This window comes from Taudactylus pleione, unplaced genomic scaffold (genome assembly GCF_031769625.1).
Source record: "Taudactylus pleione unplaced genomic scaffold, aTauple2 ptg000277l, whole genome shotgun sequence".
In the NCBI taxonomy this organism is placed as follows: Eukaryota; Metazoa; Chordata; class Amphibia; order Anura; family Myobatrachidae; genus Taudactylus; species Taudactylus pleione.
The window spans coordinates 2,273,331-2,345,419 of NW_028284679.1; the positions used below are offsets into that span (position 1 = coordinate 2,273,331).

The window sequence follows — 72,089 nt, forward strand, 5'->3', positions numbered from 1 at the left end:
GCGTAGCGAGCCCGCGAGGGGACACTTTTGGTCCCCCGTTAGCATCCCCGCCCCTCCCCCTTTCAGGCCGGGTCACGTGGGTATGACGTCACAGGGCCATCAGCCCTGTATAGTCTAGACCAGTGTTGGCTAACCTTGACACTCCAGCTGTTGTGGAACTATATATCCCAGCATGCCCTGCCAGTTTTAGCATGCCCTAATAGCAAAACTGTAGCAGTGCATGCTGGGTTATGTAGTTCCATAACAGCTGGAGTGTCAAGGTTAGCCAACACTGGTCTAGACCACAGGTTCTCAAACTCGGTCCTCAGGACCCCGAGACAGTGCATGTTTTGCAGGTCTCCTCACATAATTACTAGTGAAATAATTAGCTGCACCTGTAGATCTTTTAAAATGTGTCAGTGAGTAATGAATACACCTGTGCACCTGCTGGGTGACCTGCAAAAGGTGAACTGTGTGGGGTCCTGAGTTTGAGAACCACTGGTCTAGACCTAACCATGGACACAGAGCACACACATGCACACAGGAGGGCAATGGCATATGGACACAGAGCACACACATGCACACAGGAGGGCACACACATGCACACAGGAGGGAACACATATGCACACAGGAGGGCACACACATATGCACACAGGAGGACACACACATGCACACAGGAGGGCACACACATGCACACAGAGCGCACACAGGAGGGCACACAGGAGGGCACACACATGCACACAGGAGGGCACTGGCATATGGACACAGAGCACACACATGGGCACACACATGCACACAGGAGGGCACTGGCATATGGACACAGAGCACACACATGGGCACACACATGCACACAGGAGGGCACTGGCATATGGACACAGAGCACACACATGCACACAGGAGGGCAATGGCATATGGACACAGAGCACACACATGCACACAGGAGGGCACACACATGCACACAGGAGGGAACACATATGCACACAGGAGGGCACACACACATGCACACAGGAGGGTACACACATGCACACAGGAGGGCACACACATGCACACAGGAGGGCACACACACATGCACACAGGAGGGCACACACATGCACACAGGAGGGCACTGGCATATGGACACAGAGCACACACATGGGCACACACATGCACACAGGAGGGCACTGGCATATGGACACAGAGCACACACATGCACACAGGAGGGCACACACATGCACACAGGAGGGCACTGGCATATGGACACAGAGCACACACATGGGCACACACATGCACACAGGAGGGCACACACATGCACACAGGAGGGCACTGGCATATGGACACAGAGCACACACATGGGCACACACATGCACACAGGAGGGCACTGGCATATGGACACAGAGCACACACATGGGCACACACATGCACACAGGAGGGCACTGGCATATGGACACAGAGCACACACATGGGCACACACATGCACACAGGAGGGCACTGGCATATGGACACAGAGCACACACATGGGCACACACATGCACACAGGAGGGCAATGGCATATGGACACAGGAGGGCACACACATGCACACAGGAGGGCACACACATGCACACAGGAGGGAACACATATGCACACAGGAGGGCACACACACATGCACACAGGAGGGCACACACATGCACACAGGAGGGCACACACATGCACACAGGAGGGCACACACATGCACACAGGAGGGCACACACACATGCACACAGGAGGGCACACACATGCACACAGGAGGGCACTGGCATATGGACACAGAGCACACACATGGGCACACACATGCACACAGGAGGGCACTGGCATATGGACACAGAGCACACACATGGGCACACACATGCACACAGGAGGGCACACACATGCACACAGGAGGGCACTGGCATATGGACACAGAGCACACACATGGGCACACACATGCACACAGGAGGGCACACACATGCACACAGGAGGGCACTGGCATATGGACACAGAGCACACACATGGGCACACACATGCACACAGGAGGGCACTGGCATATGGACACAGAGCACACACATGGGCACACACATGCACACAGGAGAGCACTGGCATATGGACACAGAGCACACACATGCACACAGGAGGGCACTGGCATATGGACACAGAGCACACACATGGGCACACACATGCACACAGGAGGGCACACACATGCACACAGGAGGGCACTGGCATATGGACACAGAGCACACACATGGGCACACACATGCACACAGGAGGGCACTGGCATATGGACACAGAGCACACACATGGGCACACACATGCACACAGGAGGGCACTGGCATATGGACACAGAGCACACACATGGGCACACACATGCACACAGGAGGGCACTGGCATATGGACACAGAGCACACACATGGGCACACACATGCACACAGGAGGGCAATGGCATATGGACACAGAGCACACACATGCACACAGGAGGGCACACACATGCACACAGGAGGGAACACATATGCACACAGGAGGGCACACACACATGCACACAGGAGGGCACACACACATGCACACAGGAGGGCACACACATGCACACAGGAGGGCACACACATGCACACAGGAGGGCACACACATGCACACAGGAGGGCACACACATGCACACAGGAGGGCACACACATGCACACAGGAGGGCACACACATGCACACAGGAGGGAACACACATGCACACAGGAGGGCACACACATGCACACAGGAGGGCACTGGCATATGGACACAGAGCACACACATGGGCACACACATGCACACAGGAGGGCACTGGCATATGGACACAGAGCACACACATGGGCACACATATGGACACAGAGCACACACATGGGCACACACATGCACACAGGAGGGCACTGGCATATGGACACAGAGCACACACATGGGCACACACATGCACACAGGAGGGCACACACATGCACACAGGAGGGCACTGGCATATGGACACAGAGCACACACATGGGCACACACATGCACACAGGAGGGCACTGGCATATGGACACAGAGCACACACATGGGCACACACATGCACACAGGAGGGCACTGGCATATGGACACAGAGCACACACATGGGCACACACATGCACACAGGAGGGCAATGGCATATGGACACAGAGCACACACATGCACACAGGAGGGCACACACATGCACACAGGAGGGAACACATATGCACACAGGAGGGCACACACACATGCACACAGGAGGGCACACACATGCACACAGGAGGGCACACACATGCACACAGGAGGGAACACATATGCACACAGGAGGGCATACACACATGCACACAGGAGGGCACACACATGCACACAGGAGGGCACTGGCATATGGACACAGAGCACACACATGGGCACACACATGCACACAGGAGGGCACTGGCATATGGACACAGAGCACACACATGGGCACACACATGCACACAGGAGGGCACACACATGCACACAGGAGGGCACTGGCATATGGACACAGAGCACACACATGGGCACACACATGCACACAGGAGGGCACACACATGCACACAGGAGGGCACTGGCATATGGACACAGAGCACACACATGGGCACACACATGCACACAGGAGGGCACTGGCATATGGACACAGAGCACACACATGGGCACACACATGCACACAGGAGGGCACTGGCATATGGACACAGAGCACACACATGGGCACACACATGCACACAGGAGGGCACTGGCATATGGACACAGAGCACACACATGGGCACACACATGCATACAGGAGGGCACACACATGCACACAGGAGGGCACTGGCATATGGACACAGAGCACACACATGGGCACACACATGCACACAGGAGGGCACTGGCATATGGACACAGAGCACACACATGGGCACACACATGCACACAGGAGGGCACTGGCATATGGACACAGAGCACACACATGGGCACACACATGCACACAGGAGGGCAATGGCATATGGACACAGAGCACACACATGCACACAGGAGGGAACACATATGCACACAGGAGGGCACACACACATGCACACAGGAGGGCACACACATGCACACAGGAGGGAACACACATGCACACAGGAGGGCACACACATGCACACAGGAGGGCACTGGCATATGGACACAGAGCACACACATGGGCACACACATGCACACAGGAGGGCACTGGCATATGGACACAGAGCACACACATGGGCACACATATGGACACAGAGCACACACATGGGCACACACATGCACACAGGAGGGCACTGGCATATGGACACAGAGCACACACATGGGCACACACATGCACACAGGAGGGCACACACATGCACACAGGAGGGCACTGGCATATGGACACAGAGCACACACATGGGCACACACATGCACACAGGAGGGCAATGGCATATGGACACAGAGCACACACATGCACACAGGAGGGAACACATATGCACACAGGAGGGCACACACACATGCACACAGGAGGGCACACACACATGCACACAGGAGGGCACACACATGCACACAGGAGGGAACACACATGCACACAGGAGGGCACACACATGCACACAGGAGGGCACTGGCATATGGACACAGAGCACACACATGGGCACACACATGCACACAGGAGGGCACTGGCATATGGACACAGAGCACACACATGGGCACACATATGGACACAGAGCACACACATGGGCACACACATGCACACAGGAGGGCACTGGCATATGGACACAGAGCACACACATGGGCACACACATGCACACAGGAGGGCACACACATGCACACAGGAGGGCACTGGCATATGGACACAGAGCACACACATGGGCACACACATGCACACAGGAGGGCACACACATGCACACAGGAGGGCACTGGCATATGGACACAGAGCACACACATGGGCACACACATGCACACAGGAGGGCAATGGCATATGGACACAGAGCACACACATGCACACAGGAGGGAACACATATGCACACAGGAGGGCACACACACATGCACACAGGAGGGCACACACATGCACACAGGAGGGCACACACATGCACACAGGAGGGAACACACATGCACACAGGAGGGCACACACATGCACACAGGAGGGCACTGGCATATGGACACAGAGCACACACATGGGCACACACATGCACACAGGAGGGCACTGGCATATGGACACAGAGCACACACATGGGCACACATATGGACACAGAGCACACACATGGGCACACACATGCACACAGGAGGGCACTAGCATATGGACACAGAGCACACACATGGGCACACACATGCACACAGGAGGGCACACATGCACACAGGAGGGCACTGGCATATGGACACAGAGCACACACATGGGCACACACATGCACACAGGAGGGCACTGGCATATGGACACAGAGCACACACATGGGCACACACATGCACACAGGAGGGCAATGGCATATGGACACAGAGCACACACATGGGCACACACATGCACACAGGAGGGCAATGGCATATGGACACAGAGCACACACATGGGCACACACATGCACACAGGAGGGCACTAGCATATGGACACAGAGCACACACATGGGCACACACATGCACACAGGAGGGCACACACATGCACACAGGAGGGCACTGGCATATGGACACAGAGCACACACATGGGCACACACATGCACACAGGAGGGCACTGGCATATGGACACAGAGCACACACATGGGCACACACATGCACACAGGAGGGCAATGGCATATGGACACAGAGCACACACATGCACACAGGAGGGAACACATATGCACACAGGAGGGCACACACACATGCACACAGGAGGGCACACACATGCACACAGGAGGGCACACACATGCACACAGGAGGGAACACACATGCACACAGGAGGGCACACACATGCACACAGGAGGGCACTGGCATATGGACACAGAGCACACACATGGGCACACACATGCACACAGGAGGGCACTGGCATATGGACACAGAGCACACACATGGGCACACATATGGACACAGAGCACACACATGGGCACACACATGCACACAGGAGGGCACTGGCATATGGACACAGAGCACACACATGGGCACACACATGCACACAGGAGGGCACACACATGCACACAGGAGGGCACTGGCATATGGACACAGAGCACACACATGCACACAGGAGGGCACTGGCATATGGACACAGAGCACACACATGGGCACACACATGCACACAGGAGGGCACACACATGCACACAGGAGGGCACTGGCATATGGACACAGAGCACACACATGCACACAGGAGGGCACACACATGCACACAGGAGGGCACACACATGCACACAGGAGGGCACACACATGCACACAGGAGGGCACACACATGCACACAGGAGGGCACTGGCATATGGACACAGAGCACACACATGGGCACACACATGCACACAGGAGGGCACTGGCATATGGACACAGAGCACACACATGGGCACACATATGGACACAGAGCACACACATGGGCACACACATGCACACAGGAGGGCACTAGCATATGGACACAGAGCACACACATGGGCACACACATGCACACAGGAGGGCACACATGCACACAGGAGGGCACTGGCATATGGACACAGAGCACACACATGGGCACACACATGCACACAGGAGGGCACTGGCATATGGACACAGAGCACACACATGGGCACACACATGCACACAGGAGGGCACTGGCATATGGACACAGAGCACACACATGGGCACACACATGCACACAGGAGGGCAATGGCATATGGACACAGAGCACACACATGGGCACACACATGCACACAGGAGGGCACTAGCATATGGACACAGAGCACACACATGGGCACACACATGCACACAGGAGGGCACACACATGCACACAGGAGGGCACTGGCATATGGACACAGAGCACACACATGGGCACACACATGCACACAGGAGGGCACTGGCATATGGACACAGAGCACACACATGGGCACACACATGCACACAGGAGGGCAATGGCATATGGACACAGAGCACACACATGCACACAGGAGGGAACACATATGCACACAGGAGGGCACACACACATGCACACAGGAGGGCACACACATGCACACAGGAGGGCACACACATGCACACAGGAGGGAACACACATGCACACAGGAGGGCACACACATGCACACAGGAGGGCACTGGCATATGGACACAGAGCACACACATGGGCACACACATGCACACAGGAGGGCACTGGCATATGGACACAGAGCACACACATGGGCACACATATGGACACAGAGCACACACATGGGCACACACATGCACACAGGAGGGCACTGGCATATGGACACAGAGCACACACATGGGCACACACATGCACACAGGAGGGCACACACATGCACACAGGAGGGCACTGGCATATGGACACAGAGCACACACATGCACACAGGAGGGCACTGGCATATGGACACAGAGCACACACATGGGCACACACATGCACACAGGAGGGCACACACATGCACACAGGAGGGCACTGGCATATGGACACAGAGCACACACATGCACACAGGAGGGCACACACATGCACACAGGAGGGCACACACATGCACACAGGAGGGCACACACATGCACACAGGAGGGCACTGGCATATGGACACAGAGCACACTCTGACACATGACAGCACGTTAGGGAACGGCGCAAGCTATTGGCTGAAGTAATGACACACAGGGGGTGTGGCTTACACACAGGGGGTGTGGCTGGTACACGTGCGCCTGCACACCAGTCTCTCTATACGGTTGGTTCCCATGTGACAGGTAGACATTCTCGGTTGCACCGTATGGGCCGCACGGTGCGGCTGATCGGTGCTCTTCCGGCAGCGCCGTTACTATTCTGGCCATGAGACTTTATCCGACTCTTTAGGATCCAGCGGTCACCCTGGTCCTGCTGCCACAGGCTCCCTAACCAAGATGGCGCCGTTAGCTTCATCTCCTGACCTGCGCCTGCGCGCTCATGCTGCCAGGCTCTGTCTGTCCCGCCCCTTGTGTGGGATGTTGGCTGCGGAGCTCAGTCATTGGCTGTAGGCCCGTGCCATCATGGTGCTCAGTGATCACGCATGCGCAGACAACTTCATGGCGTAGAGTAGTACCATGCGAGGGAGCGTGCCGCCCGCGGTGGGCTGCGATTGGCTTTCCGGGTGACATGACCCCGCCCCCTCAGGCTGTGTGCTGGTGACGTAGGAGAGGCTGTAGCTCGTCCTTGTGTTAGTGAGCGGTGAGTGAGAGGAGCCGGAGGGAGCTGAGGAGGTGAGTGCAGGGCATGCTGGGCTTTGTAGTTCCACATCCTTACTGTGTGTCATTCATCTAGCTGTGTGTGACTGTATTGTGCTCTACACACAGCACATGGTGTTACTGTGCCCTACACATTGCAATACACACACACACACATACATGCTGTAGCTGTGCCATACTACATGTGTATGAGCCAATGTCCTTTCTCAGGGTGTAACTGTAATTACATACATGTAAGTGAAGTATGGTGTGCATGGTGGTTACATGTCTCTGGCATGCACTGCACACGGGTGCCCTCATGGACATGTGTGTGTGAGTGTAGCATGCCATGTGCTCCTGTGTACAGTGTGTGTAATGGTTACATGGACATATGTGTGAGTGTAGCGTGCTCATGTGTGAGTGTAGTATGGTGTGTACGGTAATCGCGTGTCTCTGGCATGTGCTCGAGCATCATGGACATGCGTGTGTGAGTGTAGCATGCCATGTGTTCCTGTGTACGGTGTGTGTAATGGTTACATGGACATGCGTGTGTAAGTGTAGCATGCCATGTGCTAATGGACACACACTGACTTGCCGGTATGTTGTGTGTCTCTGTCACGGTTACGTTTGTGTAGTGACACGTTGTGTACACATAGTAAGTGCATGCAGAGCCCCGGCGGGGTGACTGTGAGGCCGATGTCAGTCAGTGCATGGTGCAGGGGTTACCTGAGTGCAGGGCGGCTACCTGGTAACACTACGGGCGCTCTGTCGGTTATCATGCCCTCCCTGCATACTGCTGTCCATTATCTCCTACATTATAATCTGAGTCCTTGGTAAATAGTGATGACCTTACACGAGGCTGAAGTTGGCTTCTTATTCACTTCTTATTCATTTTCCAGCTTCTTATTCAGAAAAAGTTATATTAAAACATGTAAATAAAGTTAGATCACTAAACTAACACTATGCAAACAAAGGATTGTGTCCCTTACACAGTTTTCAATTATTATTTCCTGGCACAACAAGGATTTGGGCATGAATAGGGCAGTAAAGTGGGCACAGGCACCAGATTATCTCATTTTGAATAAGAAGCTGTAGTTTTTCAAGGGTTAAATAGCCTTGGTCAACAAATTTGACAATTGGGGTCTTTCCCTAAATTAATAAAAGCCCTACACCTCTGAGCATGGCCTGGTATTGGAATACAGGGAAAAAAAAATCTGTGTGGGGTTCACCTTGTATTTCGGTAACCAGCACTAGGCTGGTTATAGGGAGGAAGGGGGTAACACTATAGCAGGGAGATACACTTAGCGTGGTGTCCTCCTGCCATCACATTATCCAGCACTAGGCTGGTTATAGGGAGGAAGGGGGTAACACTATAGCAGGGAGACACACTTAGCGTGGTCTCCTCCTGCCATCACATTATCCAGCACTAGGCTGCTTATTGGGAGGAGGGGGTAACAGTATAGCAGGGAGACGCACTTAGCGTGGTCTCCTCCTGCCATCACATTATCCAGCACTAGGCTGGTTATAGGGAGGAAGGGGGTAACAGTATAGCAGAGAGATGCACTTAGCGTAGTGTCCTCCTGCCATCACATTATCCAGCACTAGGCTGGTTATAGGGAGGAAGGGGGTAACAGTATAGCAGGGAGACGCACTTAGCGTAGTGTCCTCCTGCCATCACATTATCCAGCACTAGGCTGGTTATAGGGAGGAGGGGGTAACACTATAGCAGGGAGACGCACTTAGCGTGGTCTCCTCCTGCCATCACATTATCCAGCACTAGGCTAGTTATAGGGAGGAAGGGGGTAACACTATGGCAGGGAGACACACTTAGCGTGGTGTCCTCCTGCCATGACCTTAACCAGCCCCAAACTATTCAGCACGTTTTTGGAATATCTCGGAAAGCCTGTACACCGGCAGTGGCGTAATAAGGACGTTCGTGTGGGGCACCTTGCCCTGGCCACCATCTGACAGGCCCGGCAGAGGGGGGAGCTGATGGCCAGGGCGATGTCCAGTGCTCAGCAGCGTAACTAGGGCAGGGCCGGCGACGCCCCCGCACCGCCGGCTACGGTATTGGCCCATCCTAGTTAAACAGTGTAATGCCGACCGCAGTGAGTAGCTCATTCAGAGTCAGTTGCTGGTGGCGGCCGCTCGCTCTGCATGTGGGCGGGTGGGTTTTTTTTAATCTCCGACCGCTCGCAAAGCTGTGTGTGACCATCCACAGCTTGTGCGAGTGGGCTGGAGACAGTCATAATTATCGCGACCATCGGGCTTGCGACGAGACCCTGGGGTAGGGTCTAGCAGCCGCAAGCCCGAGTGTACTTCCTGCTCTAATAGAGCAGGAAGTCCACTACTGACATCACTAGTGATGTCAGTAACCCCTCCTAAAAACGCCAGGCGTTGCTAAGGGAACGCCTGCATTTTTCCGCCCTCCCCCCCTACCCGCCCACAAAACGGGGCGAGCTGTCAATCAACATCGACAGCTGTCCCGTCTGGTTGCGAGCCCCTTAGCGACTGAACTTCAGTCGCTCTGCTGGGCTCGCGCATGCACCTGCTGGACACGGCGCATGCGCAAACATCGAGCCGCTTGCGAGCGCTGTGCGCTCGCGAGTGGCTCTGAATGAGCTCCTGAGTGCGGTCAGCATTTACTCAGGACCGGCGCTAGGCTTCCCTGTGCCCAGCACTGTCCTGTGCTGTACAGCCACGCCCCTTCTCTCCCCCTGAGCGCTTACTTAATGGCGCCAGGCGAAGGGTGGGAGGCGGGCTCAGGCTAGCCTATAGAGTCGCCGGTGCATTTACAGCAGCCAATGAGAGTCAGACAGACTCTCATTGTCTGCTGCTGCGCCCACTGCAAGAGCCGGGCTGGAGCTCACTCATGAGCTCCGCCTTCCAGCTCCTGTAGTGGGTTATGGGAGAGATGTCATGACGTCTCTCCCATAATGCAGAGTGCGCCAGCCCGGGAGGACTGCGGTGGTGTGGATGGCGGCGTGAGCAGGAGCGGGGATTCTAGTAAGTGGGTTTTTTTTTTTTTACTTGTGTGTTTGTCTAATGGGGGCACTGCATCAGGGGGGGGGTGACCTCTACTAGGGACTACTACTATTGGGGGCACTGCATTGGGGGGCTCTACTGGGGACTACTACTGGGGGGACTACTACTGGAGGCGCTGCATCGGGGAGGGACCATTACTGGGGGCACTACTGGGGAGGGGACTACTACTGGGGCACTGCATCGGGGGACCACTACTTGAGGGCACTGTATGGGGGGGGGGACTGCTACTTGGGGGACCACTACTGGGGGCACTGAATAGGGAGGATCACTACTGGGGGCCTGCATAAGTGGGACCAATACTGCGATCTGCATAAGGGGGACCACTACTGGGGGCACTGTATAAGGGGAAATAATGGGTGGCTGCATAAGGGGGATCACTACTAGGGCTACTGTATAAGGGGCACTAAGGGCCTGCATAAGAGGGATCACTACTGGGGACATTGCATAGGGGCAACTGTGTAAGGGGCACTACTAAGGGCCTGCATAAGGGGGACCACTACTGGGGGCACCGCATAGGGGGAACTGTATAAGGGGCACTGCATTAAGGTGCATATGGAAAGGAATGTTCAGAGTGACGAGATAGGGATGTGTGTCATGTTGACACACCCCATTTTTAAGTGTCCACGCCCATTTTTTGGCGCACACACTTAGGGGGGGGGGGGGGGGGTCCATTTTTAAACTTGTCCAGGGCTCCATATACCCTAGTTAAGCCGCTGCCTGTGCTGTGACCAAATGCTTGATCCCAGCGCCTTAGTCCTGCAGTCCGGTGAGATGTATTCCCAGCAGGACACATAAGTGTCCGATGCTGGGACAGTATGTCTGTTTTCAGTGCCGGTCAAGGCCCAGCAGCGGCTGACATGTGGCGCCAGCTAATAGCTTAGTGCAGCTCATTGACCGCCGGCCATTGAAGAGGGGTGACAATTTGAATTTGAGCCAATCACAGTGGTGACAATTTTGACAATCTGAGCCAATCACGGCGTGCAACAGCCAATAGAAATCGGCCACAGTGAGCCAATCATTGTAAGCCGCATCATGGCTGGCTATGCCCGTGGTGTCTAGCGTCAGATGTCTCTGGGAGGAAGAGTCAATTTGGCGGAAATGGGTGAAGAACTCCAGCGGCCGTGGAAGAGTCCAGAAGACACCGGGCTCAAAAGAGAAGAGCTCCAGCGGCTGCAGAAGACGCTAGGAGACACCGGGCTCAATAGAGAAGAGCTCCGGCAGCGCCGCTACTGGCCAGAATGGGCCAGCGACAGAAGAAAGCAGCTGAGGACCAGAGAGTACTGCAGTGGTTGGGAAGTAAAAGAGCGAATGAAGATCCTCACTGCATCCTCTCCCACCCGACAGGTAGAAACTCTTTGAGGCCTTACCATCATTAACCCCTCCCTAGACCATCAGATTGTTAGGCAGTAGGCACGTAGGGGTCATGAGGCCTTATGCCTGTGGCACAAATATGCGGGCATTAGGCCCGTGCCCCTAAGGCTATAATTGACCCTGGGCAATAGGCCCAGGTCACATAAATAAGCGAGGTGCCAACTTCTCATCTTGCCCTGGGAGCCAAACACCATAGTTCTGCCCCTGGACCTTGGTCACTGCTACCTGGGTGAAGACTGCTGTGGCAGTGGGAGTTTGCCAGCTCAAGGTGAAGACTACAGGAAGCACTGAGATCGTGGGAGTCGGCCCACCTCGGGTGAAGAACACACAGTAATTGTGGATGAACTAGGCTTAGTTCAGCCAAAGACTACTGGACTGGTAAATCTAATTGCATTGTATTTTCATTCAATTGCATGCTATTTTAATTGCCAGGCAATTAGGCCCATGGCCACTGTGGGCGTTAAGCCCTAACCAGCAGGGACGGCCTTTGTTAGGCGGACAATAAGCCTGAGCATTAGGCCCTATAGGGTTAATTTGGGATCCACATCATTAACCCATTGTTAGGTGGGCAAATAGGTACTACATAGTGTTATTGATCCCCTAGAAGGCAGGCAGCAGAAGATGATTAATCCCTGTAGTACTGTTGTTCTGATTTGATAAGAATGTATTGAGGTTTGTAACCTTGTTACCTCGTCATCTCAGCTACTACAATCAGGCCTCCATTATAAGGTAGGCTGTAGTAAGGTACCTGTTTGTGATTATTGTAATGTTTTGTAACTGCATTATTCCCTTGTCCTGTAACAATTATTGCATTATTGGTGTAGATGCATTGGTGGGGAGCATAGGGGTTGCATGGTGATATGGAGTGCACTACATCCACCCTGTATTACTGTTGGCAGGGTGCTGATGTATATATGAGTAGTCATGTTGGTGTGTGTGGTCAGAGGTGTCACTTGGTGTGGATGCTCTGAATCCTCCTGCACGCCATAGGCGTGCGCTCCTGGAAGGGGCATGGCTTCGCAGGAAGGGGCGTGACCTCGCCCGTGAAGCGTCACCCCTTATGTGAGCCGATCTTGGGTGCTTTACCGCCTCCCGTTCTCGTCACACAGTGGGCTTCCCCAGTGCTCCTGCAGCTGTTGGGGCAGCCCACATTCTCTCCCTGCCTCTCTCCGCGTCCTGGCATCACGGTGACACCATCCGACGGGGTGACACCAAAATAGCAGAGCAGCTCTGCTATTTGGTGTCAAACCCTTCGGATGGTGTCACCCAGTGCGGCCCGCCCCCAGTGGCGGTTCTAGGGGAGGGCTAACAGGGCAGTCGCCCAGAGCGCCGGCCCCTAGAGGGCGCCACTGATTCCCCAGGAGGGCAAAAATGAAAATCCCATAAGAAAAAAAAACAAAAACCAGCGCCAGTCCCCCCGGCGTTGATATTTGTTATCAGCGGGCACCCGGCTCCCTCTCTGCAGCGGCAGTCGAAGCTAACTCCAGAGCTCCGGCTCCCGCATAGAGCACTATGGGAGGGACGTCCTGATGTCATGAAATCTCTCCCATAGAACCGTGGAACCGGAGCTCACTCCTGAGCTTCGGCTCCAGCAGAGAGCACTATGGGAGGGACGTCATGACGTAATGATCCGTGGTGGAGCCGCGGTCGGACCAGACGGCAGCGGACGCAGGAGCGGGGCCTAAGGTAAGTATTATGTTTGTATTTTTTATTTTTCTTATTCAAAATGAGATAATCTGGTGCCTGTGCCCGCTTTACTGCCCTATTCATGCCAAAATCCTTGTTGGTCAAGTGAAATGGCAAGTGGGTTATATGTACCAGACCACCCTCTGTGGGTTTCAAGTGTAACATTTGATGACCGAAGCTAGTTAACCCCTGCACAACTACAGCTTCTTATTCAAATTGACAAAATGTGGTGCCTGTGCCCACTTTACTGCCCTATTCATGCCAAAATCCTTATTGTGCCAGGAAAATAATAATTGTAAACTGTGTGAGGGACACTATTCTTTGTTTGCATAGTGTTAGTTTAGTGATCTAACTTTATTTACATGTTTTAATGTAACTTTTTCTGAATAAGAAGCTGGAAAATGAATAAGAAATGAATAAGAAGCCAACTTCAGCCTCGTGAGTACGTTAGGGAACGGCGCAAGCTATTGGCTGAAGTAATGACACACAGGGGGTGTGGCTGGTACACGTGCGCCTGCACACCAGTCTCTATACGGTTGGTTACCATGTGACAGGTAGACATTCTCGGTTGCACCGTATGGGCCGCACGGTGCAGCTGATCGGTGCTCTTCCGGCAGCGCCGTTACTATTCTGGCCATGAGACTTTATCCGACTCTTTAGGATCCAGCGGTCACCCTGATCGTGCTGCCACAGGCTCCCTAACCAAGATGGCGCCGTTAGCTTCACCTCCTGACCTGCGCCTGCGCGCTCATGCTGCCAGGCTCTGGCTGCCCCGCCCCTTGTGTGGGATGTTGGCTGCGGAGCTCAGTCATTGGCTGTAGGCCCGTGCCATCATGGTGCAGACAACTTCATGTCGTAGAGTAGTACCATGCGAGTAAGCGTGCCGCCCGCAGTGGGCTGCGATTGGCTTTCCGGGTGACATGACCCCGCCCCCTCAGGCTGTGTGCTGGTGACGTAGGAGAGGCAGCTCGTCCTTGTGTTAGTGAGTGTGAGGAGCCGGAGGGAGCTGAGGAGGTGAGTGCAGGGCATGCTGGGGTTTGTAGTTCCACACTGTCATTCATCTAGCTGTGTGTGACTGTATTGTGCTCTACACACAGCACATGGTGTTACTGTGCCCTACATATTGCAATACATACACACATGCATGCTGTAGCTGTGCCATACTACATGTGTATGAGCCAATGTCCTTTCTCAGGGTGTAACTGTAATTACATACATGTAAGTGTAGTATGGTGTGCATGGTAGTTACATGTCTCTGGCATGCACTGCACACGGGTGCCCTCATGGACATGTGTGTGTGAGTATAGCATGCCATGTGCTCCTGTGTACAGTGTGTGTAATGGTTACATGGACATGCGTGTGTGAGTGTAGCGTGCCATGTGCTCCTGTGTACGGTGTGTGTAATGATTACATGGACATGCGTGTGTGAGTTTAGAATGGTGTCTATGGTAATTGCGTGTCTCTGGCATGTGCTCGAGCCTCATGGACATACATGTGTGAGTGTAGCATGCCATGTGCTCCTGTGTACGGTGTGTGTAACGGTTACATGGACATACGTGTGTGTAGCATGCTCATGTGTGAGTGCAGTATGGTAATTGCGTGTCTCTGGCATGTGCTCGAGCATCATGGACATGCGTGTGTAAGTGTAGCATGCCATGTGCTCCCGTGTGTGTAATGGACAGACACTGACTTGCCGGTATGTTGTGTGTCTCTGTCACGGTTACGTTTGTGTAGTGACACGTTGTGTACACATAGTAAGTGCATGCAGAGCCCTGGCGGGGTGACTGTGAGGCCGATGTCAGTCAGTGCATGGTGCAGGGGTTACCTGAGTGCAAGGCGGCTATCTGGTAACACTATAGGCGCTCTGTCGGTTATCATGCCCTCCCTGCATACTGCTGTCCATTATCTCCTACATTATAATCGGAGTCCTTGGTAAATAGTGATGACCTTACAGTGTGTCCTTCAGGCAGGTGTCCTGTACTGTCCATAGTTGAGAGAGACTTCAGATCAATCTCACCCTTGTGTATTCTCTCTCTGCATGACATGTGTACACCTGGGGGGTGTTTACGTGTGACTGTACACATGTCATTTGTATTCAGTGTGTGATCATACACATGCGGAGTGTATTCCATGTGAGGCTCTGTGAACATACAGATAAGGGGTGTGTTTCGTATATGTGAGCATATTAGGGGGGTGTATTGCGCCTGTGGGAGAGTACGGCCGTGGAGGTGTATTGCGCCTGTGGGAGCGTTTGGCTGTGGGGGTGCATTGCGCCTGTGGGAGCGTTTGGCTGTGGGGGTGCACTGCGCCTGTGGGGGTGCATTGCGCCTGTCTGTGCGTTTGGCTGTGGGGGTGTATTGCGCCTGTGGGAGCCTATTGCACTGGGGGTGCATTGCGCCTGTGGGGGCGTTTGGCTGTGGGGGTGCATTGCGCCTGTGGGGGCGTTTGGCTGTGGGGGTGCATTGCGCCTGTGGGAGCGTTTGGCTGTGGGGGTGCATTGTGCCTGTGGGAGCGTTTGGCTGTGGGGGTGCATTGTGCCTGTGGGAGCGTTTGGCTGTGGGGGTGCATTGCGCCTGTGGGAGCGTTTGGCTGTGGGGGTGCATTGCGCCTGTGGGAGCGTTTGGCTGTGGGGGTGCATTGCGCCTGTGGGAGCGTTTGGCTGTGGGGGTGCATTGCGCCTGTGGGAGCGTTTGGCTGTGGGGGTGCATTGCGCCTGTGGGAGCGTTTGGCTGTGGGGGTGCATTGCGCCTGTGGGAGCGTTTGGCTGTGGGGGTGCATTGCGCCTGTGGGAGCGTTTGGCTGTCGGGGTGCATTGCGCCTGTGGGAGCGTTTGGCTGTGGGGGTGCACTGCGCCTGTGGGGGTGCATTGCGCCTGTCTGTGCGTTTGGCTGTGGGGGTGCATTGCGCCTGTGGGAGCGTTTGGCTGTGGGGGTGCATTGCGCCTGTGGGAGCGTTTGGCTGTGGGGGTGCATTGCGCCTGTGAGAGCGTTTGGCTGTGGGGGTGCATTGCGCCTGTGGGAGCGTTTGGCTGTGGGGGTGCATTGCGCTTGTGGGAGTGTTTGGCTGTGGGGGTGTCTTGCGCCTGTGGGAGTGTACGGCTGTGGGGGTGTATTGCGCCTGTGGGAGTGTACGGCTGTGGGGGTGTATTGCGCCTGTGGGAGTGTACGGCTGTGGGGGTGTATTGCGCCTGTGGGTGTGTACGGCTGTGGGGGTGTATTGCGCCTGTGGGAGTGTACGGCTGTGGGGGTGTATTGCGCCTGTGGGAGTGTTTGGCTGTGGGGGTGTATTGCGCCTGTGGGAGTGTTTGGCTGTGGGGGTGTATTCCTTTAGTACTGTGATGGTGTAAATAAAGGGATATTGAAGTGTGGGATTATAGCTGCTCTGTTCTTATGTGCGTATCCCTGTCTCTATCCTGAGCAGGCTTTATTACTGAGCCAGGGCTCCAATGCTGCCAGCCTGCGCTGTCTCCAGGAATCCCCCTCTGTATCCTGACTACATGTGAGGTGTTGGTGACTCTGGTAAGGTCCCCAACCTCTCCCCAGGTGAACGTGTAACCTCTACATTCCCCTATGTAATGGCTTTTCCAGCTTCAGATGAGTCTCCATATTCCTTCAGCAGCTTTTACTAAGCAGCACTTCACCATTACTCTTTGCATTTATATCGGCGGGCAACGTGGTTTCTTTCCCTTGTTCTGGCTCCCTCGCCTAGTAATTGTTCATTGATGGAGATGGACCCCTTGTGTATTATGTATGCGAGTTGCTTTCTTACAAAAAAATTGGGAGAAGAGACCATTTTATCGCTCGCTCTTAACCGTTTCTATCATGGTGGACAACCCCCTCGTCAGTATGCTCCCACCTCTATCCTGCATTGCTGATGGGGGAGCTGCTGCAAAAGCAGGTGCTACAAACCATCTATAACTCCTATAGAGATTTAGCGCAAGTGTCCTCGCGGTGTGCGCAGCCCCGTGTTCCAGATATGGGGAGCTGTGGGCACCTCGCTGATCATGAGGCAGCTACTCCCCTCTTATTTGAGTGGGGGGGGGGTGGGATTATAATAGATTACTCTGTTAAAGGATAATTCAGATCATGGTGTTTTTAAATGGATTTTATTTCAATCTTACCAAGTACGAAACCAGAGAAATGCTAACGGAGGATTTCACCTTTGTGACCACTTGGCAGTCTGGGGGCAGCGATGATGTTTCGGTGTCTGCTGACTCGTACACTGCGAATGATATGGCCGCTTCCCCTGCAGAAAGTCCGTGCTCTCTGATTTGGCGGTGTACCCTCTGAGCTCTGTATATGGGGCCTCGCCTGTATAACTCTGTCATAGAAATATTTTATTTGGGTTTTGTGCGAAAATCCAATTAATTTGTCATTACACTTTAATCCTCCCCGAGCTGCTTACAGTGTCACCTGACCACATATTTCCAGTCCTGGGCGCTGTTTAACTCCTCGTCTGCTGACGGTTTCTTTCCTAATTCTACGGGTCTCTGCCCGTAGCAAATGTTTATCTGATGAGTTTCGGGGTGTGGGCAGAACTTGCCTCTGGGGTAATTGTTTTACACTCCTGATTTCCTGCAGCTTGAAATATGCAGCTGAGCTGCTGATGGCATTCATTCATAACGTGACGGAACTGAAGGTGCCGGACAGTCTGTGCATAGGAAAATATTGTCCCCCGTGATTCCCCGCTTTATCCCAGAGACGTGCGCTTCGGGCCGGCTCCTGAGCTGTGTGTACGAGTCGCTCTCTTACAGAGAATTGGGAGAAGAGACCGTTTTGTCAGTCGCATCTTTTAACAGGGTAATTTTAATGTGCAGAACCTCCTCCTGCTGTATGCACCCCCTCAACTGTATAGCTGATGGGGGCAGCCGCTAGGAAAGCAGGTGCCACAAACTGGCCATAACTCTGATCGAGCTATAAGGTTGGCGTAGCCCGCTGCCGCCTGTTCCAGATATGGGGATCAGCGGAGGTGAGGTTACCCCACCAATCATGGGGCAGGGACTCCGCGCTTACGCTGCCTGTAATGTGAAGCTGCTGGGACACGTTTTAAAAATATATATTAGTATTTTAATGACTTATAATTTTAACACCATACAATCAGTCTCAGCATAATTACGCTGGGCTGCGACTATAACCGCACAGGAATTGGTTTTGCACATATACAAAGTCTCGGGTCAAGCTTAACGGAACCTGGCGCTCCGCGGCCGCTCTCACCTGAGCCCTTGTTGCACAGATTCAGACTCCGTCGCACACACGTAAAAATGCCGCCAATCAAATTCATCAGAGCAAGCCGGCTATGCAGGTTTGTCGCTCCCGGTTGTTGTATGTGAATAAGATGCAGCTTTGAGCAATAAGTATAAACTACTGAGCGCTCCTATAACGTTCTGTAGCTGCGGCTTCACGTCCCGTCTCTCATTAAGGACAGGAATGTGACTAAGATAAGTTAATGAGTGACATGATGAGATGCATGTGATATCGCTCTGTTGGGTGAGGAAATATTTGTTTATGGTGAACGTACTGTAGATTTATTTATTTTTTAAACTCTACTTCCAAATCTGCATCTACCCCTGTGGGTTATTGCTGATCCCATTCCAAAGACTCCTTCCTCTATGCTCCCACCGCCATACACCACAGAGAGAGCTAGGTTTCCTAAACAGTTTGTCTATATATACAGTATTCACCATTGTGATGTCGGTATCCCTTCTGGAAGTAGCTGCACCCCCATACTTGGATTGGCCGGTTGTGAAGAGCTGACAATCCATATGCCCCCTTTACCAGCAGTTAGTGCTCCCGTCTGTCTAATGAAGGGATGAGTCCTGTCTGGAAGGGGGATCTGTGCAGGCTCTCTAATGTGTTAGGAATATTAATAGACTCTGTAGAAGGGTAGAGAAAGGCCTGTAGTCCCCAGGTACCGTACGACGGAAGAGATGGATCACTTTGTACTTCTGATGTTGCTCTGACATGGTGGGAACTGTGGACCTCATTCAGAGTCGGTCGTTGTGGCCGCTCGGTCGTAAGGTAAAAGGGGCCGGATATGCAATTGAAGCGCTCGCAAGTTGCGTCGTTAAGATGGGATCGTTAGCTGGACGAGCGAGGGGAGGATGTGGCCGTAAGACTAAAAACACGCCCCCTTCTCATTCGCATTACACGTTATCTCCTGGTATATAAGGATTCATCGAGACCATCGGGAACCGTCGGAGCTGCTCGTAGAGCTTAAGGCTGACCATACCCTCTCTTGAGCACTACGATCAGGTCAGTGTACAAACCTCCTATGTCACGTGTGCCATGACACTACTTAGTTAATTATGCACTCCCATAAAACGCCGTTTGCATAGTCAGGCACGCCTGCGTTCGGATCTCCACTCCCCTGTTCACAAGCACCTTCCCCTGTTACCACCCACAAACGCCTCATCCTATCACTCAAACTAACGACCTGGCCAAGTTGAAGGAGAGAGAAATTTTCGATCGCAACAGCTAGTTTGCGCACGCGCATTGCGAAACTTACGCATGCGCTGTTTTGCGAACATCGCTGGGTACGACCGAGCGGCCGCTTACGACCGACTCTGAATGAGGTCCTGTGTGCTGATAAGGGACCTTATGTAAAGGGCACAGTGTACCTATAGCCGGGACGTTGGGCCTGATTCAGTACGGATCGCACCGCCGATTGCAATAGCGATTACGCACGCAATAGTATGCTAATCCTCTGTTATAATGCTGGAGCACTATAATTGTATTTTGGTTACTGACCTGTCTGTTGTGTGTTTTAGCTTTGCGAGTGCTCTGTAGCCGTGTGTGCACCTATTGGGGTGATCTCCTCTTGTGAATAAAAGGAGCATTAGGCGACGTTTAGAGAGGACGCGGTGACCTAATTGCATTGTGTACACACATCGTTACGCCTGTTTTTCAGACCGATCTCTTGCACTAGCCGTAAAGCTGTAAGAGTGCGCACGGATGATGACTGCTGTGAAAACCAGCCTATGGCTAGGGACGGCCAGGCCTCAGATGTGTGTAACGCTTCATTCATATGTGCATAATTACGCTTTTAGCTCTGTGTACGCAATGCTGGAGCGATTACAACTAAATTACGTTAACCAGCCCCACAGTGTTCCAACAAACCAGCCGTGACTATTGCGCAGGTATTGCGATGGTTGCTACCCGATACACCTCGTGCAAGCGACCGAGCGGACTGTAAGCTCTTCCTTTCCCCACAGTCGCCTTATGCTATAAAAATTCCAGTTCCCAGCTTATGGATTTCACACTAATCTTGTTAATGAGTAGCGATATGGTGAAGTGTAAGGATTTGGATTAAACTCTTTAAGCCATACATTGACTCCCATATACCCATCACCCACATCTATGCTTTTAATGATTAGCACAGGGAATGGTTGCTTATGGCCTCTGACACAGATCATGATACTAGTCAGCTGGGTTAGTTCATCCTTATTTCCATTTGTCCAGAAATTCTTGTTAGAGCCATGTTTTCATCCCCATAACAGCGCAAAGGCTAAAGCTGGCCGCACTCGCTGATCATCACTTTGCTCGTCCTGTACATTATCACTTTGTACAACAAGAGCTGGCGCTCGCAAAGCTCTTCATTGTGCAGCTTTCCCGTAATGCGGGGTTCGGGTTGTGGGAGGAATTGGGGATCTCTATATAGCAGAATGAACAATTTCTATAAATGTGAGAAGTGATCTTCAAGTGTCTCATAGTCCATAGTTCCCGGAGTACACAGAGGTAGTGACGATGGATTCCTGTATTGCATTTATTGCAAATGACGGACAAAAAGTCTACTTTAGTTCTTGTGGCTTGGAAATTTTTATTCTTTTTTTTTTTCTTGGAACATTGATTTGAAATGTGTGAGAACTGTTACCAAGAGGTCGTTATTGCTTTAATTTGCTGTAAGAAAGAGAAATAAAAATAAAATAACTCTTTGCAGGATTGTATTAATAGCTACTAAAGTAACATCTAGTGTGTATCCTCGTATGCCCCTCCAAGGCTCGTCTACACTTGTCTCACACTTCACATAACCTCACAGACCCACTTCAGTCAGGATTTCATTCCCAACACTCCACAGAGACTGCACTGACCAAGCAGTGATCCAAGCATTGGCCACCTGAGTCTGCAGGCCATTACTCACTTCTAATTGCCTGGATCTCTCTGCTGTATGTGACACTGTGACTGCTCTCTCCTCATACAGACACTACATCCTCAGGTCACTGTCCTATCCTGTGTCTCATCCTACTTATCTAATCACTCTCTGTGTTCCCCTCTCTGGGTCTCTGCTGTATGTGACACTGTGACTGCTCTCTCCTCATACAGACACTACATCCTCAGGTCACTGTCCTATCCTGTATCTCATCCTACTTATCTAATCACTCTCTGTGTTCCCCTCTCTTGGTCTCTCTGCTGTATGTGACACTGTGACCGCTCTCTCCTCATACAGACACTACATCCCCAGGTCCTCAGGTCACTGTCCTATCCTGTGTCTCATCCTAATTATCTAATCACTCTCAGTGTTCCCCTCTCTGGGTATCTCTGCTGTATGTGACACTGTGACTGGTCTCTCCTCATACAGACACTACATCCCCAGGTCCTCAGGTCACTATCCTATCCTGTGTCTCATCCTAGTTATCTAATCACTCTCTCAGTGTTCCCCTCTCTGGGTCTCTCTGCTGTATGTGACACTGTGACCGCTCTCTCCCCATACAGACACTACATCCTCAGGTCACTGTCCTATCCTGTGTCTCATCCTACTTATCTAATCACTCTCTCTGTGTTCCCCTCTCTGGGTCTCTGCTGTATGTGACACTGTGACCGCTCTCTCCTCATACAGACACTACATCCCCAGGTCACTGTCCTATCCTGTGTCTCATCCTACTTATCTAATCACTCTCTGTGTTCCCCTCTCTGGGTCTCTCTGCTGTATGTGACACTGTGACCGCTCTCTCCTCATACAGACACTACATCCCCAGGTCCTCAGGTCACTGTCCTATCCTGTGTCTCATCCTACTTATCTAATCACTCTCTCTGTGTTCCCCTCTCTGGGTCTCTGCTGTATGTGACACTGTGACTGCTCTCTCCTCATACATACACTACATCCCCAGGTCCTCAGGTCACTGTCCTATCCTGTGTCTCATCCTACTTATCTAATCACTCTCTCAGTGTTCCCCTCTCTGGGTCTCTCTGCTGTATGTGACACTGTGACCGCTCTCTCCTCATACAGACATTACATCCTCAGGTCACTGTCCTATCCTGTATCTCATCCTACTTATCTAATCACTCTCTGTGTTCCCCTCTCTGGGTCTCTCTGCTGTATGTGACACTGTGACCGCTCTCTCCTCATACAGACACTACATCCCCAGGTCCTCAGGTCACTGTCCTATCCTGTGTCTCATCCTACTTATCTAATCACTCTCTCAGTGTTCCCCTCTCTGGGTCTCTGCTGTATGTGACACTGTGACTGCTTTCTCCTCATACAGACACTACATCCCCAGGTCCTCAGGTCACTGTCCTATCCTGTGTCTCATCCTACTTATCTAATCACTCTCTCAGTGTTCCCCTCTCTGGGTCTCTGCTGTATGTGACACTGTGATTGCTCTCTCCTCATACAGACACTACATCCCCAGGTCCTCAGGTCACTGTCCTATCCTGTGTCTCATCCTACTTATCTAATCACTCTGATCATTTGCTTCCATCAGTTGGAGACCACAAGGCTCAGTCCTAGGTCCTCTGCTCTTCTCCATCTATTGATAAACTAATACACGTCTTTGTAATTCCGTATGCTATGAAGCACAGCAGCACGAGATGAGGCTACAGAAATAAGTCTTAATAAACTTCCCAACTCCTTTGCCTTAATGTTTCAGGAGCTTCTAACGTATGGTGTCTGGCTATAGGGAGGTGCGCAGTTGTTGATGGCGCTCGGGCTGTGGGGGTGTCACTGCGGTGTAAGTACAGGAATTACATTTGTACACTGTCTGCACAATGGCAACCTCTTTCCTTTCCGAGTGAGGTGAGTTAGCAGCGCTCCTCACAGTGACTGCAGGAGGACCCTCTCGGTGATCGGGTCTTCTTACCAGCTGCTGCAATGATCTCTCTCCCGTCCCCCTCTTGTGATAAATGATGGATTATGTGCCCAGTCACTGCTGCTCAACCTTTCCCCTCATTCCTGTAAGACGGTTATTCCTGACCTTTGTATTGTTTTGCAGATCTGCAGGCAGACACCACTGGAATGGCACCAAGCTTACAGAGCTGGTACAGCCACTAATTACCATGATTATATCGGGGAGACTGTGTTACTGAGCCGGTCAGTGTACCTGCAGTAACTGGAGCGTTTATACTTCACTTACTGCATCTACCGCGCACTTACATGCCGCTGCGGCTGGCTGCCATACTCCGAGGCCAGGGGCCCTTACATTCTTAAGGGAGTTATAAACGTGAATAAATAAGTGTTGGCTTTAAATCCAAACTGAGCTGCAATTCTAACCACCCTGCCTGCACCCAGCTTACTTTCCCCATGAGTCAGCCTGGTACTGCGGATCCTTCATGTGGAATTAGTGATTTCACTGGGAATTAGCATTTAATAAGCGACTTCAGCTTCTCTAACATTATCAGCGAAGGGCTTGCTTCTGGCTGCAGCTGCTCGCTTCTCACCACCATTGATAGATTTGGATCCGGGATGATTAACTACTCTGCAATCTACAGCTATTGTGTCTTCCCATCCAGCAATCCAGGCTGTGTTTGTCTAATGCATACAGTACATACAAACAGGCAGATTCACAGACATCTGCCCAGGGCTCTCGAGGTCTCCTCTTGTGATTCAGGATTCTGATGCCGTTCTGAGATCTGCTCCAACCCTTCTTGTGGGATGCCGGCAGAATCTGGTTGCTCTGCGTTACAGCACCTCTTCCCTCTGCACCAGTATTCAGAAGTTCTCCAACATGCCCCCCCAGCTGGTAATGTCTGTCTGTTCCCAGACCATTAAGGGACCAGGATAATGTTTTGTGTGTTGGTGCAGGACTCGTAACATGTAGGGCAGGTTCAACATGGGGCCCTCCAACTGATGTTGAACCACACATCCCAGCATGCCCTACCACAGTTTTTCTATTAGGGCATCCTGGGATGTGTAGTTCCACTGCAGCTGCTTGACTATCCCTGCTGTAGTGTTTCAGTGCCTTTGTGCGAAGTGTAGATTGGCAGTAGTGCTGACAGGGTGTATCGGCACTGGTATAGAGTACTGTGTACTGGTATAGAGTGTCTGTAACCAGTAATGCACCCGCTGGTGCACTTCACAGAAATGTTTTCTATTGCAATGGAATGCTGGGTGCAGTGGTGGTACACATGGAGGCGCTGTAGAAGACATTGGGCCTGAGTCAGACAAGACGCAGGGAGGCTGTGTTTGTACGATGGCACAGAGGCCCGATTTGCTACAGTACCTTATGCTAATGCAGGATTACAATCTGATGACCGCGTTCAAGTCGCTGCGATAATTACCGTGTGAGGAAAAGTGTTGGTAGCCTTGGGCTTTCATGTCTGGATCTATTCAATTATAAGCCCTTCTCCTCGCGCTGTAAATCCGCAGGTAACGCGGTAAGGGCACTTGCAGCGGATTTCTCTTCAAGCCTCCCTCGGACTGGAACAGAAATCCATGGTAAGTGCAGCATGCAGGCTACAATTGAATGGCTCCAGCCACTGCTTTATCCCGCAGCTAATTGAATCCGGCTCAAACGTCTGAAGTGAGAAGCCAGGCCACCCACTGATTTTACACCAATCGCCGCAACCCCTCATCATTAGTATCGGCATTTGCACCAGCCCCATGCTGGGTGCAAGTAATCTGTATGGAAATTTGTAAATTCGCGCTTGCTCTGTATGCTATATCTCGCCATATGCACCTGCACAGAGATGGGCCCGAATTTTCCCCATTGGGGCACATGTAGTGTGATTGAAGCACTGGTAAAGTGGTCAATGGCAGGTACATTTGTCCTAGGATTTTGGCCTAGGTGTTCTAAAAAACCCCAGGAGAAGTCTGTTTTGTAAGCAGACCAGAGTATCGGCTTTTTTGAAAAGCCGGTTTGGGTCCTGGGGGTGTGGATGTGAGGAGAGGGAGGGCTCCATCCACAGGCTACTCCAGGTTTTGGGCCTTTCAGCCTGGTAAGACTCATTTGGGCTTGCAGCTGGAAATGGCTAATATAAGCTGGGTTTGTTTGTGGCTGAGGGTCTCACACCTGGGAGAGCAGGCAGACTAGCCTGTTTAGAGACACTTGGTGATAATCCTTGTACTGTGCACGTGTTTTGTTGATGATGAGGGCAATAGGCCCTACCATTATTATAGAGGGGGAATCTGCTGTGTAGTTAGTGCCCAGCCGGGCTAGGACTTATGTTTGTTTTGTTTATGTTTATATTCATTTGGCACAATAAAGACTGGCGCCGACCAGTTTGTACGAGAACCCCAGACTTGTATCCTGTTTCTACGACTGCTGTGTGTGTAAAGAGGGAGTCCATCTACCCCAGGAGAGGGACCCCTATCCCAACTGTGTCACAGTAGATACTGGAGGTAAGTGTGGCGGGTAACATGTATCCCGGTCTGTAAACACGTGTGCCCTATGGAATGGATTATACAGGTGCAATGAGCATATTATCAGAATCCCGTGGACAGCGCAAGCGGCGACCGTTTTGACGCTCAGGTCCTGGCACTGTGTAAGGTATGTTTTATACCAGGTTTCATTTTGGACCAGATCAGAGGCCTTACACACTCTCCCTTACCTGGAAACACTCATGGAAAAGCTGGTATGTCATGGGTGGTGGTGTCCTGTTATAGCATACCCTGCAATACCGGCGTACCCACCCACGGCTTCATGCTCTCTTCAATACCTTTAATGATTTAATGCATAGGTTCTCAAACTCTGTCCTCAGGAACCCAAACAGTACATGTTTTCCAGCTCTCCTCACAGAATCACGTGAAATAATTAACTCCACTTGTGGATCTTTGTGTCAATGAGTAATGACTACACCTGTGCTCCTGCTGGGTGACCTGGAAACCGTGACCTGTGTGGGGTCCTGTGGAGCGAGTTTGAGAACCACTGATATTTAATACCGTTGAAAAGTCTGGAGATGAATGGAGCAACATCCCCAAACTGAAGTAAAAACATCAGGTAACCCAGTCTGAGTTTTACCGCACCGCTCCCTGTGGGTCCCCCCGGCCTTGAGAAACTGTTGATATTCCATGCCCCAGTCACTATCTTGAGACCAAGGTAATGGTCTGTAACGAGACCCCTGGATTGGCTAGCTGCTCTCGCCCTGTGTACTGCGCAGCAGGGTGGCACAGTGGTTAGCACTAACCTCACAGCAATGGAGTTTTGCCGGGATATGTCTGGTTCATGTTTATGTAGGTTTCTCCTTCAGTTTCCTCCCATAGTCCAAAATTACTGGTAGGCTAATGGACGGCTGATGGAAGTGAGCCCCGGGGAATCTGGAGTGTGGGCTCCTTTGGGGCAGAAGCTGATGCAAATGACTAAATGTTCTCTGTAGAATTCTGTGTAATAAGGTGACGCTAGATACATTAATGCTGATTGTGTGTTACACCTATATGTGCGTCTCCTCGCTGATTGCCACATTGGGGGTAAAGCTGCATATTCCTATGACTACACCTAGTGAGCTGGGCGTCGGAGGTGCACTATTTTTGGATCTGTTTTCTTATCCGCTATTACAGGACGGCCTGTTCCTATCTGGTGCCCAGTTTTGGGTATTATTAAGCCTCCAAGTATCTATTGGGCAGAAACCTGAGCTCCTCGTACACTGAGGTGGCACTGGTGATGATATACCATGTTGCTAGTGATACTTTTAGAATCTATTATAGCGGGAAACCCACTCACTCTCCGCTATTGGGGGAGCATGTTCTGTCTGTACCCACTATGGAAGCCCTGCATGTTACATTTGTGTAAATGGATGGTACCAGCCTCATCTTAACCAAATCATAGCCTACATAATGGTCTTGAGGAATTATGAGGCCAGTGAGTAACAGACGCGTATACCATACAGCTCGGCGGCTGCTTAAGGTGGGATGAGGCCCCCAAGCCAGCGTATTTTCCAGAGGTTGTGCCCTATACAGACATATGGATGCCAGGCTCACTTGTTACCTGGAAGAGACGTGATGCATGCCAGCTGACCCAGTTGCAACCCTCTGTGGCTTAGTGTCTGAGTATATTAGTAAGACTGTGGTGACCCCTATAACCAGACCTAAAGGTGCGTACATACGGAACGATATTCTTTCATAAATATTGTACAACAATAAATCATTAATTTTTATGCAGCGAATGACCAACTATGCGTGTTCCCGCATGGACGATAACTATATCTATAGGCGTCCGTACATGCAGGCCAGCTTGGATGATTTCATCACGATTTGCATGTTCAGAGATGTGGCAGGATGACTTCACTGTAAGATACCTATCATATATATCGATCATAAATATCTTTCTTTGGCCTGCGCTACAGAAAAGTTCAAGGGAAATAGTTCAGCGATCTTGTTGGTTGTGCAGATTGTACCGTGTGTATGCAGCTTAAGATGAGGCAGACATTGGTGTAACCTGCGCCAGCGTTGGCAAGAGCCAACCGGATTACAATGATCTGAGCTGAGCTGTGGTTATAATATGGGGTTGGCTATGTAGGACCTGTTGGTGTCCTTTCAGGAGGCACCATCGGGGGGTTTTATCCTGTGCTACCAGCTGCTTCTCAGAGGAGTTACACCGATGTTCTATAAACTCTGGTTACACTATTACACTCTAACCGTAGATGGATGATCTCTTGTTTATCTAAAATGTGTATATGGCAGTGATGATGGAGGGCACCTGTCTGCCAGGGGGAAATGTTACAGGGGTACAGTGCTGGTTTGTAATGGTGCAACAAGATGCACCAATAACCTGACATCAGTAAGATATACGGTGCATTGGGATGTACGAGCTGTGAGACTCCCACTTCCAGGCTGCGTGGTCTGTGCATTTGCAATGGAGATTGTACACACACCAACATCGGCCGCACCATGACATCTGCAGTAGCCTGGGATCTCCTCGAACCCACCTAAACATGGCCTTCTGAAGGAGTGGATTTGCATTTGAGAACACAGCAGCATTCCCAGACACACCCCGGCACACTCCCCCCTAACACGCCCCGGGACACTCCAAACCCCTGCTCCCCCCCCTTAACACGTCCCGGGACACTCCCCCCTAACACGTCCCGGGACACTCCAAACCCCTGCTCCCCCCCCTTAACACGTCCCGGGACACTCCCCCCTAACACGCCCCGGGACACTCCAAACCCCTGCTCCCCCCCCTTAACACGTCCCGGCACACTCCCCCCTAACACGTCCCGGCACACTCCCCCCTAACACGTCCCGGCACACTCCCCCCTAACACGTCCCGGCACACTCCCCCCTAACACGTCCTGGCACACTCCCCCCTAGCACGTCCCGGGACACTCCCCCCTAGCACGTCCCGGGACACTCCCCCCTAGCACGTCCCGGGACACTCCCCCCTAGCACGTCCCGGGACACTCCCCCCTAGCACGTCCCGGGACACTCCCCCCTAGCACGTCCCGGGACACTCCCCCCTAGCACGTCCCGGGACACTCCCCCCTAGCACGTCCCGGGACACTCCCCCCTAGCACGTCCCGGGACACTCCCCCCTAGCACGTCCCGGGACACTCCCCCCTAGCACGTCCCGGGACACTCCCCCCTAGCACGTCCCGGGACACTCCCCCCTAGCACGTCCCGGGACACTCCCCCCTAGCACGTCCCGGGACACTCCCCCCTAGCACGTCCCGGGACACTCCCCCCTAGCACGTCCCGGGACACTCCCCCCTAGCACGTCCCGGGACACTCCCCCCTAGCACGTCCCGGGACACTCCCCCCTAGCACGTCCCGGGACACTCCCCCCTAGCACGTCCCGGGACACTCCCCCCTAGCACGTCCCGGGACACTCCCCCCTAGCACGTCCCGGGACACTCCCCCCTAGCACGTCCCGGGACACTCCCCCCTAGCACGTCCCGGGACACTCCCCCCTAGCACGTCCCGGGACACTCCCCCCTAGCACGTCCCGGGACACTCCCCCCTAGCACGTCCCGGGACACTCCCCCCTAGCACGTCCCGGGACACTCCCCCCTAGCACGTCCCGGGACACGCCTCGATCACTTTAGGTCACCTCCCAGTCTCCACCCTGATACGCCCCGGGATCGCAGACCCCCTTCTCCAGTGTTAGCGATCCTGTACGGCGTTGGACATGTAGGTGCACTTTGTCTATCTCTAATCAGGCCCGTAATCCGGGTGTCCACAGGGACGGGGCTGATGCACAGTGTAGAACACCAGGCAGGTTGTAGCATGTCTGATATGTCTGTAACAGCCGGGTCCTTCATTATATATTTTTATTTCCTCTTTTTTTTTTTTTTTTTAGTGCTTTTTTACTGATCTATAACTTGGTACCAAGAATCTCCTTTGCCAGTGACAGTACCCAGCTATCGCACATCTTCTCTCCAGCTCTGGTGAGGCTGATTTAGCCGATTCATCCCCTGCTGGCACCAGTCTCTAGTATGTATGATGTGTGAGACGCCCCTGTGTGATCATTCCCTCATGGAGCTGTCAGTATTCCTTGTATTCAGCCAGTGACTGCAGTGTGGACGGTGCTCTACCCCCATTAATGTACAAGTAAGGAAGCGTATGACCTTCTGAGTGAGGGAAAGCACTGACCGGCAAGCTGTAACATTGTGGCGTTACCAGATGTAAATGTGTGTGTGTGTGTGTGTGTGTGTGTTCACGTGTGTTCACTCCAGCGGCAGACGGCGCCGGAGCTAGAGAGGGCACCTTAGTGCGCCCAAGGCGCGTGCGTCCGAAAAGGGGGCGTGGCAATCAAAAAGGGGCGTGTCTATAAGACACATCCCCTTTTCGTCACTCTTGGGGGCGTGCCCGGCACTTACGGACACGCCGGGCAGCCCCCAAGTGCTGCAGACAGGGAGATCGGGTTCCAGCGGTGACCGGGTCACCGCACATTTCTCCACCCGCGGGACACTGCGACCCGTAGGTGAAGACTGCACCCGCAGGCTGTGAGGGCAGGGTGCTGCGCCCCGCTAAAACAACCTAGCGGGAAATATATATTTTATTCTTTATTCACACACACACTATTTCATCCCTTCCTGTTATAATGGAAGACTGTTCCTTGGAGTTCCCAACTATAGATGGACAGTACTTAGACACCAGATGTTAGACAGTCAGACTCACTAAAGTTAGACATGTAAAAAAGTCAACCGGGTCAAAAGTTTGACATGAAAATGATTGACACACAAATGGTCGACACATTTTATTTTTAGGGTTAGGCACCAAGGGGAGGGTTAGGATGAAGATTAGAGCTAAAAAACAAAACACAAATTGTCTACCATTTTTGTGTCGATCATTTTCATGTTTAACTTTTGACCCTGTCGACCTTTTGTACCTGTCTAACTTTTTACATGTCTAACTTTAGTGTGTGTGACTTTTTTGTCTGTGTAGAACTTTTTTCCCTGTCTAACTACTGTCTAACATCTGGTGTCTATCTAGACATTGTCTAACTAATTACTGTCTATCTCTTATACCACACCCGTTCCTTTTATATACAGTATTTGGTTGTGTTTACTGATAAGCCATTGTTACTTTCCTATGTCAGTAAGTCTGTGTGTATGTTGTTCCAGTCCGTTCAGTGAGCGCATCACTACTGGAAGCCCCTTTTTGTCATCGGTTGTATTATATGTTATAATGGACGTTGCAGCGGCTAGGCTTTCCTTTTCTTTTTTCCCTCATGGAAGTTATCCATTAATATGGAGGCACAACAGGCCAAATGCCTCACCCACGATCGGGATACCCATGGCATCTGCAATGTCCCCTCCAGCAATGTCCCCTCCATGGCAAACTCTGCTCAACCTGGTGCCCGTGTACCCTCGTCACTGGACTTCACCCCTGCTTAGCTCGTGTAATGTCTCTGCTAACTCCAGGGTAAAGCATTAACCTTATTATAGGTTAGCTGGTTATACACTGACTCTCTCCTGTCTGTTACAGCTCTGTATGGTGGGATAAGACTTCTGCTGAATGCCAGACCCTCCATGAAGCAGCCACCGAGTAACGTCATCCAGCCGGGAGGACGCTAGAAACCAGCGGTAATGCAGATTCCCGGGAAAGTGAGCGGTACACAAAGTGTGGGATTCGGTAGTGAAGAGCTCCATGGCAGCATGAAGGGGCCACCGTTGGCCCAGTAGCAGCAGATTCACGGAAACGCCCCACAGCCGCTGAAGATGGATGTTCCCGGGTGCTGCAGCACCCCAGCCCCGGCAATGAGGTTCTCTACGGTGGATTATGTCATCTTCGCGCTGCTGTTGGTCCTGTCCTCGGCTATCGGACTGTACTATGCCCTGAGCGGAGGGAGACAGCGGACAACGCAGGAGTTCCTGCTGGCAAACCGCAACATGGGGTTCCTGCCGGTAGCCCTGTCCCTTCTCGCTACCTTTCAGTCTGCCGTGGCCATCCTGGGAGTCCCGTCAGAAATGTTCCGTTTTGGCACAGAGTACTGGTTCCTCGGCTGCTCGTACATCATTGGGCTGCTGATACCCGCTCACATCTTCATTCCTGTGTTCTACCGGCTCAGGCTCACCAGCACCTATGAGGTAAGAGCTCGCCAATGCTGTGTTCATATTCCGCCCCACACTTCCGTCTTTTTAAACTGCCATGGGGTCCGTCTCCTATATAAATACGTTTTTTATTTAATGTCTAACTGCCTTCCCTACAGAGCCTATTTTGCCTGTGTGTGTGTGACTTTGGCTTTGCCTGTGTGTGTGACTTTGGCTTTGCCTGTGTGTGTGACTTTGGCTTTGCCTGTGTGTGTGACTTTGGCTTTGCCTGTGTGTGTGACTTTGGCTTTGCCTGTGTGTGTGACTTTGGCTTTGCCTGTGTGTGTGACTTTGGCTTTGCCTGTGTGTGTGACTTTGGCTTTGCCTGTGTGTGTGACTTTGGCTTTGCCTGTGTGTGTAACTTTGGCTTTGCCCTGTGAGTGTGTGTGGCTTTGCCGTGTGTGTGTGACTTTGGCTTAGCCGAGAGTGTGTGGCTTTGCCGTTTGTGTGACTTTGGCTTAGCCGTGTGTGAGACTTTGGCTTTGCCGTGTGTGTGTGTGACTTTGGCTTTGTGGTGTGTGTGTGTGTGGCTTTGTGGTGTGTGTGTGTGACTTTGGCTTTGTCGTGTGTGTGTGACTTTGGCTTTGTCGTGTGTGTGTGACTTTGGCTTTGTCGTGTGTGTGTGACTTTGGCTTTGTCGTGTGTGTGTGTGACTTTGGCTTTGTCGTGTGTGTGACTTTGGCTTTGTCGTGTGTGTGTGTGACTTTGGCTTTGTCGTGTGTGTGTGTGACTTTGGCTTTGTGGTGTGTGTGTGTGTGGCTTTGTGGTGTGTGTGACTTTGGCTTTGTCGTGTGTGTGACTTTGGCTTTGCCGTGTGTGTGTGTGTGTGTGTGACTTTGGCTTTGCCGTGTGTGTGTGACTTTGGCTTGTGTGTGTGAGACACTTTGGCTTTGCCGTGTGTGTGTGTGTGTGTGTGTGTGTGACACTTTGGCTTTTCCGTGTGTGACTTTGGCTTTGCCCTGTCTCTGTCTGTCTTTGTCGTGTGAGTAAAATTATACATACTGATGTTCCCATGAAGTTCAGTTCCTTCCATTCTCTACATCACACAGTCTGACTTAGGAGACCTCACCTCTTTCAAAAGGCTGTGCCCCGAAGTGTGTAAGTGTGAGGATGGGAGAGATTGGGCACATTAAGCGCCTTCACATCTCAACCAGCGGCTCTACAGGTATTACTGCACTTTGGGCTGATCTTGTCTGGGGTTAACATGACCTCCACTAATGGCCAAATCATGAGACAGAGGGGTCTCACCCTCTTACAAATATGGGTGCCACTGGGTTTGTTGGGAGCCTGGATGGGGAGAAATATGCCCCTGTCCCTGGATTTACTTCTCAGGTCCAGTCATTGGAAGGAGGGAACGTCATCAAGCCATGCCCGCCTCCGCCAGGGTTGAGTGACAGCAACTCTTAAGAAGGGAAACTTCCTCCCTATCTGAACACCTGCAGTGTATTAGTCCCACTCGTCCTTGGCAACAAAGGAGTTATTCTAAAAATTGCATTTTTGTTTTGTTTGGTTTTTTGTTTTTTTTCCCCCCTATTTAATCTTTGAAATGCAATCCTGGAATTCCTCAGTAACTTCTAATCTGTTTAGAATTAAACCGTCGGGGGTTTCCTCGTCCCTACTGTAAACAACGAAGCCGTTTCAGTTCTCTCACTACCAGCCAGATATAAGGTGCTCTCCGCCTGCTCCTGTAAGCTCACTGAGCTTTCTCTGTTATTTGTGTCGGTGGACGCTGACATAGAATTGCCGTCTGTGTACTTTTCCTTCCTTTCTTTTTTTTTATATATATATTATTTTCAGATCTCAATACACCACCTATACATAACAAGCATTTAACATAGGCAACAAAAAGCACTCAAGGCGGCAGACATCAATAGTAACTGAGACATATTACAAACATGTGAAGACCGTGATTCTCAGGCTGCCTTAAAATGCTAATTCTGAAATATCCATAAACCATAGGGGAGGGGGGGGGGGTGTGAGACAAAGGTAAACACATGTGGGGGGATAGAGAGAGGTGGTATCACAACATCAAAACATAACGAATAAAGCATGGGGTTAGTGGTATAATGGTGGTAATACAGTGTTCGGGGTTTAAAAAATTCTCTAGCGCTAACTAGTGTAGCGGTCGAAAAAATAGCGCAGTGAGTGTAGATGCAGTGTGTGGTGCTCAGAATGGAATATACATGCCACTGTAGCTGCAATGAAATCTGGAGAGATCAATGCGGATACAGATGGAGTAAAGTTTATTGCAGCAGAAAGTGAACAATGGGCTAGGATGGGGGGGTTGGGGAGAATCAACGCACTTATGATACGTCTTTACATATGTCAAAATATGCGCCATATTCTAGTACAGGTGGAGAAGAGATTATTGTAATAAAAATAGAGGCACCCTAAGCTGCAGGAGCCACAGATCGCTCAGTAAGTGCTCGTCGGTCAGACTGATGGTGCGGCTCCTGCACCCCTTGTTCCTCTATGAGATGGACGGTGTAGATCAGATTGCAGTCTCCTGTATTCCATCACAGGGTTCTGCTCCGTGGCGCAGGAATGGCATTTGTGGGAATATGAATTTGCAAAGTCGGCCCGGTGCCCTACACAGGTAAACCATAGCAAAGATGGCGGCTCTCTGCTTACGAAATTGGCAGCACACAGGCAAATGAGTAGCCAACGTTACAGCAAATGTATATTTTAGCGTTGATGTATAATTTGAGACTGGGCTACAGACAGGTCTCTGTGTGGGGAAGTGGGGGGTCACAGAAAGGTCTCTGTGCGGGGAAGTGGGCGGCTACAGACAGGTCTCTGTGCGGGGAAGTGGGGGGCCACAGAAAGGTCTCTGTGTGGGGAAGTGGGGGGCCACAGAAAGGTCTCTGTGGGGGGCTACAGAAAGGTCTCTGTGCGGGGAAGTGGGGGGCCACAGAAAGGTCTCTGTGCGGGGAAGTGGGGGGCTACAGAAAGGTCTCTGTGGGGAAGTGGGGGGCTACAGAAAGGTCTCTGTGCGGGGAAGTGGGGGGCTACAGAAAGGTCTCTGTGCGGGGAAGTGGGGGGCTACAGAAAGGTCTCTGTGGGGGGCTACAGAAAGGTCTCTGTACGGGGAAGTGGGGGGCCACAGAAAGGTCTCTGTACGGGGAAGTGGGGGGCCACAGAAAGGTCTCTGTGCGGAGAAATGGGGGGCCACAGAAAGGTGTCTGTGCGGAGAAATGGGGGGCCACAGACAGGTCTCTGTGCGGCCACAGCCGGTGATTTCCTTCTACGCTGCGGACTGACAGTCTCTTCTCTCATACACAGTACCTGGAGCTGCGGTTCAGTAAGGCCGTGCGGATCTGTGGCACAGTCACCTTTATATTCCAGATGGTGAGTACACTGGCAGTCTCAGGAGTGTTCCCTCTGCCTCTGGAAGACGCTCATCCCTTGGAGCTTTGCACACGTTGCCTCAGAGAGCTGTTCTATCTATGTATGAGCACATAACCGTGGTCTAAATGTAAGAAGGTCTCTATAACCAGGAGAGGTAGAGCGCAGCGACCTATGCTCGTCCTATGATAGAGAGCACATTGTCTAATGGTCAGGAACCATGATCTGTGTTGTGTTCTTATCTCTGCAGGTGATCTATATGGGGGTGGTCTTGTACGCGCCGGCGCTGGCCTTTAATGCAGGTAATGCAGCCTAGACAATCGCACGGAATCTATAAGCAACAGTTACATTGTAACACTTTACTTCTCGCATAATATAAAGATTGCCGTGAACTTATTTTAACATACGATTTTTAAATTATTATTAATAAATATACTGTATATAATATACATCTTTATTTTTTTTTATCTATTTACCCAAACTCCCTCTTCTATCTCCACACTCCTGCCCACCCTCTCCGCTCCTCCGTTGATCGCCGCCTTAGTTCCCCCCTCCGCACTGGCGAGACTGGTCCCGTCTGTCCGCATACTTGCTGGGTACAGGATCTGTGATCACTGATGTCCTTCCAGCTCTGTGACTTATTACTTGCTCTTACTAGCCGTAGTCTTTCTACCCTACCCTTCACTATCCTCTCCATCCTGCCTTTCTTTGTATTAGTATTACCATTTATTTATATAGGTATCCCATGTATTCATGATTAATTTGTATTTAATCCCTGTACAGCGCTGCGGACTCCATGTAGCGCGATATAATTAAATGATGACGCTAATAATACTGGATAGGAAGTTTAAGAAGCTGAACTCTTGTACTATTTGTCATTGCAGTAACAGGATTCAGCCTCTGGGGGACAGTGTTGACTATGGGCTTGGTCTGCACTCTGTACACTACACTGGTAAGACTCTCTAACCTATGTCTCCTGCACTGTGTGAGTGAGTCTGACCGGCCCTGACTTGGGGGACGATGTCCTACTTGTTGGTGCTCTTTTAAGCCTATCCCCTCCCCCAATCATAAGTTAATTTTAGTTATATAATTGAATGTTGTGTTGTGATGCCTCTGTTGATACTATCGCATGCCCCCCTCCTCCTCCGCTCAGGGTGGTCTTAAGGCCGTAATCTGGACTGATGTCATCCAGACGCTGGTGATGTTTGCGGGGCAGCTTGCGGTGATTGTTGTTGGCACCATGAAGGTGGGGGGGATGGAGAACGTCTGGAGAATCGCCCAGGAGCATAACAAGATCTCTGGAATAAAGTGAGTGTTGGGCAGGTCTGGGGGCCGTAGAACAACGCTGGACCCTGGACTGGTGCCTGATTGTGTCATTCTGGGGTTAGGACATGGCCTTTCCTTATGCTTGGCCCAGCGCAGTCTGACGTCTGTAACTCTGCCATGCTGCGTCATATATAGATCTAGGCACCAGGATCTCTCCATTATTATTTCATTTGGGCGAATCCTCCCCGTTCTCTGAATACTGGCGCTTACTAATTGTCACATTGCAGCTTCAATCCGGACCCGTTTACCCGTCATTCCATCTGGTCTCTCGGTATCGGAGGCGTTTTCCTGATGTTGTCGCTGTACGGAGTGAATCAGGCCCAGGTACAGCGCTACCTGAGCTCCCGCACAGAGAAGGAGGCTATATGGTGAGTGATGGGGTCTGGCGGGCCCTGCTGCCCGTGTAACCGTGCCAGGTGCGGGGCTGGGCCCTGCTGCCCGTGTAACCGTGCCAGGTGCGGGGCTGGGCCCTGCTGCCCGTGTAACCGTGCCAGGGGCTGGGCTGAGCCCTGCTGCCCGTGTAACCGTGCCAGGGGCTGGGCTGAGCCCTGCTGCCCGTGTAACCGTGCCAGGGGCTGGGCTGAGCCCTGCTGCCCGTGTAACCGTGCCAGGGGCTGGGCTGAGCCCTGCTGCCCGTGTAACCGTGCCAGGGGCTGGGCTGAGCACACCGTCTCCTAAATCATGTTTCAAGTAAATCCAGCAGCTGGAAAAAAGAAAAAAAATTATATATATAATATATATATAAAAATCTCCTGACGCTGTAAATTACAGAGCTATATTGGGTTTACAGAGCAGATTAACATCTTTGGAAATGTTCTGCACACGGCCATTGATCTCATGGTACCACATTTTTGCAGTCTGCTACTTTTTGACAATGCAAAATAAACCTAATTTGGCACAGACGCCTGTGGGTTTGCCCAGGTGCATCTAGATTGCTCCCCCCTCCCCACCCATCATTTGGCACTACTCTCCCCGCTCGGGACACTTGCACACTGGGCTGACCGCCCAGTAAATCCTCAGTGTGCAGTTGTGAAACTTGTTGGTATAAAAATAGTAGTAGGGGGCCCCATTACTAGGTCAAAGCCACAAAAGGCCCAAACAGCCATTTATTCCTGTTAAATGTTCCCGGTGACAAATGAGGGATCCGTATAATACTCGGGCGTTTCTCCCAGGGCTGTGGGTGACGTTTGTTCCTTCTCCCCAGGTCCTGTTACGCCGTGTTTCCCTGCCAGCAGTTGGTGCTGGCATTGGGCTGCCTGACGGGACTGGTGATGTTTGCCTATTACCAGATGAATGAGATCCGGAACCCGGAAATAATATCCGTCCCCGACCAGGTAAGTTCCGCAGGTCTCACATTGATAACGTGACCGGATCCCATCAGCGGTGCTTGCGTTTGGTCTGCTATAAGCTCATTAGGTGCTGCCACGACCTTGCATGACCAGCGGGAAAGTCCTTACATCAGGTCCTCGGGCACAGACATGCCTATAACCTCCTGCCAGCATTATAGTATATTTGTCCAGTTATGGTGCGTCTCTGGAATCTTGTTCTGCCCACGCCCAGAAGCCGTGTAAATTGGGGACGCGGGAGGCTCATGTCAGTATTCATTCTTCACGTTCTGTCTTCACAGTTGGTCCTATACTTTGTTATGGACATTCTCCAGGACTTTCCAGGTCTCCCGGGGCTGTTTGTGGCCTGTCTATTCAGCGGTGCGCTCAGGTAAGTAACCAAACCCCCCCCCCCCCATCTCCATCACTGTCACTATGCTGCGAGGGTTCATTTTGCGCTTGATTGTTGCGAGGGTTAATTTTGCGCTTGATTGTTGGACAGCAAAATTACAGATTAAGTCTGTAATATAAGCACTTACAATTCCTTAGTTGTATAATTGGAAAAGTGTTCCTAACCTACCCTCCAAGGTGCCTCCTGAAGGTCGGACCTAAATGCAATGGGAGTACCAACACCTTGGTATAGATATTGTATAACCGAGAACTAGTCTCTGCCACCTAGTGGTGATTCGGAGAAGACTGTCTCACCTCAATGGGCCACTAGTTAAAATACTTTGGGTTTGTTTTTTTCCATTTTCTAGAACATTTTTTGTTTTTCCAGTTTGCCTCCTCCCTTTTTTTTGGTGAGGTCGTCTTTAATCTGCTAATGTGCGTCTGTATCTAAGAAATTGCGCATACACCGTAGCGAACGTGCGCCTCTCTACCAATCTCTAAGAGTCTGACTGATCCCGGCTGTTTCTCTCCATGTGTGAAATGGGCTTGTCTGGGTACAAACATAAGAGAACGGTCTTGTGTCCGCCTATTTCAGTTGGACCTCATGCACCCAGCGTGGGCTTAGGTGTAAGTGCTGATATTAGTGATGATTGTTGTGTTGGCGGATGGAAAACCGTGGGGCGGCGCTACCCATATGCGTTAAGCACATTTAGTCCTATGCGCGTTCTGAGTGAGGCCGCGCTGGGATCAGGCCCTAAATCGGCAGAAGGAGGGGTGCTCAGATATGATAAAAAAAAAAAAAAAAAGATACAACTATAGTTCAATGTCGCCCTCTGCACACCAGATGCCCCTTCTGAAATGTGAGATGGTGGTTTTATTTTATTATGGCAGGAGTGGTTACTGTGCAGCACCTGGCTGGGTGGGGTAATTCCTGGGAGTGAGGTGTGTAATAAGATGCCTGTGTGTGGCAGCTGGGAATTCGCAGCCTTTAGTTACTAGGAATCGCTCCTGTAGGCTTTGCAGAGCCAGCGTGAGAGCGCAGAGTTTGGCCTGTCCTGTGCGACACTCCACTGAATTACAAATGTCACCTGTATACAGCCATGGCCAAAAGTTGTGAGAATGACACAAGTATTGGTTTTCACAAACTTTGCTGCTTCAGTGTTTTTTTAGTCCTTTTTGTCAGATGTTACTATGGTATACTGAGGTAACATTACAGCATTACATAAGTGTCAGATGTTACTATAGTATACTGAGGTAACATTACAGCATTACATAAGTGTCAGATGTTACTATAGTATACTGAGGTAACATTACAGCATTACATAAGTGTCAGATGTTACTATAGTATACTGAGGTAACATTACAGCATTACATAAGTGTCAGATGTTACTATGTTATACTGAGGTAGCATTACAGCATTACATAAGTGTCAGATGTTACTAGGGTATACTGAGGTAACATTACATAAGTGTCAGATGTTACTATGATATACTGAGGTAACATTACAGCATGACATAAGTGTCAGATGTTACTAGGGTATACTGAGGTAACATTACAGCATTACATAAGTGTCAGATGTTACTAGGGTATACTGAGGTAACATTACAGCATTACATAAGTGGCAGATGTTACTATGATATACTGACGTAACATTACAGCATTACATAAGTGGCAGATGTTACTATGATATACTGACGTAACATTACAGCATTACATAAGTGGCAGATGTTACTATGGTATACTAAAGTAAAACTACAAACATTTCGTACGTGTCACAGGCTTTTATTGACAATTACATTAAGTTTATGCAGTGTGAATATTTGCCGTGTTGACCCTTCTTTTTCAAGACCCCTGCAATTCGCCCTGGCATGCTGTCACTCAGCTTCTGGGCCACATACTGACTGATGGCCGCCCATTCTTGCCTAATCAATGCTTGGAGTTTGTGGGGTTTTGTTTGTGCACCCGCCTCTTGAGGATTGACCACAAGTTCTCAATGGGATTAAGGTCTGGGGAGTTTCCTGGCCATGGACGCAAAATTTTGTTGTTTTGTTTCCCGAGCCACTTAGCTATCACTTTTGCCTTATGGCAAGGTGCTCCATCATGCTGGAAAAGGCATTGTTCCTCACCAAACTGTTCTTGGATGGTTGGGAGAAGTTGCTCTTGGAGGATGTTTTTGTACCATTCTTGATTCATGGCTGTGTTCTTAGGCAAAATTGTGAGTGAGCCCACTCCCTTGGCTGAGAAGTAACCCCAACACATGAATGGTCTCTGCTGTTGGCATGACACAGGACTGATTGTAGCGCTCACCTTTCCTTCTCCAAACTAGCATTTGTCCTGATGCCTCAAACAATCTGAAAGGGGATTCATTAGAGAAAATAACTTTACCCCAGTCCTCAGCAGTCCAATCCCTGTACCTTTTGCAGAATATCAGTCTGTCCCTGATGGGTTTCCTGGGGAGAAGTGGCTTTGCTGCCCTTCTTGACACCAGGCCATCCTCCAAAAGTCTTCGTCCTGTGTCATGCTAACAGTAACGCATCCTGAGACCAGCTAACTTTGTGAAAACCAATACTTGTGTCATTCTCAAAACTTTTGGCCATTGCTGTAGAGAAGGACGGTGGATTTATAATATCTCCTCAGCTATTTCTTGCCTGCCTCCTTTTTCCTTCTCTCATTTTGCTTTAATGAGGTCTAATTTTCCATCTGTCACCAGCACCATCTCCTCTGCGTTTAACTCTCTGGCCACGGTTACAATGGAGGATCTGATCAAGCCCCACTTCCCGAACATCCCGGAGTCACGAGCGACCCTGCTGTGCAAAGCTCTCGGTGAGTGGTGCCGCAGTGCGTGGTTCCTTCATCCCACAGGAGGGCGGATAGTGTGACCTCTAACGATCCGTGTGACTGTGATGCCAGCGATCCCTAGCGATAGGCTACCGTCTCCTGAATACGTGTTATGGCTGCCCATCGCTGTGTGTACGCTTTCACAGGAGGGTCTCATTGGTGGTGATGGCATAGTCCTCCTGTGATGCACCAGTGTGACATCCTACACACCAGAATAGGCCCATACTGGTTGCACATATAGATCATTATACTAGCAGGGGAACCTTAGCATTGTTTTGGCTCTTGCTACTATATGAATGAAAGTAAAGTCTGTGTGACTGATGGTTTTATCAGGGCCTAGACGGTGTGATAGATCTGATGTTGAACATTAAAGTGTCGTGTTTGATCCGCATTCCATCCATTTCGCTGCAAAAATGACATCCGACCATCTCTGTATCTCGCCATCCCATGTAATGGAGGTCCAGCGTATACTAAACAACTGTGCTGTAACCTCTCGTGTCCCGCGCAGATTGCAGCCTGTTGCGGTCATGTGATCCACACACACAGTTTGATGTATCCTGAGGCCCCACTGGATTCTGGGTAGGAAAGTTTCAGTTAGCGCACGATGTCATCGTTCAGCCTGCACCATTTTATAATGAGCGTCCATCTGCGCACTCCCCCCAAATCACAGTGCAGTGTTTGTGTCGTACACACCAACCTTTCAGCCCTCCGTCACCAAGGTTAATGCAATATTTGTGGTTATTTTTTTTTCCTTTCCACCATCTTAAATATATATTTTGTTATTATATAGTAACCTTTACATTATGTATGCTGATCTTTAGTGCTCTGGTTTTACTATGTCGGGCCTAAAATATTCTTATTGAACGTTTTACTGCACATACTGTATATTCTGATTAAGTCTTCCATTCTATGGCTTTAAAGTGGCTGACTCTACGGTTGCCTTCTGGTTAAGCAGGGAGGGCTGAAATGTTGACTTGGTCTGGTCTCCGTAGCTTTGCAGCCTGGGGTATACGCCTTGCAGCCTGGGGAATACGCCTTGCAGCGGCCGCGGGTGTACGCCTTGCAGCGGCCGCGGGTGTACGCCTTGCAGCGGCCGCGGGTGTACGCCTTGCAGCGGCCGCGGGTGTACGCCTTGCAGCGGCCGCGGGTGTACGCCTTGCAGCGGCCGCGGGTGTACGCCTTGCAGCCGCCTGGGGTATACGCCTTGCAGCGGCTTCCAGGCTGTGTGGTTTTTTTTTCCGTTCCTCTCCTCTTGTCTTGTTCTGTCGCCTCTTCAGCTAATGGATAATATGGTAATTTATGGTTTCTATGCAGCTCTTGGGTATGGTCTCCTCTGCCTTGGAATGACCTATATTTCATCTCTGATGGGCTCCGTGTTACAGGTAGGTGGTCTTCTGTCCAATGTAGTGATTTGGTGATGTCCCTGTGAACCCAAGTATTGATATTGTATCTCCCCCCCCACAGGCAGCTCTGAGTATATTCGGCATTGTCGGAGGACCCCTCCTAGGAATCTTCAGTCTGGGATTCTTCTTTCCCTTCACCAATTCCATTGTGAGTTCTTGCATAACACTATATTAGCTGTATAATGCACTTATTTATATATCTCTTTATGAAACATGAAGGGGGACAATGGTTTGTGTGTATGGTTGTGATTAAAATGTTATAAAGCACTTCCTTACTTTCCCTTCCTTAGCACTGTAATTACAGCAGCAGGTGTGTAGTCTCTCCCCAGTATGGGGCACTGTAATTACGGCATCAGGTGTGTAGTCTCTCCCCAGTATGGGGCACTGTAATTACAGCAGCAGGTGTGTAGTCTCTCCCCAGTATGGGGCACTGTAATTACGGCAGCAGGTGTGTAGTCTCTCCCCAGTATGGGGCACTGTAATTACAGCAGCAGGCGTGTAGTCTCTCCCCAGTATGGGTCACTGTAATTACAGCAGCAGGTGTGTAGTCTCTCCCCCAGTATGGGGCACTGTAATTACAGCAGCAGGTGTGTAGTCTCTCCCCCAGTATGGGGCACTGTAATTACAGCAGCAGGTGTGTAGTCTCTCCCCCAGTATGGGGCACTGTAATTACGGCAGCAGGTGTGTAGTCTCTCCCCAGTATGGGGCACTGTAATTACAGCAGCAGGCGTGTAGTCTCTCCCCAGTATGGGTCACTGTAATTACAGCAGCAGGTGTGTAGTCTCTCCCCCAGTATGGGGCACTGTAATTACAGCAGCAGGTGTGTAGTCTCTCCCCCAGTATGGGGCACTGTAATTACAGCAGCAGGCGTGTAGTCTCTCCCCCAGTATGGGGCACTGTAATTACAGCAGCAGGCGTGTAGTCTCTCCCCCAGTATGGGGCACTGTAATTACAGCAGCAGGCGTGTAGTCTCTCCCCCAGTATGGGGCACTGTAATTACAGCAGCAGGTGTGTAGTCTCTCCCCCAGTATGGGGCACTGTAATTACAGGAGCAGGTGTGTAGTCTCTCCCCCAGTATGGGGCACTGTAATTACAGCAGCAGGTGTGTAGTGTTCCCCCCCACCCCCCAGTATAGGGCACAAAGTTGTAGTTATTTTGGAGTCTGACATCCACGTGCTAATGGTGTGTTACCGCCTGTGTTGTGGAAGACTTTTTGTTTTATTTTTTTTGTTAAATGTATTATGGTAAATACAAGTAATTGGCGCAAACGGCATTTGGGTGGGGGGTGAAAGAGGTAATGAAAACAGTGTGTCCCATTCCCAGACCCGCTTGCATGCTCCGTATTGCTAGTTATCCATTGGCGTCTGACCTAATGTAATTAGCACTTGCTATCGCTAAGGCTAATGGCTGTCACTCTGTTACTAGTGAAGTATTGAGTTTCCTCTGTGCCTGATCCCCCTCCTCTATGCTCGCTCCTAGGGGGCCATCAGTGGCCTGGTAGCTGGCCTGGTCATGGCGTTTTGGATTGGCATTGGCAGTTTTGTCTCCAGGATGCCGACGGTCTCCTCCCCCCTGCTGAATGTTACCGCTCTTCCAGAGGTCGGGAACCTCACCACAGCAATAATGACGACGGTGCTAACCTCTGGGGCCGCCACTAAAAGGTGAGCGATGTGGGAGGTGGGAGTCGCTTCCAACCCTGTAAGAAATGACACTTGTAACTTTAACCCCAAGTTGATTCTAGTTAGTGAGTTTGTCAATTTAATGTAACAAAAAACAAAGTTTTCAGTGATGAACACACTACTGTGTAATGTAACCGGTGCTCACCACGTTGTGATCCACGGTGACCCTCTCCTATAGATCCATTCTAGATTGGCTCATGGTCTGCCCATCTCTCTCCTTCCAGCGTTACGGGTCTGCAGAGGTTCTACTCCCTGTCCTATATGTGGTACAGCGCTCACAACTCCGCCACGGTGGTCATAGTGGGGATCATCGTCAGCCTGCTCACAGGTGAGTGTCCGGTCTTCTCCATGATCATTTGCTGCAGGGGGCGGACGTTCTCGCACACACACCGTATTCTCTTACATGAATGTGCCCCAGATTTCACAGCACGTTCTTCTGACTGGTACCTTCCACAAAGCTGATAATCGCGGTCTTTATTGTGCGCAAGTTCTGACCGGGGGGGTTACTAATGCCTAACTAGGGCCCTCATTCAGAGCCGTACGCTCTGAGCAGAGCGCACGCTCTGAGCAGAGCGCACGCTCTGAATGAGGGCCGCCCTCCATAAAAATGGAGCGTCCTCCTGGACGCTCGTATAGCTGTGGGTCACCACCCACAGCCTATACGAGCGTGCAGTTTGATGGCCGCGATGGTCGTGACCATCGCGACCATCGAAACTGCGAGCCGGAGCCTGCGGTTGCGGTTTTCAACCGCAAGCACCAGAGTGATTTTGGCTCTATCAGAGCCAAAATCACTCCCACTGACATCACTAGTGATGTCAGTGGGCCGGCTTCTGACGGGAGGCGTTCCCGTGGGAACGCCCCCGTCAGGGAGGCACGCCCACCAAAGGGGGCGTGCTGTCAATCAACATCGACAGCACGCCCCCTTTGATCAGATACAACGAGCGAAGGACTTTCCTTCGCTCGTCGCGTCTGGCGCATGCGCACGACGGAGCTCCCTCCGTCGTGCGCATGCTCAGTGCAGAACTTCGACCCACTTGCGAGCGGACAGCCGCTCGCGAGTGGGTCTGAATCGGGGCCATGGTTACTAGGTTCTTGTTCAGCAGAAAACTCCCGTTATGCGGTTTAGGGGGAAATACGACCTCTGGCTCTTATATTTTATACCATATGTTGAAAGGGAACTTCAGCTTCTGTACTCAGTTCTTTCCAGTTAACTCTACTACAAAGTTATAAATCCATATACACCCATGGTGCAAGTTATTGTTCTATTATAATGTCCAGTATCCCCCGATAGGATCTCAGCCTGCCATCCAGGATCTAGGGTTTCTGCTTACAGCGCTCTCCCGTCTTATAAAGATGTGTAAAGTGTTATTTGGCTAAGGAGTCAGACAATTTTGGCTGGAGGTTATATAAATGTACCGACTCCGGCTTCAAAATAAAACCTTATAATAAATCTCAGCGATGGGATTAACACCTGCACAGGCCCGTTGTCAGTGATACAGGGGATAGGCCTATGTGCATTGGAAATTGGTTTTCTTGTTCAGAAACTTTAATATGATAAATATTTTATGTTCAATCTGTCTACGTAGCCGATGGTAGTGATGACATCGCCTTGTGCTACCATTTTACTACAGTTAGTTTGTTTCTTCTAATATGAAGTAATATACATTTGCCATTCACGAAGGAGTCGGACAGTGCTATAATAGAGGAGTCTGAGTGGAAGTTTTGGTGTCTTGCAATAGACTTCTGTCCTCGTTTCCTGCACTGAGGAGCCTAAACTGGGGTGAAACAGGCTTGTCTACAGGCGATCTAGTCCTGGATAATGTCTTGTATAGATTATATTATCCTTCTCTGTAGTGGTAACTTTTTACAATAACTATAGCACGTTGCCTATAGAAACCTAACTGGGTATTGGAGGGTAACAGACTGGTCCATTATAAGCGCTGCGTCGCTGGATCACACAGTACAATGCGGTAATTTTATTCTGTTCTGTTTCAGGCCCACTGAAGGGGAAGGATGTGAACCCCCGCACGGTGTACCTGGTCCTGCCCAAGCTCCTGTTCTTCCTGCCGCAGAGATACAAGGAGAGGCTGCGATTTGGAGTGGCGCACATTGAAGAGGTAGGAGAGCCTCAGAAGTCCAGGCTATTACAGGTAACACTCGGTTATCGCTAGTCTGGTATCGGGGAAGGTGGTTTCCTACTTACATCTTGTACATCTCCTGCCGTGTGACTCAGAAAACGAGCATTATAATCACCTTTGGTGTAGCGGCTAATTTGACCCATAATGGGGTTCTTCTGTGTAATGCCCCCCGCCATCATAGTCCCGGCCCCCTGTTGTTGGGTTATGTTTAATCATAAGATAGTTCTGTATTTCCTGGTTACAGGCCAGGCGGCTCACTAAATTACACCGTGCAGAGCCGGGGGGGGGGGGGGGGGGAGGAAGACCAGCTGATATTACACCTAACGTGTTGGCTGAGGATTTAGAGAGCTGCTTATCTCTGGGCCGTTGGGTTGTTTGGGATCAGCCAGACATCTGGTACTAAGGATCACACTAATATAAGACTTTGCGTGTCCCATCTGCTTAGTGGTTTTTGCCGGTCTACATGGATCCACCATAATGTGTCACCAAGTCTCTCTAGATGGTCACCGGTGGGATTACACCGCCAGTATATGATTGCTGGGGCATATACGGGGAGATTGGCATACTAGCCAACATCCCACACCAGGAAATCAGGGCACCATTTTACTTGCCCAAATCTGTCCCCAAATTTGCCTTTGCCACTCCCCAAATGGTTAAGCCGAGTTCTTTTGTACAATTGGGCAGTTTGTGGGTAGTACGCCCTAGTGCCCTCTGGAAGTTACTGTTAAATGGACCCGTGCTCTGCCTTACAGGGTGGGACAGCCAGCGCGGTGTGGTTTTTATCTATACAGCCAAATCTTTTTTTTTATTATTATTATTTTTTTTTTAACTTTGAGACTTTTATTTGGGGGGGGGGGGGCGCTGGGCGCTAGGATACACAGGAATGAAAATGATATAGACACACACATTATGTTGCTAGATGCATGTCCTTAGAGTATGTTCTGCTGTAGCGGTCCCTCCAATAACGTACATGAGATAAGAGGGCTGGGTTACTCTGTGCCTGACCGTCTCTGTATTATAAACAGGATGAGCAGAACCCCCCGAAGCCCTTAGAAGCGGACAAATCCTGTAATGGTTTCCTGAACGGAAGCGTGAAAGGAACGGAAAAGGAGGAGATGGAAGAGCATTACGCGGGCTTTTCGCGCCCCGAAGGTGGACACTCTTACGTTGTACACGAGACGTCGCTCTGATGAAATGAGATGCAGAGCTTCTGGACGCTCCGCGTACTTGAGGAGCCGGGGGGTCCTGTGCTGCCTTCAGGATCTCCTGAGAACAAAGAAGAGGTCACTGTCTCCTATGACCCGATCTCTTCCAGCAGTCTGTGGTGTCCACCTACCTGTGCTATCCTCTCACCACATCAGGTTCCTGGGTCTGTAACGGTCTAGATCCGGGTCCACCAAGCCCAGTTCACGTGCCAGTAAATGCCATGTAAATTGACTCTTGAAGCACCATGGTGTCTGTCTCCTAAAGATCTGGTTTCTCACTGCTGGTTTTGCTGCTGGTTTCCAAAATAGTGGGAAATATCTTTTCATTGGAGGCTTCTGCACTATCTGTGACCTGGAGCTGTAACACTACCTTATACAGGCCCTGCTTGCCTTCACAGTCACGTGCAGCGTATGGTTTAGGTACGGTCAGCAAAGTGCTGATGACCTTGAGCTGGTCTCAAGATTTCCTGAAGTGCCCTAGAAAACATGTGCACAGTGGTGAGTCACTATCATCGTCACATTGCCCACCAGGGGGCGACACTGCCCATCTTTACGCTCTCCTCCCGCGGTTTATATCGCCATCCAGTCTCCCCACTGTTTCTAGACCCAGGTGTTCCAGAATGCTGTCTATTGCATCTACTGTGGCCAGCTATATGTCTTTATATACAATGTGTGCAGACGTAAAGCTGGCCTGGTGCTTTAGATCACCATTGGGCAAACTCTGTCCTCGGGGACTCACAGCAGTTGGTTTTCCAGAACACCTGTGCATATTTTAAAAATATTTATAGTAAAAAATGCACCTGTGCGCCAGCTAGGAGATCTGGAAAACATGAAGTGTTATAGAGGCCCTTGAGGATAGTGTTTGGCCATTCCTGCTTTAGATGACGTAATGTCTGTGCTCTACAAGGGGCTGGAGTGGGTGTCCTGTCCTGGTCTGTAAGGGACCGCACAGGTGTGAGCCAGTATATACCCACTCTGCCCTATCTGCCAGACACATAAATGCCCCATACCTCACTATATAGTGCAGCTTTTAGTGGCGGGCGTGAAGTGTCGCTCTCCTATGGTCCCAGGTGCCGCTGTTCTGTAGAAGTGGTGAGTTACAATCCTTAACCCATACTGACCTAAACCGTACATGATTGGCATCAAAGTTTTATATTATTATTATCATTTATTTATAGTACAGATCGCTGTGTGCTGAGTATCAGCTATTGTGTTCTCCTCCCAGAAACATGGAAAGTACTCTCATTAATAGACGCAAGCACCCTCAATGTACCAACACTGACCTTATTCATCCAAAGCAGTAATGTGGGTGCTGCCATTTTGTATGCTGGACCAGTATATCAGAATGCAGCCTATGGAACTAGCGTCATCCCCTGAGGTGTGGGTGCCTCCTGCATCCCCTGAGGTGTGGGTGCCTCCTGCATCCCCTGAGGTGTGGGTGCCTCCTGCATCCCCTGAGGTGTGGGTGCCTCCTGCATCCCCTGAGGTGTGGGTGCATCCTGCATCCCCTGAGGTGTGGGTGCATCCTGCATCCCCTGAGGTGTGGGTGCATCCTGCACATAAACCAAATGATTTCATTTGATAAATGCTTTAGGGTGTGTGTGTGTTTTGTTAGTGGGGTTATAGAAGTGTATAATGTTGTAGAAACAGTCACTACTTGTAGCGGATCAACGTCCCAATGAGAACATAGGGAGACTATACAGTTCTTCCACGTTCTCAGGACCTCAGTGGCCTTTGCTGTACCCAAGGGCTGTGTTTCCCGATATCCTGGCTTTCCCAGGAGCCTGGAGAGCCTGCAGCAGGTAGGGTGCCAGAAATCTGTAGCTTGTCTGGGATTCATGTGACCTGTAAGAGATCTGATCTTTTAATCCGATTTATAGAGTTTAGGACAGTTTGTGCCTTCATGTTACACTTGTTCTGTCACTTGGCCGAGTGTTGCGTGTTACCCATGTGCAGGAGAGTGTTGCGTGTTACCCATGTGCGGGAGAGTGTTGCGTGTTACCCATGTGCGGGAGAGTGTTGCGTGTTACCCATGTGCAGGAGAGTGTTGTGTGTTACCCATGTGCGGGAGAGTGTTGTGTGTTACCCATGTGCGGGAGAGTGTTGTGTGTTACCCATGTGCGGGAGAGTGTTGCGTGTTACCCATGTGCAGGAGAGTGTTGCGTGTTACCCATGTGCAGGACATGCTAAGGGTTTCACCAACAGAGGGCTTAGCGTAGAGACCGTCACTGTCCTCTCCTAGTAACTCTCGTTTTTTCTGCTGCGATCGATTATTCTTTGCTCTTTCAAATTGTAATCTGGCTCCTTCCATGGATAATCCATTCCAATACGCGGGCTAATGTAACGTTCGTGTACGCATTTTGCTTCATAATCTCCCCCTGACTGTCTGTATCCCCCCCCCCCCCCCCCCTCCGCCTGGTGTTGTAAGGTACAATTGGTGATCTGTAATCGTCACGTTTTATAACCCGACCATGCACCTTAATAATCACGTTAATGGACAAGTCCATCCTCTCAATCATAGTGCCGCGTACAGTTGTAAAGCAATCTAATAATCAGAATATGAGCCATGTCCAGTTTGTGTTGCCAGTGTGGTGAAAAACTTATTGTGCAGATATAAAGTCTGTCCTGTGCCTTTAATGTTTGTGTGTTTTGTACATAATCTGATAAATTATTGAGTAGTGTTAATATTCTGCTGGATAATATACAGAAAATTTTGGAGAATCTGCTTTGACCAATGGAGATCTTCTACAGTTTGTCTGATGCAATAACCCTCCCCTCCCCTCCCCCTCCATTCAATAATGTGTTGGGGACAGCTGTGCAAATTGATACATGTGGAAAGATGGCGAAATATCGGACAATCAGCCATTCCGTTTTTATTTCTGTAAAAGTGAGGGTACTCTGATGGCTGTGTGTTACAGCACTTTCCTCCTGTGCACTAGTTTCCAAAGATTCCCCCCCCCCCTTTTTTTTGCAGGTGTTCTCTCAGGGGGGCATCACAACTGAATTATTTGATCTAGAACTTGCATTTAATATGAAATTATCTTTCCTCAACAGACTATTTGTAGAGTAGCCGCTCGTAGGCTCCTCCCCTTCTCCAGGCTCCTCCCCTTCTCCAGGCTCCCCTCCCTTCTCCAGGCTCCCCTCCCTTCTCCAGGCTCCCCTCCCTTCTCCTCCAGGCTCCCCTCCCTTCTCCTCCAGGCTCCCCTCCCTTCTCCTCCAGGCTCCCCTCCCTTCTCCAGGCTCCCCTCCCTTCTCCTCCAGGCTCCCCTCCCTTCTCCTCCAGGCTCCCCTCCCTTCTCCTCCGGGCTCCCCTCCCTTCTCCTCCGGGCTCCCCTCCCTTCTCCTCCGGGCTCCCCTCCCTTCTCCTCCGGGCTCCCTCCCTTCTCTTCTGGGCTCCCCCCCCCCTTCTCTAGGCTCCCCCCCCTTCTCTAGGCTCCCCTCCCTTCTCCAGGCTCCCTCATTCAGCTCATGGGTCTTTTTTTCTCTTAGCTGTGCTGGCGCTGAATCTCCCTGGGGGGGCAGATGGGTATGGCTGCCAGTCACACACACAGGCTCTCAGCATGTTTGCAAGGAGGGAGAGGGGGTTTTACAGAGCTTACAGAAGCATCGCTGCACACTACACTGTACGCTGTCTGATTGCCGTAGTCTGGTAACACAGCACTGCTGCTTTAAGCGAATTTCTGTCTCCGTTACTGTACATATGTTTTATCAGGCCATAAAAATGAGAAAAATCTCGGGCATTACAACAGCGAAATACAAGAGTTTTGTGCTGTACCTAATTTTAATGGCGGTAAATTAGCAAGAGTCACTCAATGATCAATACCAGAACTTATCTGCCAAATTACAGCAAATCCAATATGCCGGCATTCATCGATAGACTATTACAGAATTACTGACATTTTCTGCAACTTTTAAAGTACATGCACCCACCAATATCCGATCCTCCCTTCCTTCCTGCGGGGTCCCAGTTGTGTCCTTTTGTCCCTAATGGTGCAGAGGGAGGCGTCACGCCGCACTTAGGCAGGTGGAGGATGGCGAGCTCTATCCTGTTTCTTTTGTGGGTACTTCGGCCCTATAAAAAATGAGTGGCGTCCCTGCCAACGCAAACGGCTGCACCAATTTATTTTATTTATTTTTTTACATCTTTCATTTGGAATTTTTGCACAATTCTGGCCAATTGGTAAAAATACTTGAAGAGAAAATCCTATTCAAATCTGTTTTCGTTTTTGTTTTCCCAGCTTTAATTGTATTTTTTGTACACTTTTAAGACCTGTTGAAGTGGACTCTGCAACAGTATACGCACAAGGCTGCATTATAGCCAATAACCATAACACACATCCGATTCACTATGTTGTTGCAGAGGAACATTTCACAACACTCGGTAATAATTGAACATGTACTGTATGTTCCATACTGGAAATCTTATCCGTGTTTCCGTGATCTCCGGACACCGGTGCCAAATCTGATTCTTGTGTCTCTGCTCAGGTTACACACACTGTTGTGTTCGTGTGTATTTGCCTCCTGTTGTACTCGTGTAAATTTCTGTAGTTGGTGATTTAACTTTGGTCCGAAATATAAGTGAAAACATTTTTCGTCTCTTCCTCCACTGGAATCTGCCAAACGTTGTATATTGGAAGAATAGGATGTTCTATTTATGAGTGTTAAATCCTTAATTTATGTAACGTCATTCCATGATTTGTACATGATGACTTAATTGAAAAGTTTTCACAATAAAGATCTTTGAAAAGCATGGCCAGTGTGATGTGTAGTAGAGTATGGCCACTAGATGGCAGTATATTACAGTGACACTCCCTGTGTTAAATATAGTTGTATCTGGGTTTTGGGCCACATTATTCAGCATCTAAGGTGTAGACTGGACGGATTATTGCCACCTGCCCAAGCAAACCTCATTGCTGGTCCTAAGCTGCGCAGCACAAGCCGTATTGGGGGGACACAAGCCAGAATACAGAGATTATAGTAACTCCTCACTACTGATTTCGTTTTGCATTGGAACAGTTTTTGCCGCTAAAGAGCCTGCGGCTTTGTCGGAGAATAATGATTCTTGGTTAGAAGATTTACAAACACATTTACATGTATTATGCTTGATAATTATTGGTATTATACTTTATATTTATAAAGATTGCACATATAGTCATGTGTCAGTGTACAACAAGTCCACACTGTGCATTCTGGGATCGCTCATAGACTATACCTATTGTAGTGTTATACTCATGTCAGTATTCCAGGAGAAAAGAGGCATTTGCACACACTGCATGGTTTTGCGGCTTCATAAATCACTTTTGGGGGTAGATTTACTTAAGTTTCTAAAAAATAAAACCTAGAGGTGCTAGCTATCCTTTTTGTATTGCACTCTAGAGAATGATAGACCTAATCTGGTTGGTTGCCATGGGAAACGGCACTAGTTTTGTTTTAGAAGATCTTCTTGCCTTCATGCAAGAATACGAGCCATACATTATCCGAGATCACAGCAGTGTAGGTCTGCGGCCTTGTGCATTTATTACAGACACTGGGCTGCTGGGTGACTTCAAATATCCATATATATCACAGTAGGGGGTTAATATAGGCTGAGGCACCAGACTTTTAATTTAGCCTCCTGCTGCCCCGCAAATTTCACCAACTCCCGGTTTCCCACTGCCCTTCCGTGAAAACCTGGACTGCGCAAGTCTGGAAATGCCGGGGACCGGGCCTGCATGGGAGACGTCATGACGCGTGACGTCCTGTTACATCATGTGACAGTGTGCTTGGCGGCATCACCAGGCACAGCCTCTTCTCCCCCCACTGTGGCCTGTAAAACGTATAGCATTAAAGTAAACTACCAGAACTGTGTCATGGGGTCCATGGTGGCTGGTGCAAAAAATGTCACTGGCATTAACCGCACTCTGAAAGGGCGCTCACTGACGGCCATTCACTCCATGGTTATCAGCGAGTGTCCTTTCAGAGTGCAGATAACGCCTGTGACAGGATAGATCAAAATAAGGGCGCTCACAGAATGCAGCTGCTTGTTTGAATAAATACACAGCATCAATCTGATTAGAATACATTGTAATACACAATTTAAAAAAAACTATCTAATATTTAAGACCTCATCTGGTCACACACAGCCATTTGCTGCTATTTAATAATAAAAAAAATATATAACCATAAAACGTCCGGACACAATCGTATCCAATGATTAGTGTTTGTAGAAAGGTGCTAGCAACATTAGTCAGTGGGGAACCAGCTGCTGTTATCATCCTTTTATTTGGCGCCACAAGGGTTCTGCAGCGCATAACAAGGTACGGAAACAACTGAGCAGAACGAGAGAGCGGTAACTTACAGTATAAGACCATGCAGGACAAATACATAGTGTATAAACATTGCTGCAACTGCGTAACACTCAACTAAGTAGTACGGTGGCAGAAGGCAAGGGTTCGGTGCCGCAAGTAATACTCCGGGAAGGAAAAGCTCAAGGGGGGAGAAAGAGGGCCCTGCTCGTGGGAGCTTACATTCTGTACTATTGCTATAAAATGTCTTGCATCCCTTTTATTAAACCTAACAAAAAGCAGATTATATATAAATCAGCAGTATATTGTACCGCTGAGTGGCAATAGACGCGCCCATAGGTGTAGCTAGATACGACCATTGGCTGGAAGATGACACGCCCCTTAACACTTTGCGTGGCACATTCTGCCATGACTTACACTATCCCTTAAACTAGTTTTCTAAAGTAGACAAGTATGGGTTAATCATCGTGCGCCTCCCTCTATTACACATCCTGGAAAGTACCGTCTCGCAGGTGAGATGCCGCAAGAAATTAGTAGTTTGCTGCACCCAACCACAATTGTGATATTTCACTACGTTAGAACACGCTGGACCCTCGTGTAAAGAGGAACTTTCCAGTGTCTGACCACGCTATGGAGTTGTGTCTCTTACATGGGAGAGCGATGGGGAACCATTCAGCCTGAGATCTGACGCTTCTGCTGTGTGTACACTTATAGCACAATGTGATTGTTTCTCCTGTAAATCATTGTGGCTGGGAATCTGGGGGGTTTCCTCGCACCGTCAATCAAATTTAATGGCTGGAACCTGCATTTGTTTGGACGTTTCTGTACAAGGACACAGAGATGGAGCTTTTATTATTGTACTTACTTCAAAGTTCTCTCTCTTGTGCAACCGAGTGCGCGTAGGGGAGTCGTTTCCTCTCTGTACTGGCGGCTTTTGATTTTTGCTCGTTAAAGTCAATGGCTTGTGTTCAACTATTTGCAATGTTCCGCCTCCTCCAGTCCTGGGCCGTGTCCCCAGTCTGCAAGGCATCTCTATATAGGGATACAGGGCCCGGTTCAGCGAGGAACGCAGATGCTGGTGCGCACGCAATCGGTCGATGTTTATGCTCGGCGCATGCATCGCAGTGTAAGAACCAGCAATTACGATGGGAACTGCGATTGCTGAGGTTACGCAGACCCAGAGCAGAGTGATTGACAGGAAGTGCCGTTTGTGGGTGGCGACGGGGGAGTGGTCGGGCGAACGCAGGCGTGCCAGAGCGTTGCAGGGGCGTGCATATATTATTGACTGCGTGGCTATAAGCAGCCAAAGCACTGATGGCGTGCGTAGCTGGGAGCAATTTCTGAGTAAGGTCAGGGCTTGTGTGCGTATGGGTCCGATGTTACCGATGGTTTGGTGTGGCTATATCCCCTAGTATACGGATGTGAGTAAGGGGAAGTGGGCGTCCTTATGTCAGGCTGCGATCGCAATGTGAATGCAAACATTTAAATAGCACTGTTGTTCTTAGCAACTGCGCTGCGTACGTATAACCTGTATTGCGATCCGGAGTGAATCTGGCCCATAGATCTGCGGAGAGGGGCTGCAATCTACAACGCATTTGATGGATGAGTGTGGTCCCAGAATGATATAAACGATAACTTCCCCAAAACTAAGAGTGAAGATGTCACCGACACCCTGACCTCATGTAGAAGGTGCCCTGCAGACAGTCTGAGCCTGTCCTGTCCCTGTCACGTTGCCCCATATCTGCTGTAATCTTCCCAAAGCTGCTAAATTGCAGGTGCGTACAGTGCGGCACAGAAGGGGCGCTGCTCATCCGATAGGGTCATGCACTGTGACGTCGTAATGGGCCATCGCCACCCTTCATCCCTGAGAGCCACGGGCACCTGCTGCATCGGCCGTGTCCTGGTGGTGATGTGATGGGTAATGTGTTCCGCCCGTTGTAGCGGCTTCCTCAGCAGAATCAATGACCGGAACAGTTCTCCCTTCTGCTTGTATTGTTGCTTCAAGTCTCATATTTCTTACTGTGTATTGTATTTAGCTTTGCTGTTTTAAATCTCACATTGTATATATTTATTATCTTTTGTAATGTTCTATATTACTTTCTATTGCACTATCCTATTATTGCTCATCTGCATACATACATACATACATGTTTTCTCAATCCTCTTTTGAATTTCCCTTGTATCTATTCAGCCAGTGATACCTGTACAGTACTTTTACACCTTAATTCCATTCTCCATCTCGGTATGATTCTTTATGTACCATACAGCTAGTTCTTCACCGCTTGTTCACAAGTCCCCTTAAACTACAATATACAGCCTCTGTCCACACTTATTACAGGTGGTTGTCCTTTTTCCTCATAATAAAGATATTTCTTCTTCAGGGTCCATAGGGCTTCACAGGGAGACAATAGGGTGTAGGTGGTGGATAGGAGGACCGGACACCACAGTTGAGCATTTGCTATCCCAGGATGCCCTGGTTCTCTCCCCCGCCATAAAACTATTCAAGACAGAGCAAGCAGCACTAGACAGTCATCTGGACGTCTGCTGCTCCATCACCCCTCCGCAGTGCCGCAACTCCAGCCCTCGACTTGGTACTTTCAGCAGGGCACCAGGGGGCCTTGCTAGTGGGCTCTACAGGAGGACCCCAGACTGCAGCCGGGACATGGGGACAGGTAAGGCGGGTTCCCGCTCGCGTCACTGTGCAGTCTTCCCTCCGGTCTCAGGGAGACAGACCGTAGGTGCTGATGTGGACACTGGTCCGGCCAGGACTCTACTAGACCACCAGGGCTAATGTTACTGGCGTAAGAGGCCAGGGAACCGGTGGTTAATGTCAGCTTAGGGGAAGTCAGCTCTCACCCTGCAGCCCCTCCCCCAGCTCAGAGCGCCATTCCACTGTGGTCTTACTGCCCTGAGCCGCTCCTCCTTCACCCCCCTCAGAGACCTGCGGCAGCCATTTTCTTCAATAGCCACAGGTCTCTGGGAACGCTGGGTCCAGTCTCCTCACATACCTCTCCTAGGAGCCAGGTTATGTAGCGCTATTTCCTACCAGCCACTGCGGTCTGTGTAGTTGAATTTCGTGCCCATTGCAGTTATATTTATGTTCTGCATTGTATGTGACTTATGCTAGCGCTGCTGTCTGTGTTTTTCTCACTCCTCTGTCAGCTTATTCCTTTCATAATAACCCTGGGATACCGGTGTGTAGGGGGTTCCCTGTACTTTACATGTACTTGTATTTGTGATGCTGTTACATCCTGTGTGGTTACACGCTGCTCAGTACCTGTCACGCTAGGCGCTAAGTGATCCCCTTCTGGGGAGATGAAAGCTGAGGTCCCTGGGTGAGGAAGGTACCGGAGGCGAGAGGCCTGGATATAAGTTCTCATCCACACGTATCAGATGTTTGCAAGACCCGACCAATGGCGCGGAGTCTAACCTGCCGAGAGGTGTTCTCCAGTGACCCCTCCAAGCGGGACATTGGTTTCGCTGCTCCCGACAAGCAGGTCGCGGCCCTTTGCTCAGGTATCTGATACAAGTGGCAACTGGAGAAAATTATACCACGATGGCCCAGTGAGACACTTGGGAGAAGTACAGTTTCTATACCAAGCGGTATAGTGATGGCACACAGGAGAGGAATTAATAGTCCACAGAGAAGGAGGGAACTTCACTGACACTAGGTGGATGGTGATTGCACCAGAGGGTATTTCTACTTCAGGGTCCATAGGGTATCCACAGGATACCTTGGGTATAGGTGTGACGTCAGTCGCAGGGCACCAAAGAGTTAAGCTTTCAGCCTCCCAGGATGCACTAGGTCCCCCTCCTATACCCCGCCCCCGGGCCAAGGCACCTCAGTTTAGTTTGGTGCCCGGCCGGAGTCGGGTGCACCTGTTGGAGTGGGGGCTAGAAGAGCCCCTGAAGCTTATTCTTCATGCAGCTGTGGCTTGCTAACTGGATGAACAGCATGGACAGTCAGTCCTGACGTCCATGCTGTCTTCCCTACACCCCGCCGGTACCAGAACGCCGGTACTGATCCGGGGATGCTGGTGGGCGTCTGGGGTCACAGCTAGCGGTGACCCCAGATGCTCCGGACCATGGCCGGATTCAAGGGGGACAGAGGTAAGCAGCGGGGTCCCGCGGTGGGTCCCCGCTGATCACATGGTCCTAAGTCCCCAGGCAGGGGGCTCCCTGGGGACTGGCTGCAGCGTGGAGCCAGGCGACCAACCTGCGCTTCCACTACCCCCTGGGACAGCGGACCGCAGCAGAGCGGTAGCGCTGCGGCGTCCCAGGGGTTAAATGCATGCCAGGGGAGCGCGCCTTCCCTGTCTCACAGCCGGCGCCTCCCCCGCTGCACACAGCCCTCTCTGCATGCTGCCGACTGGTCCTGTGGCAGCGCTCCTCCCCCAGGCCAGCCTCCTCTCTGCTCCTCGGCGGCCATCTTCTCCAGAACGCATGGTGAACGCTGCTGGAAGCGCTGGACGGAAGCATCGTGGTCTGGGTCCCCCCGCATACCTCTCCTCCACTGTGGTCAGGTCTGTGTATGCAGCGCTGTGTCCTACCAGGCCCTGTGTCTGTGTAGTTGAGTGATCAGCGCTGTTAGTGCAGGAATTGTTATTTTTCTGCATTGTATGTGACTGTGCTAGCGCTGCTGCCTGTAATCTTTTCTTCTCTAAACTGTCAGCTTTATTACTGTCCCTGTTCTTTCTGCTAAAGCCCTTGCGGTGCGGTGCTGCAGGGTGGTCTCTCGCCTATTTAATACTTAATTGGTGAGAGAGGTCACATACGTGGTGCCATCATGTCTGAAAGTGATTTTCCCCTCCGGCTACAGTGTACCACGTGCAAAGTACCGTTAGCGGAGGGGGAGGGTAGCGCGGAGGGCCTTTGCCGGCAGTGTTTGTCCATGGCGCGGCCTATTACGGTTACAGCACCGGTACAGGAGCCGCCCTGGGCTTGTTTCGCTCAGGCGTTAACAGCCTTAGTGGGCCAGTTAGCTCCGCAGCCCGCGTTTACTCCGATGGGTTTGTCCCAGCAGTCTGTGGTGTCGTCACCCATGCAGGGGTTCCCACGACAATTGGTGGTACCCCACAGTCTCCCTATTTCCCCGCTCCCGGGTTCTCAGGAGCCAGCGTGGGTTAACTCCCTGACGAGTTCTGTACAGCACTTGTCGGATGTGTTGCAAGGGGAGTCTGTGATGCGGTCTCATAAAAGGCCGGTGGCGTCTCTGTCCGCTCCTTATGAGGATGACGAAGGGACGTCTGATGATGGGGAGATTCTAGATCCTTACGATCAGGAACCTCTCCATACTAAGGACGCTGATGCTAAGTCCAAAGTATATATTCCTGGACTTATTCGGGCGGTCCGCACAGCCTTGGTGATTGAGGACGAAGTTCCCCCAGCGGCTAAATCTAAGTATGCCTTTTTCAAAGATGTGAAGGGCGATGCCACAGTCTTTCCTCTTTCGGGTCAGTTGGTGGACCATTTAGAGGAGGCGTGGAAACAACCTGGCAAAAGATACCAGCCGCAGAGACGCCTGGCGGTGGCTTATCTGTTCGCGGATAATTATTTTGCGAAGTGGGAATCCCCTCCACAGGTGGATTCTCACGTGACCCGTCTTGTCTGTAGTGCCACATTGCCGATGCCATCCATGTCCTCCCTTAAGGATGCTACGGACCGCAAGGTAGAAATCTGCCTGAAGTCCGCTTATTCCCTTGCAGGGGGGACAGCACGGCCGGCTATGGCCATTTGCTGGGTTGCCAGAGCGATGGAGCGCTGGGCGGATTCATTAGAGCCTTCTTTTGAATCCGACTGTCCGGCCGATCAGGCGGAGTTGATTGGCAATCTCCGTGATTCGGCCACCTACATCAACGAGGCGGCTCTAGACATTAGTACTCTGGTGTCTAGAATTTCTTCAGCAGCGGTAGCTGCTCGTCGCACCTTGTGGCTGCGATCCTGGAAGGCGGACGCAGATTCCAAGAAAGGTCTGGAAGCGTTGCCGTTTACCGGAGAAGTTCTCTTCGGTCCGGATCTGGATAAGATTGTGGCCACGCTGGCGGCAGCCAAATCTGCCTGTCTCCCGTCGGCCGCTGCTCCTTCTGGTTCGGGACCATCGTCCTTTCGGTCATCTAGGGCCCAGGGCAGGCCCAAACCACAGTCGTTTCCTCGACAGGCTGGCCCTAAGAAATCGGTCAAGCCCCGGAAGCAGGCATGGAGTACCAGACGTCCGGCCCCCAAGCCAGATGACAAGCCTGCGGCCTGACGGTCCGGGCCTCCCTTTGGGGGATCCCAGGGTGGGAGGCCGCCTGCTACAGTTCGCCCAGTGTTGGTCGACCACTACGACAGACACTTGGGTTCTGGAGGTGGTTTCCCACGGATACGCCCTCTCCTTCCGGCACAGACCCCCGGCTCGCTTCTTCACCACGGGTCTCCCATCAGACCGGAACAAGGCTACGGAGCTGCGGAAGGTATTGCACACTATGCTCCAGGCTGGAGTTATAGTGGCGGTTCCATTCTCCCAGAGGGGCCAGGGTTTCTATTCAAATCTATTTTTGGTACAGAAACCCAATGGGTCATATCCGATTCTCAACCTCAAAGCACTCAACAAGTCTTTGCGGGTCCCGAAGTTTCGGATGGAGACCCTACGGTCCATCATTCTGGCGCTGGAACCTGGGGACTACTTGGTGTCATTGGACATACAGGACGCTTACCTGCATGTCCCTATTCTTTGGCACCATCAACAGTTCCTCAGGTTTGCAATCAGCAGCGACCACTTCCAGTTTCGTGCGTTACCTTTTGGCCTGGCAACAGCACCACGTGTTTTCACCAAGGTGATGGCGGTCATGGCGGCTTCTCTGCGGCTGCAGGGAGTCCGCATGTTGCCGTATTTGGACGACCTGTTATTGGTGGCAGGATCTCCAGAGCTCCTGTTACGCCACTTGGACCTGACCATTGCACTGCTGCAACGGCACGGCTGGCTAATCAACTGGCAGAAGTCCACTCTAATCCCGTCTCGGAGGATTCTGCATCTTGGAGCCTTATTGGACTTGGGACAGCAAAGGATCTTCGTGACGGAGGACAAGATCTCTGCTTTACAGTCAAGGGTGCGCAGTTGTCTGCACAGCCGCCGGGTGTCCTTACACTCGGCGATGAGGTTACTGGGCTCCATGGTGTCGGTGTTCGACATGGTGGAATACGCCCAGTTTCACTCCAGACCTCTGCAGCACCTGATCCTGTCCAAGTGGAACGGGCTGACTCAGTCTCTGAAGTCCCAGACGATTGTGCTCACCCAGGAGGTTCGCCTGTCCCTTACGTGGTGGTTACAGACGACCCACCTCAACAAGGGACGTCCGTTCTGGGTTCCAAATTGGGTCCTGTTGACAACGGACGCCAGTCTTCGGGGCTGGGGAGCAGTTTCGGGTCCACACTTGTTCCAGGGGAGGTGGACGCCGACAGAAGCGGAGCTTCCAATAAATATCTTGGAACTCCGTGCGGTCTTCAATGCTCTCCAGCAGGCACAGCGGTTTCTCCAGGGTCGCCCGGTGCAGGTCCAGTCGGACAACGCTACCACCGTGGCCTACATAAACAGGCAAGGAGGAACTCGCAGTCGGGCGGCTCTCGTAGAGGTCTCTCGGATCCTGGTTTGGGCGGAGCGCAATCTTCCGGCCATATCAGCGGTCTTCATCCCGGGAGTGCTCAATTGGGAGGCGGACTTTCTAAGTCGCCAGGACGTTCATCCGGGGGAATGGTCCCTGCACCCGGACGTTTTTCAACTACTGGTGGACAGGTGGGGTCTTCCAGAAATCGACCTCATGGCGTCCCGGCACAACAACAAGTTGCCGGTGTACGGGTCTCGCACAAGAGACGAAGGGGCGTCTCTGGTGGATGCTCTGTCCGTCCGGTGGACGTTCCGGTTCGCATACCTGTTCCCTCCGGTCTCCCTTCTTCCACGGGTAATCCGGAAATTCAAACAGGAAGGAGGGACGCTCCTGTTGATAGCTCCCGCGTGGCCCAGACGGCACTGGTTCTCAGACCTTCAGGGTCTGTCCGTGGACATTCCTCTGCGGTTGCCGCTACGACCGGACCTTCTGTCTCAGGGTCCTTGCCTTCACCCGGACCTGACTCGGCTGTCTTTGACGGCGTGGCTGTTGAGACGGCCATGCTGAGGTCCCGGGGGTTTTCCAGCTCTGTGGTGCGTACCATGTTACGAGCTCGGAAACCGTCTTCCGCGAGGATATACCATCGCGTGTGGCATACGTTCTTCCAGTGGTGTCGACCGAGAGGTTATGCACCGCGGGAGTTTCGTCTGTCTCGGATTCTCGCCTTCCTGCAAGCGGGACTAGATTATGGGCTTCGCCTTGCTTCTTTGAAGGTACAGGTTTCGGCCCTATCTGTCTGGTTTCACCGTAGGATTGCTACAATCCCGGATGTGCGCACCTTTATGCAGGGTGTTCTCCGCATTCAGCCGCCCTTTGTTCCACCTGTGGCGCCTTGGGATTTGGCTGTGGTCCTGAGGGCTCTCCAAGGACCGCCGTTTGAACCACTGGGCTCAGTGGATCTTAAATGGCTAACAGCTAAGACTGTTTTCCTTCTGGCCATTGCTTCGGCCAGACGTGTTTCTGAGTTAGGGGCTCTTTCTTGTAGACCCCCTTTCTTGGTTTTTTATGGGAACAGGGCAGTGCTCCGCACTCGGCCCGAGTTTCTTCCCAAAGTTGTTTCCCAGTTTCATATTAACGAGGAAATAGTTGTTCCGGCCTTTAACTCACCGGGTCTTTCCGTGGGTGAGGCCTCTTTGGATGTTGTGCGGGCCTTAAGGACTTATGTTGACCGCACTTCTTCGTTTAGGAAGTCGGACGCTTTGTTTGTCCTCTTTGGCTTCCGTAAAAAGGGTTGGCCTGCTTCAAAGCAAACTTTGGCAGCCTGGATCCGTATGGCTATTTCTGAAGCTTATCTTCATGAAGGCCTACCGGTCCCTCCTTCTCTGAAGGCTCATTCCACTAGGTCTGTGGGTCCTTCGTGGGCAGCTCGACGTGGTGCCTCGGCAGTTCAGATCTGCAAGGCTGCTACGTGGTCTTCTGTCCATACCTTCGTGAGGTATTACAGGTTTGACACCTTCGCCTCTCAGGATGCTTCCTTCGGGTGGCGGATTCTCCTTTCTGCACAGGAGCGTCCCCACCCTTAAAGGATACTGCTTTGGGACATCCCCAAGGTATCCTGTGGATACCCTATGGACCCTGAAGTAGAAAATATGAGATATGGTAAGAACTTACCCTTGTTATCTATATTTCTACGAAGTCCATAGGGTTCCACAGGACTCCCGCCCTGTCGCACCTGTGCTGCAGATGGGCTTTGCTCTGGTCACCGGTTTTCCGTCTCCCTCTGGTGAGAATGTGATTCTTGTATGTGTCCAGATCTTTGTTCTCTCTCTTCCTTCTCTTCCTCCGGCCTATGGCTTGGTAACTAACTGAGGTGCCTTGGCCCGGGGGCGGGGTATAGGAGGGGGACCTAGTGCATCCTGGGAGGCTGAAAGCTTAACTCTTTGGTGCCCTGCGACTGACGTCACACCTATACCCAAGGTATCCTGTGGAACCCTATGGACTTCGTAGAAATAGAGATAACAAGGGTAAGTTCTTACCATATCTCATATTTTTGGTGATTGTGCACAGTTGTGTACCAAGTACACAGCGTGCGACTTCTGATGCACCAGAGGGTATTGCGGTGATTGTACTCAGAGGGCGTTTGGACGCAGAGATGTACTTAGGAATGGCACTTGTAATAGCACACAGGCAAGATGTTAGACGCTCTGTTGCACAAGGAGGTGGTATTTGTAATAGCACACAGGCAAGATGTTAGACGCTCTGTTGCACAAGGAGGTGGTATTTGTAATAGCACAAAGGCAAGATGTTAGACGCTCTGTTGCACAAGGAGGTGGTATTTGTAATAGCACACAGGCAAGATGTTAGACGCTCTGTTGCACAAGGAGGTTGTATTTGTAATAGCACACAGGCAAGATGTTAGACGCTCTGTTGCACAAGGAGATTGTACTTGAATCGCTGGCAGGATTACCAACAAGGGAACCTGGAACGAACTGACGGCAAGCATACACTAGAAGTACAATGTTGTTCAGGCAACTTCCTGGTGTCATGGGGCCGGTTATATACCCAGGGGTAGCAGTTGATAGGAGGACAGTGTCAGCTGACCCAGAACATGCTGCCATTGGCTAGAGGTACTGTCACATGAGAAGGACTGTCAGGGCGGCGCCCACGATGGAAACCACAGTACCCAAGACACAAGGCCACCCATGAAACTCCACAAGCACCTAAGGCAGAATCCTCAGCGCATCACCTGCCACCGCACCTGACGTCTGACCACACGGGAAGTCAGGGGAAGCCGGGGCAGAGGTGAGCAACGGCCAATCCTAGGCTGAACCCTGACAGTGCCATATTGTGTGCTGTACTATGCTGCAGCTATGTCTAGCAAAGGCGAGGGTAGCAAGCAGGCTGCTGCTCCTATACGGCTCTCTTGCAGGTCCTGTACAGCAGGTTTAACCCAGGAGGATTTCATTCAAGATGATCTATGTGCATCTTGTTATACTACACCAGGCCAGTCAGCCCCTGCCCAGGAACCCCCTTGGCTTCCTTCTCGCAGGTGTTGGCTACAATTGTGGACCACGTAGCAGCCTCGGCAGTAATTCCTACTATGGGGTTGCCACAACCGGTACAAGCGATACCAGTACCTCCTATGCCTCCTCCATGGGTAGACGTGCAGAGTCTAGCGGCTACTTCTACAGCCTTTCAACAGCTGTTGCAGAGTGAGAATCTCTTACCCAGTAAAACTTCTAAGTGTACAGTGCTATCCTCAGTCTACACAGCTCTCAGATTCTGAGGTGTCATCTGGGGAGGCAGAAGACGCAGATCTCTCTCACTGACCCTCCCTCAGGAGAGGAGGTGCCTCGGTCTAAATTGAGTACGCCTACACTAGTGAGGGCTGTCAAATCAATTCTTCAGATATAAGACGCTGAGCCTGCTCCTAAAGCAAAGGAGCCACCTTTTAAGAAACAAAGTGGTTTTAGCGGAATTTCCTCACTGATCAACTTTCTGAGCTCAGGAGATAAGCATGGAATATGCCAAGTAAAACGTTTCAGCCCCCAAAACGCCTGGTTTCTTTTTACCCTATTCCAGCAGCTGATTGCGCTAAATGGGAAGCTCCCCCAGCAGTAGATGCCCATGTGACGCATCTAGTTAAAAGCTCTACTTTACCTATCCCTACAGCATCTTCCCTAACAGATAGAAAGATTGAAGCTTGCCTCAAATCTGTGTATTCTCTTACAGGAGCTATTACTCGTCCAGCAATGGCCACAGCCATTGAGAGCTGGGCAGATGCTCTAGAGGACACATTTCCCTCTGATGCTTCTTGGGAACAGCTGTCCTACATCTGGCACATCAGGGATGCATCCTCCTATTTAGGACTAACAGCTTTGGATACTGGTCTCCTAGCCAAGGCATCTGCTACTTCAGTGGTAGCCCGCCATATAATTTGGCTTTGTTCATGGAAGGCCGACATGAATTCTAAGAAGGCCTTGGAATCACAACCTTACACCGGGGAGGTCCTGTTTTGGCCCAGAGTTGGACAAGATTGTGGCTACCTTGGCAGCTTCTAAAACTGCTTTCCTGCCCTCAGCATATACACCAAGGCCTTGGATGCCACCCTATAGGTCATTTCATCCCCAGGGAAAAGCTAAAGGTCAGTTCTTTCCTTGGCAGTCGGCATCCACAAAGGCCTCCAAGCCCAGAACCAAGCAGGCCTAAGCTACTAGACATCAGCTGCTAAATCTGAGGACAAACACTCAGCCTAACGGGGCGGGCCTCCCCCTGGGGGATCCCAGGGTGGGAGGCCGACTTCTTCAGTTCACCCAGTTTTGGCGTTGGACAACAACAGATGCCTGGGTACAAGAAGTGGTCTCACACGGGTGCACCCTCTCATTCCTGAGACGCCCCCCCTCCAGCAGTTCTTTTACACAGGCTCTCCATCAGACCCGAGCAAAGTCCTGCATCTATCTTACAAGCAGTCTGGCCTTCCTGTACCGGATACTGTCTGCTCATTCTACTCGCTCTATGGGTCCCATTGTGGGCGGCCCACCGTGGCGTGTCTGGCGCGTCTGCCGAACAACTATGCAAGGTGGCCACGTGGTCTTCTGTCCACACATTGCTTAGGTTCTATGCCTTTGACACCTTTGCCTCTCAGGATGCTTCCTTTGGACCCTGGATTCTCCTCGCACCTCAGGAGCATACCTGCCCTTGAACAACTGCTTTGGGACATCCCCCCTGTCTCCTAGTGGAGCCCTATGGTCCCTGAAGAAGAAAATAAGTTATGGTAGACTTACTTAGATAACTCTTTCTTCAAAGTCAATAGGGTCCACAGGGCACCCACCCTGACACACCTGGCTTCTATGAGTTTCTTCTTTTTGTCACCGGTTTCTTTCTCTATTGTGTGAGAGTGTGATTCTTACTTGTATCAGTCTTCCTTCTCTCATATCTTGCTCCTGCCTTGGGCTTGTTGACAAAACTGATTGCCTCAGGTAGTTGGTGGGGTATAGGGGAGAAGGACCGAAGCATCCTGGGATAGCAAAAGCTTTAACTGTTGGTGTCTGATCCTCCTATCCACCACCTTCATCCCATTGTCTCCCTGTGGACCCTATGCACTTCGCAGAAAGAGAGTTAACAAAGGTAAGTCTACCATAACTATCCTTATTTCAGAGTGTGACCACAGAGGCGGAGGTTGCAATAGTTCAAGCAAGAGATGACAAATGAGTGGCTGAAAATCTTGGTTACATCTAGGGGGAGAAATGGCCAGATCCTGGAGATGTTATGGAGGTGGAAGCTCCATTTTTGGGAGAGGGGCTGGATGTGAGAAGTGAGATCGTTGGGTTCATGTCAATGGGTAGAGTAGAGGTAGAGTGAGGACAGGTGGTGAGGGGACCAGTGAGGGAGGGGAATATGATGTTTGATTTTAGACATAATAGGTTTTGGCAATCTCTGGGACATCCTAGAAGACATACTGTGGCAGATAGAGCACTAGAGAGGCAGGATGAAGAAAGATTGGGGCAGTAGAATTAAGCTTTTGTCATCTCATTAGTGTAGTGGTGGTATTGGAAGAGGAAAGAGCCAATAAGATAACCAGGAGTAGCCGTACAGGGGGAGGGAAAAAGGGAGCCAAGAACGGACCATTCTGCGACACTAGCATGTGTAGGGGTTGGGACAGCAAAGGAGCAATTGGAAAGCAGAAGGACAACCAGGAGAGGACAATGTCACAGATAATCAAGTAGAGAGTTTGTGGAAGTATAGAGTGGTTCAGAATATCAGAGGCAGAGAGGATGAATCAGAAATGGAGAAAGCACGAGAACATGTGATTTCAACCAGGCCACTGCTCGGCAACATAAGAGCATTATGAAAGCATCTGAGTTTTTGGTATGCCAGAGTTTCAGTGAAGACCTCTAAAGGCTAAGATTGATAGCCTGGGCAGCAAAATCCAGGGAGAAGGTTTGGCTGCTGTTTTAAAGGAAGACCAAAGATGAAGAGAGATGAGTCAAGTGAGAATGAGGGGAAAGTATAGTGAAGGCCATCAAAGTTACGCTTGGTAAGAATATTATTGGTGAGAATAGGGGGATATGGAAAGTAGATAGAGGAGATGGGGAGTTGGAGGAGTAAGAGATATCACAGCAGTAGGAAAAGACCAGATAAGAAAGCCACTATAGGAGTGGAGGTCCATTGTGAGAGGCCATAAAATGATGAAAGAGAAGTTTGGAGGTAGGGGCGTGCGTGGAATTGTTAGTTGCTGAACTCACCCAGAATGAGGGCGGAAAGATTGATGGAGAGAAACTGAAGGAGCCAGGCTGCAAAGTTATGATGGAATTGGGAAACCGGGGGACACTAGATGACCGTGGCACAAAGGAGAACGTGGAATAAGAGGCAAATCGAAAGGACCCCAAAGGAGGAAGAAAGATGTTGCTCAGGTGCTTTAATATAGGAATACCTATGACTTCAAGATCTGATGCATATGTTGGTTTTACACAAGTAATATATTAGTGGCAGATCCATTTAATACCAATTCCTATGCATGGATTTGCACAAGTATCCATGGAAGTTAGTATTCAGAATAAGGACTAGTCTGTGTGTTTTGTTGTAAAATATGACTTTTACATATGTACACTAGTTTCTATAACTAGTAATTATTCAACAGAGTCACATTGTGCCAGCCGAGGAACCAGTCTTTACATTTATCCCATATTCCGTGGCATAAAAGGAGATTGTTCCTTACCGCCATGCACGTTTTCTGTCACTTTGTATTGTCTGGATGCTCAGCCATATGTGTCAGTAAAGTATACAATCGGGAAGCCGGCTGCCTTAATACCGGCAGCCAGCTTCCTGACTGTCATATCCCGGCGAGGGATGAAATGCCGGGCATCTAGATGTAGACGCCTGACATTTCCCCGACGCCGGGAGACCAGCGCCCGGCATCCAGATCGAAGGGATGCCGGGCGCCGGGAGCAGATAGCTGCGGGAGGGGTAAGGTTTAGGGCTCCCGGGGAGGACTTAGGGTTAGGCTAGGGGGAGGGAGGGTTAGGGTTAGGCACCCTGGGGGAGGACGTAGGGTTAGGCATTGGAAGATGGTTTAGGCAGCGGGGAAGGGGGGGATTATGGTTAGGCACCCCTAAGGAGGGTTAGGTTAGTTAGTACTTACCTATCCAAGATTGGGATTTCCAGCGCTGTAGGGATGTAGTCGTACAGTTGACTGAGCGACCTTGAGACCCCCACTCTCAATGTCCGTGGACAGCGTAACTCCTCCGGTGCTTCTGATCACTCCGCCATCTCCGCACCATCTTGTCCACCATCTACACTTGAACCAGGCTAGGGCTGGCTCAGTGTCTCTTTTTGAATTTCAGCAAAACATGGCCCCTGTGGCTTTTGTTCGCGTTCACTTCAGGCCGCATCCCTGACACCACCCGGAAACATCCATGTTTTTGTCTCATTAGTACTAATGCCAGCGCCTCCCTCCGCAACAGCGGACTCTGCGTACACTCTGAGCAACACAGGCGCTATAGGGATTTACAGGACTTATGGCCAATGTCATTCATTTGTATCGTGATTCCCAGCTACAGAGGCTGGCAAAGGAGCGACTTCACTCTTACCACAGTACCGCCGGTAACATCTTACCTATCACCGCAAAGGTACTCTTAGTAATAATATGGGCCCTGCGCATTGTGTATTTATATGTGTCTGAGCTTTGTCTGCTGCTGCCCGAGGTCACGTTTCCCCTATGCCTTATACAGACTGGAGGCTATCAGCAGTTCTCCCCTCCCTGCCTGGGACACGACGCTCCCCTGCCAGCGTGGAGTCTGTTAGGAAGCGTGTAACCCTGCTGGGTGGTAAGCCCGTGCTGCACAGGGAGAGGTGAATACCTCGTCTCTGGAGGTACACGAGCAATGTGCCTCGGACGCCAAGTTATTTCAGGAAGAAGACACAACTGCAGATTGTTATTTTAAGAATGCTAAACACTAAACTGGCCTTTCACGTGGCCACGGACGGGAAGAGAAATATTCACAGAGGAAGAAATGAAAACACGTTACACTAAAACTCAGTGTTCCCAGCCCTAACGTGGTAATTGGGTGATAATAGTGATTTATGCACAGGAACTGTCTCCGCTGTCACTGAAGGTAATTTCTCATAGGAGAGATGTACTAAATTCTGGAAAATTATAAATGGGAGAGTGATAAACTACCAAGCACTCAGCTCCTAACTGTCATGTCACAGGCTGCTGGGTTGGCCTGGGGGGTCCCGTGCCCTGTATTTGTTCCATAGGAGTGTTCCGGACCTGCCTGATAGAGGTCACCTGGATGCGGTTGGCAGGTCCATAATTATGGCCGTTATTATGCTAAGAACCTCTTTGATGCAATATAGCAGTATTATTAGGGCTGTAGTTATGTGACCGGCAGAATGCCGGCTAGGGATTGATGATGATGGGCGTCGAAATACCGATGCCTTCCATAATCCCTGCTACAGAATCCAGCAGGATGCCAGCCCGAACGAGGTAAGTACGGGCCACGTATCCTGTTAGCCATGGGGGGAGGGTTAGGTTTAGGGGTGTTAGGTTTTGTGGGGGAGGTTAGGGTTAGGCACCCCCAGAGAGAAGTTAGGGTTAGGCACACCCCATGGGCAGTTTAGGTTTACGCAGCGGTAAGGGGGGGTTAGGTACCCCCGGGGGGGGGGGGAGTTAGGCACCACTAAGGGAGGGTTAGGGGGGGGACAGGTGAGGTTAGTATACTTAGCTGCCTCTGTCGGGATCTCCTGTTGGGCAGCCGCTGTCAGAATTTGAACCGGCGGTTTAGCAGTTGCCGGCATTTCAATCCCATTCTGTATTATTGTTAGGTTTAGCATGGTTAGAGTGTGCACTTACATTTTTTTTTCTCTTTTTCTGCTTGTAGCACTACTAGTCTCAGCAGGTAGCACCTCACATTGTGCTTAGGGTGTGCAATGTAGGGCCCCTATGCATTCTGTACTATGTGTATGTACACTGGAAGGACAAGACTCCTCCTACCTTGATTAGCACCCTCCCACCTGTTCCTGGGTGGTTTTAATTAACAAGGAGTCCTTGTTAACCAAGACTACACATTTACTAAAGGCACAGTGAGGGTAATACCTACTATATATACAGTATATATATTCTGCGTGTTAGCTTTGGGACTGGTATTGGGGTGCGGGGCTCTCTGGGCTGGTGTGGCTGGACTGTTTCATGGCATCATAATATAAACTTTTTCACTTCTTTAATTTGTTTTTTTATATATGTAGCACTTCAAACCCTTTTAATTACAACCTCCTGCTTATGTAGGACTTAACACACAGGAGTTTCGTTATAATTCTTTAGCCTTCACTTGTAACCTCGCATTAGTGAGATACCATGGGGCGGTTCTGCTGGGTTGACCTGGGGGGGTCCCGTGCCCTGTATTTGTTCCATAGGAGTGTTATAGACCTGCCTGATAGAGGTCACCTGGACGCGGTGGGCAGGCCCATAATTATGGCCATTATTATACTAAGAACCTCTTTCATGCAATATAGCAGTATTATTATTAGGTTTAGCATGGTTAGAGTCTACACTTGCATTTTCTTCTCTTTTTATGCTTGTAGCACTACTAGTCTCAGAAAAAG

At 50.8% G+C, this 72,089-nt stretch overlaps 1 protein-coding gene across 4 annotated transcripts; it reads left to right on the plus strand.

Moving 5' to 3' along the window:
• Positions 1-8,107: 8,107 nt before the first annotated feature.
• Positions 8,108-53,363, plus strand: SLC5A6 (solute carrier family 5 member 6). 4 transcript variants are annotated; one of them, XM_088481715.1, is made up of 16 exons: positions 8,108-8,230; positions 32,366-32,967; positions 36,253-36,318; positions 36,566-36,617; positions 37,200-37,267; positions 37,469-37,623; positions 37,869-38,009; positions 38,846-38,975; positions 39,269-39,357; positions 42,067-42,179; positions 43,509-43,576; positions 43,659-43,745; positions 45,077-45,258; positions 45,501-45,604; positions 47,272-47,426; positions 48,440-53,363. In XM_088481715.1, exons 2-16 carry the CDS (start codon positions 32,599-32,601, stop codon positions 48,602-48,604), a joined length of 1,944 nt encoding a protein of 647 aa, XP_088337841.1. In that variant the 5' UTR covers positions 8,108-8,230; positions 32,366-32,598; the 3' UTR covers positions 48,605-53,363. The 4 variants fall into 4 exon arrangements, with proteins under 4 accessions (XP_088337841.1, XP_088337844.1, XP_088337842.1 ...); XM_088481718.1 differs by having other exon boundaries at positions 47,272-47,393; XM_088481716.1 differs by lacking the exon at positions 8,108-8,230 and adding an exon at positions 15,287-15,310.
• The last annotated feature ends 18,726 nt before the right edge of the window (positions 53,364-72,089 follow it).

Coding starts and splice junctions, on each gene's coding strand:
- SLC5A6 (XM_088481715.1), top strand. CDS start 32,599: ATGGATGTTCCCGGGTGCTGCAGCACCCCAGCCCCGGCAATGAGGTTC. Junction 38,976..39,268: donor TAATATCCGTCCCCGACCAG/GTAAGTTCCGCA, acceptor CTGTCTTCACAG/TTGGTCCTATACTTTGTTAT. Junction 45,259..45,500: donor TCTGGGGCCGCCACTAAAAG/GTGAGCGATGTG, acceptor CTCTCCTTCCAG/CGTTACGGGTCTGCAGAGGT.